The sequence below is a fragment of the Zingiber officinale genome, chromosome 6A, assembly GCF_018446385.1.
Source record: "Zingiber officinale cultivar Zhangliang chromosome 6A, Zo_v1.1, whole genome shotgun sequence".
In the NCBI taxonomy this organism is placed as follows: Eukaryota; Viridiplantae; Streptophyta; class Magnoliopsida; order Zingiberales; family Zingiberaceae; genus Zingiber; species Zingiber officinale.
In genome coordinates, this window is record NC_055997.1 from 31498380 (window position 1) to 31570468 (window position 72089).

The 72089-nt window shown below is 38.5% G+C and overlaps 3 protein-coding genes across 6 annotated transcripts; 2 read left to right on the top strand and 1 right to left on the bottom strand.

The window, feature by feature from the left end:
* Positions 1-9363: 9363 nt before the first annotated feature.
* Positions 9364-12208, bottom strand: LOC121996219 (tRNA (guanine-N(7)-)-methyltransferase-like). Of its 4 annotated transcripts, none has more exons than XM_042550098.1 (4): positions 12056-12208; positions 11895-11982; positions 10006-10410; positions 9364-9920 (listed from the first exon to the last, which is right to left on the bottom strand). In XM_042550098.1, exons 3-4 carry the CDS (start codon positions 10321-10323, stop codon positions 9459-9461), a joined length of 780 nt encoding a protein of 259 aa, XP_042406032.1. In that variant the 5' UTR covers positions 10324-10410; positions 11895-11982; positions 12056-12208; the 3' UTR covers positions 9364-9458. The 4 variants fall into 4 exon arrangements, with proteins under 4 accessions (XP_042406032.1, XP_042406031.1, XP_042406029.1 ...); XM_042550097.1 differs by having other exon boundaries at positions 10006-10402; positions 12056-12207; XM_042550095.1 differs by having other exon boundaries at positions 10006-10402; positions 11895-12208.
* A 2150-nt stretch (positions 12209-14358) lies between these two features.
* LOC121996220 (cyclin-D2-1-like) lies at positions 14359-18424 on the top strand. The gene is made up of 6 exons (XM_042550099.1): positions 14359-14662; positions 14748-14834; positions 15361-15456; positions 15553-15754; positions 15836-15966; positions 16043-18424. The coding sequence occupies exons 1-6, from the start codon at positions 14414-14416 to the stop codon at positions 16190-16192; spliced, it is 915 nt and encodes a 304-aa protein (XP_042406033.1). The 5' UTR covers positions 14359-14413; the 3' UTR covers positions 16193-18424.
* A 35691-nt stretch (positions 18425-54115) lies between these two features.
* Positions 54116-57685, top strand: LOC121996221 (RING-H2 finger protein ATL48-like). Its single transcript, XM_042550100.1, has 2 exons — positions 54116-54320; positions 57287-57685. The coding sequence occupies exons 1-2, from the start codon at positions 54248-54250 to the stop codon at positions 57466-57468; spliced, it is 255 nt and encodes an 84-aa protein (XP_042406034.1). The 5' UTR covers positions 54116-54247; the 3' UTR covers positions 57469-57685.
* The last annotated feature ends 14404 nt before the right edge of the window (positions 57686-72089 follow it).

Consider the following 72089-nt stretch of genomic DNA (forward strand, 5'->3'; position numbering starts at 1 on the left):
ACGAGCTGCGGGCTTGGAAACATCCGAGAGACGAGAGACAAAGGAAGTAAACTTGAAGGCAATAGGTTGAAGTTGCAAAGAAAAAGAGTCAAGTTAGTCGTGAGGGTTCGAGTGTGAGAGAAATGTACTCGGGAAAGGGAATCCTAGGTTTAGGGTTGTACCAGTCGACTGGTACTGGGATCAGTCGACTGGGGGAGAGTACAGAGAGCTTCTGTGCCTGAAATGGCTAGGCTCAGTCGACTGGTACATGGCACCAATCGACTAGTAGAGAGACATTGAGAGAGTCATTGGGTTGACACCAGTCGACTGGTGCAAGGACCAATGGACTGGTAACGGTAAGACAACATGGTTGTTTTCTTCCAAGCTCTATAAGAAGGAGCTTGGGATGGTTGGCCAAGGTGACAAAATTAGACTTGGTTAAAGTCTAATTAGTAGTCACAAGAGTCCTCAAGTGCTTGTGTAATCTAAGAGGTCTTAGTGAGTTTTGTGGTGAGGTTTCTCCACCAACAAGGAGCGACTTGAGATAGCCGGAGTTTTTTGGTGGCTAATCCACCAAAGGATCGAGATCGTCCACCTCAAGGACAGCCGTGGAGTGGAAGCCTTAATTTACCAACCACGTTACATCGACGTGTATTGGTTTGCATTTCTTATTTATCTTTAGCTTTCGTATTTGTGTTTGTATTATTGTATTTCCTCTTGCGCACTAACAAATACGTAGGAAGCGATAATTTGGGGTCAACGTCTTCTAGCCGGCCGTAAAATCCTCCAACATTATTTTCTTCTTGTCAACAATATTCCTTACAAAATTATACTTAATTTCTATATACTTGCCTTTGTTATAATATTTAGGATCTTTAGAAAAAGCTATAGTAGCTTCATTGTCATAATACATTGTAACATGACTCCCACTAGCAATATTCAGATGCTTCAGAAACCTTCTTAATCAAACAGCTTCTTGAACAGCTATTATACAAGCCACATACTCAGTTTTCATTGTCGACAAGGCTACACAAGCCTACTTCTTGCTGTTCCATGAAATGGCGCCTCCATTCAGCACGAAAGTATAGTCAAATGTGGATTTTCTGTTATTAAGGTTTTCTGCCTAATCTGCATCTGTGTAGCCCTTTAGACTTTAGACTCATCTTAGATCTTTGGAAATAGAAATAATAATCTATTGCCCTTTTGAGATATCTAAATATCCTCTTCACCTCTTTTCAGTATCTTAATTTTAGGTTTGACTGGAAATGACTAACTAAGCCAACAATATAGATGATAGCAAAACGTGTCCACAACATAATGTATTAAACTACCAATGACACTAGCATATGATTTTTTTTCTTTATTTCAGTTATTTCATCAGGAGTCTTGGGATACATACTTTTACTTAGAATAGTATCTCTCACTACAAGTGTTTGTTCAATGTTACAATATGACATATTGAAGTATTGTACATCTTAGTGATACAAGTCTCTTGAGACAAACCCAAAAGCTTTTTTGATCGATCTCTAATAATCTTTACTCCTAAGATGTACTCAGTTTCTCCTATATCTATTATGTCAAATTGTGATGAAAATCATGATTTGACTTCTATCACAAACTTTATGTCATTTCCATCTATTAATATATCATCAATATATAATGATAAGATGACCAACTTTCTGTTAGGAGATTGTTAGTGCAATTGTTCTCCGGATCAAGGTTGATCAGTTTAACTAAGCTCGAGTGAATTTGAGCTTGAGTTTTGATGTTTAGATAATATTTTACGAATAATATGTTTAGATAATATATTGTAGGAAAATATGTGAGAAAGGTCAAGTAGGTCAAGGAGGACCAGTGCTTAACTGGTAAATCCTAACTGGAGGTTAGGCAAGGCAAGTTCTAACTCGAGGGTTAGGCAAAGGAAAAGTCCAAATGGGTCAGGGAGGACTACACGTTGGCATGGGAAGTCTTAATTATGATTAAGCAAAGGCAACCGCATGTTGGCAAGGAAAGTCCAAGTGGGCTAAGAGGACTGCGCGTTGGCTAGGAAAGTCCAAGCGGGTAAAGAAGAACTGCACGTTGGCAAGGAAAGTCCTAACTACAGTTAGATAAAGGAAAATCTAAATGGGTCAAGGAGGATCACACGTTAGCAAGAAAAATACAAGTGAGTCAAAAAGGACTGGATGTTGGAAAGGAAAGTCCTAACTGCTGTCAGACAAGCAAAGTCCAAGTAGATCAAGGAGAATCACATGTTGGCAAAAAAAAGTCCAAACTGCGGTTAGGAAAAGGGAAGTCCAAGTGGGTCATGGAAGATGGCGCATTGGTAAGGTAAAGTCCTAATTGCGGTTAGGCAAGAGGAAAATCTACGTAGGTCAAGGAGGACCGCACTTGGTGATCGGAAATCCACCGAGTAGTTGGCAAAGCCCAAGTAGGTCAAAAGGTTGACCGAAAACTTTGTGGAGAAGTCCCAATAAGTCACGGTTGATCTAAAATTAGGTAAGGGAACCCTAGACTTGGGTTAAGCAAATTAGGGTTAGGCAATCGATCGAGTGATCGATTAAGTGATGCGTCAATTGATCAGTGGGTCGATTGAGCACACTTCTCCGTGACACACAGAAGTATTCCTTATCTATCAGGTGATTGATTGGGCATGTTATCTTTATGACAAACAAAGAGTGGCTATATCGATTAGCTAATGAATTTAAGCCCTGGAATTGATTGGCTAATCGAGGGTTCACACGAGAACACAAAGGTGATTTGGATCGATTCGATGATTGATCCAAAAGCACTTAATCGATCAGGTGATAGATTGGGAGAAATGATAAAGAATCGTTGCGAGGTTTGGACGGCTGAATGTGTTTAGATCTGACACGGAAATCGATTGGGGGTAAGGCTAATCGATTAGGAGCCCTGATCCACAAGATATAAAGGCGACAACGAAGATTCAAATGCAACTCTTCTTCTCTACTCTTCACCGTCAATCCTTGAGCTTTGGAAGAAAGTGTTGTTGTACTTTTCAACTGATCAAGAGGCGTTTATAAGATATAAGAAGGCAAATAAGGTTTTCATTTGTATTGTATATTTTCTTCTTGTTGCATTCTATTTCTTGTTTGTGAGCTTGTACGAGATTTCTTCACCTCTCAAGTGTTTCCAAGAAGGAGTATTTTCATAGTGAAGAGTGTACTCTGTGGATCCTTGGATTAGTCATCTCACTGAGGTGGATGCCAAGTAAATTTAGGTATTAGTATTGCTTTGAGTGTTTTTCCACTACAACTCATCAATAAAGAAGTGATTGGAGCTAAGCGCCCCTCCCCCTCTAACTCACCAGAGTGTCCTAACACTTTCTTTAATCATTTCTTAGGCAAACGCAATGATCATCATTGATCATTTCGAAATCATAAGATAGTATGACTTTATTAAATTTTATGTTTCATTGTCTTAACATTTGCTTTAGCCCATATATAGACTTTTTAAGTCTTAATACTTGATTCTCTTGGCTTTCAGCAATGTAATATTCTGACTATGTCATATAGATTTCCTCATCAAGATTACCATTAAGGAAAGTCATTTTTACATTCATACGATGTAATTTCAAGTCAAAATGTGCTACTATAGCTAGGATAACACGTATTGACACAAACTTCACAACAAGAGAATGTCTCTCTAAAATTAATACCCTTCATTTTGGTATATCCTTTTACAACTAGACGAGTTTTGTATCGAATAATCAACACATCTACTTTTCTCTTAATTTTGAGAATCCATTTATTCTCAATATCCCTTCGGCCCGGAGGAAGATTGACTAAATCTCAAACTTGATTCTTTCTCATAGACTTGATTTCCTCATCCATTGTAATTTTCTATTTTTTCTCTAACTGAGCATCTCAATGCTTCCTCAATTGTTTGAGACTCTTCATCATCAACTAGAAGAATCATTAATACCTTATTCTTAATATCAAAACTTCTCTGATGAATAATCTTATGACTACTTTTTCATTAGTCGAACTATTGAGAAATCATCTTATTAATTGATAAATCATTCTCACTGGGTTAACTAGATTCAAACATCTCTCGTGATACCTCATCCATTGATAAAAGAATATTATCCTCCTCCTCTATTGCAAATAAAGGAATTATATTATCAACTACACTTCTTATTAGGAACTCAATTTTGAGAAAAGTAGCATCTCTTAATTCTATTTCAGATATGATTCTATCTTGTTACTCATCAATGCATTGTAGGTATCAGAATACCTTACAAAGATACATTTTTTATCCGTGGGTCCAAATTTTTTTTATTTTTGAGTTTTTCATGAATGTAAGCAATTGACTCCCATAGTCTCATATTACTCTAATATGATTTTCTGCTTATCCAAAGTTCATATAGAGTAGATGGAACAGACTTAGAAGACATTCAGTTAAGTATATATGTTGCAACTAATAATGCATCTCCCTAATAGAAAATTGATAAATTAGCTTGAACCATCATAGGACTAATCATATCTAAATAGTTTGATTTATTCTTTTAGTAACCCCATTTTACTATAGAATTCTAGGAATTGTTAGTTATCTAATAATCCTTTTATCATTACACATTATCTTGAACTGATTAAATAAATATTCACCACCTTGGTCATGAGTCAATGCGTAAGATTTTAACATTACATTCCAGTTGATTCTCAATTTCATTCAAATAATATTTGAAGTAATTTAATGCTTCATATTTATGAGAAATCAAATATATATAACTGAAATGCGTGAAGTTATCAATAAATGCAATGAAATAGGAATCTCCATGTCTAGCATTCACATTCATCGGACCACAAATATCCGAATGAATTAATTATAATGGTGATTCAACTCTAATAGTCTTACCAAATGATTTTCTATTTGCTTTTCCAGCAAGACAATGCTCACATACAGAAGAGTTAACCTTAGCATTAGTGTTTAACAGACTGTCTTTAACAGCCAAACTTCATCATTAATATCAGTATCACTAGTAAGAGTAATATTTGAAAAACAATCATTACTTCCATAATTAATATCATGTTCTACATTAAAAACCATGAAATCATTTGTTACATAAACACACTCAATTAACACAGAGTTAGTTCAAAGTTCCATACATTGACTGAAAAAGTTTATACAATAACCCAAATCAAGAAGACTAGTAACGGAAATCAGATTTCGTTAAATCTCAGGAGCATAAAGGACATCATATAGAAACAAGGTATGTCCACCACGTATGTTGAGTTTGTAAGTATTAACTCCTTTAACTTTAATCCTTGCATTGTTTCCCACATATATCCATTTGTTGCTGGCTAATACTTGATGATACTCTATGTATGTAGCTCGATCATGAGCTACATGGTTCGTTGCTCCTGAATATATTATCTACAAAGGATAAGAATCAACTAATAATATTGAACTAGCAACATAATGCTCATGAAAAGAAGATAAACATAGATCTACCTTTTTCGGCTCAATACATTCATGAGCAAAGTGGTCCTTCTTGCCACAGTTATAACAAGTCAGTTTGCTTTTAGGTTTCTATCCATACTTCTTTCCTTTAAAATTCTTCTCGATTGGACCTTGCCTAGCAGCAACTTCTTTTCCCTTTTCCTTTCCTTTCTTGAATCGCCTTTTCTGATTCTTAGATCTAGATGCTCCAACGGAACCTTTAGCTACAAAAGCTTATCTAGGAATCCTTCCGAATTCATTTCTCTTAGCCTCAAGTTTAATATTGCATGAGATATCAGTGAAAGTCTTGATACATTCACTTTGAGTAAGATTTCGTTTCATCATTTCCCAAGAATCAGGAAGAGAACAGATTACTGTCTAAACATGTTATTCATCAGTAAACTCATGACCAGTAGTCTTTAGTTCTTGAATCATATTAGTCATTTCCCTTAGATATTGGATCATGGTAACATTCAAACACTTTTTATAGCTGTTAAACTTAATTATCAGGTGACGAAACTTACTTAAACTAACTCCACTGTACTTTTCTCTTAGGGCAACCCAAACATCATAAGCCAATGGTAATGGTTCATATATTAGGTCATCTACTATTAAACTAATCAATATTTCCTTAGCAGTAGAGTCTTTTTCTTCCATGCCTGATAGGCATCAAGATCACATTTATGCTGTGTTGTAGAACTATCTGTAGATTCTTCCATAAACTGATTTACAGCTTCTAGAACTTTTTGTTCCTCAAGAATATATTATACCTAATGGTGTCATATCTTGTAGTTATCCCCATATAACTTTTCTTCCTTATTGAGTTCATTTATTATATTCTTAATTGTCATAATCTATCATAAATAAACACATTATTTAGTAATTCAGTGCAATTAATATGCATGTAATTAATTATTGACTAAATTTAAATTAGAATTGGTTTACAAAACTAAATGATAACTATGTTTCCACTCATCATTTGTATGATCTAATCTAATAAACATTGATTTATTATATTACACATATCTCATCAAATGAACTAATCATTAATTGAGCAAATCATAAAATAAACTTATCATTAAATGAACTAATTATTCTTTTTAAGATTGTTAACACATAATATTCTTTTTAAAAAAAAAAATTATTTGTACATAACGATAGTATCTACTACATAACTTTCATAAACTAAATGGGCTAATACTGTTCATACATAGCAACAGTAACAAAAATAGAACTCTAATAAACTAGATAGGCTAACATCACTCCCACTAAGACAAACACTAGTGTAGTGGTCAACATGATCCCTTTCATCTTGGACTCTATTAGGGCAATCTTAGGTAAACCAACTTCAGGATTCTCGATTGGATCCACATTCGGATCTTCTTCTAGATCCTCCTGATGCACATGACGTAGTAACTCTATGCACAACTTTACATACGTTATGTGCCTTCATAACACCCCCATACATGGTGTGCAACCTCCTTGGGATTCCCCGACAATGATCGAATCAAAGCCCAAATTCTGTAATTATCCAGGATTGGAAAATCTTCCTTCTCAAGTTTCTAGAATAATTGATCTAGCCTTCCAATGTGTCCGCTAACTCCATAAATCAGGTACACGTGTTGTGCGCATGATGTAGTAACTCTATGCACAACTCTTCATATGTTATGCGACCTTCATAGGGCCCCATACATGGTGTGCAACCTCTTTAGGATGCCCTGACAATAATCAAATCAAAGCCCAAATCTTATAATTATCCAAAATTGAAAAATCTTCCTTCGTGAGTTTCTAGAATAATCGATCGAGCCTTCTAATGTATCCGCTAACTCTATAAATTAGGTTATACTCTATCTTCTAGATTATCTCCCTCAACTTATTCTGTATATCATTGGTGGCATCTGGAATTAAAAATAATAATATAAATACAAAACTGGCAAACTAATAATAAAATTAGTTAAATTCAATTCACACATATGCATAGAACAAATATACAGAATATAAGCAATAAGAAAAATGAATTTTCTTTATTGAGGAGCTCTAGTCGACCGACCCACTGAACTGATTAATTGATTATTCAACTAGTCTACAGTTGATTTGGAAAATCAGATCTTGAGCATTAGCTTGGTCCATTGCCCTTATTAGAACTAATTTAATTGATCAAAATCTTCTATACCTATATATTATTATTATTTAACTTAAGTTCATTTAAGTTAAACTCAGACTTATTGATAAAATGAAAGTCCATTTGATCAAATTTGACCTATTAAAATAAATTTAATCTATTTGATTAAATCTGATCTATTAAAATAAATCTAACTCATTTAATTAAATTTAAACCTAAACCCAATTAATTAATTGCCCAAGCCAAATTAATTACCCAGGCAGGCTAACAATTGAAGGAGAAGCATGCATTGATTTAAAAATTACATTAACGCTACCGTTTACGTTGGCATTAATTTCAACATGCGGATTTCAAACGTTTTTTATTTGATTTAATAAAATCAAACATTTCCTCAACTTTTTCTTTTTGTTTGGTTCAATAAAATCAAACTCTTCCTGTCTCCACCGCACAACCGCCGCACCACGACGTGGTTGCCGGCCACGGCCCCCAATCATTAGCCTCCCAACACCATTTTCGGCGCTGGCTGCTGGCTGGCCACGGACGTCGATCGCCAGCCATCGGTGACGACTGAAATCGTGACTTACTGTCACGATTGTTATCGGCATTCGATAACTCGTGAACGCCCAATGATTCAAGTTCGATAGAGAAAGCATAGAGGTATTTTAGAGATTTTCTCATGTTTTAGAACATATGCCCTGGTACCATTAAGCTTGAAAATTTATAAACTGTAAACATTTATAGTGATTTACAGAAGATCTTGTCCTTTGTGTGCAATCAGCGACGACAATTCATGGCATTCGTGCTTATTGTGAGAAGAGCAATCACGACAAGATCGAAGAGTCCTTCTGCGGACAACAAACCAAATCCCTTTTCTACATAGATGTTCTTTCTCATAAAGATTGCACAAAGCCTTCACCTCTTATCCCTTTGTTCCTTCTTGCACTTAGACGAACCAAATCCCAAATGAAAGAACCACATTTTTCGGATTCCTTGGAGGACTATATAGGAACAAGAGTGGGAGTTACTTGTCCGCTCGATAATCTATACAGAAACTGCACACGTCCACTGCACACGTCCAATAGATACTATAAAATTGTTCATTCTTAATAATGTTTTAAATCCTCAAAATACAATGAACTCTTTTATAGTTGTGAATATATGTAAATTAGTTGAAAATTTTCATACCCTAGGTTTTATAAGAAAGAATAAAAAAGAATAATTAGAGATGCAATTTAAGCATTAGATATCTAATGTAGTCAAAAGACTAAATCTTTCATTCATTTCAAAGTTACATCAATGGTTAGTGAAAACTGAACAAGTTTGCTGTATACAACTTCATTTTAAAATGATTGTACTTATTCTACTCTTTTGATTTCCGCTGTTATTACAGAACAAGTTTGCTATATACAATTTCATTTTTAAAATGATTGTACTTACTCTAACTCTTTTGATTTCCCTGTTATTACAGAACATCATTTTCTACCATAAATATTACAAAAACAAAATGAATGTTTTTCTCTCAAAAATTTTAATGATATATATTGAGAAAAAAATTACTAAAAGAATGTTAAATTTTTTTAATTAGAGAATTATATCCGATAATATTTTTATATTTAAGGAACTTTTAACTTTCCTAAAATCCTGATCCGCCCATGCCAGGATGTATTAAATAAACCCTTCTTTACTTGATCTGATATTCTGATTCATTGAGTGCATCACCAACTATTCCGACATTGCTTAGTTAGGGTAAAATGAACTGAATACGCTCAACAACAAAGCATTCTTATTGATTAGTAAAAGCATCATCCAAAATTGACTATGTTGCATTACCGGAATTAAAACTCAATGTTCTGAAAATGTTTCCTGGATTTCCAAACTGATAATTAAGAGAATGGAACTATAGCTCTTCTAACTTTATGCGTCTGTATACAGCTCGAAAAGTTTGACCGCCATTTCTAGCAACCTTCTGGCCTTCTTCAGTTGCAGAAATCAGCAACTTAACAACTGGGTCCGCTTCAAGTTCCTCATCAGGAACTGGTTCAAATAGAGGGTGATCCTCCAAACAAGATCTCATCCAATCTCCGAGTTCCTCTACGTCAGTAACTGTGTATATGATACCTCCTAATTCAAGTGCATAAGCATACTCATCGAGAAGTTGAATGCTGATCACTCTCCGCCGATGATTCTTCTCCTTAAAATGGGGATCCGGAAATAGAAAGAACATCTTTGACAGTTGTGCTTTCTCAAAGTAATTGGGTAGGTATTTCATTGAATTGGTTCGAACTACAGAAATATTCTCGTACTGTCCAGGATTAGAAGCTCTCAACGCCAAGATCCGCTCTTTCACATATTCAGTTACCTAAATATAGAATTATATAAGAAATAATAATTGAGCTCTAGCTTTAGAATTATCAATTTCTACTGAAAGTAATAACGCCTTTTACCTTGTCTCTAAGCTCCATGCCTAGCATTAGAGTATCTGGAAAGAGAGGTGATAAGCCAACAAGAAGTCCACCGAAACCACAACCGATATCAGCAAATTTTACTTTGGGAAAAGGTGCGCCATCATTTTTGTGATGTTCTCTGCTTGACGGGAAGAAGTGAGGATAGTGATGGGAGTAATCAAACTCAGCAGGACTTATGGGTATTGGGAAGTGGGAGTCACTAAGAGGATTGCTATGTGCTCGTGCCCGATAGAACCGCTTCCTGGGAAGGCGACTCGATTGGCTTTTAACATGTGTAGCATTGACATTACTTGCCATTGCAGCAATGTTCTGAAAGCTAATTGTAAATCCGTGTGTGCTTTTAAGATATTTGAGGTACTCCCTTAGATTATGAAACCTGATAAACTGATAAAAAGTTAGCTTGCACTCTTTAGCATAAACTGAGGAAGATACATAGATGGATACACTATAGCAAGCAAGACAAATGAGTGAATGTAATTTGTCTGGCAAAAAATAAAGATACCAAATAAACAAAAACACTCCAAATGAGCTAATATAGATCAATGTAGCACAAGAAAATTAACAGAACACAATAAAAATAGAATTACTTAAAATCAGGATATGCACAAAGCATGCATTAGGACAAAAAAACCATTGGATAAAAGAATGATATACAAAGTTTCACGGGAACAGCAAAGAATGACAATTCATAAACTTGCAGCTAGTTACAACTGAAGCCAAGGACATTGGTAATTCCTGTCAATTTGACGAAGATGACAGCAAGCCATGAGCTTCGATAATATAAAGTTAACTGTATGGTTCTTATATGGCCATTGAACTTATGACTATCGGGCGGACAAAGTGGTAATATTGACTTCTTTTAATCTTACTTTTGCAACTTTTCTCTTTTGCACAAATGCAAGTGAACTTGTATGTATCAGTATAAGAAAATATGTACAGTTGCCATACCTTCACTACAACTCAACTCCTCCAGAAAACTACCATAACTCTTCGATACTGTGTAAGATCTACAAACAAGAAAAAACGTTGAAAAAACACTAATGTACCACTTACACTACCACCATCCTACTCCAATCTCAGTTAAATCCAGCCACAGCCTTGAATTTTCAAGCCCCACACATCCATTGGAAGCAATATCAGAATACACAACCATAGAGCTATCACCAATTAAAACCACATCTATACAGACACCAGCAGCCCGTTTAAGAAAACAATAAATAGCATCCGCCATCAGCCTTCAATTTTAACAAGTTTATATATCATTAAAATTAGTCCTATCCTCCTCATAAATCATCCTGGTACAGTGTCAGCCCTATAACTTTCTGCAACTGAGATAAAGCGAAAAAACTAAAATGAAGCAAGCAAACTAGTTGTCTTAAATAAGGATGAAAAAATCAATCCGACCAAAATTGACTAAGTTGACATAGTTGAATTGATGTGGCCCTAATTAGTAACCTTATTTTCATTGCGTCTCTAACCAAATAAGTGAACAGACAATAGCCCATTATTTTTCCCCGCAAGAAGAATGAGTTCTATAGCTCTTATTGATAGCCTGTAGAGTATTGAAAATGTAATTTACTTTTTTCCAATCTCAATTTGGCAAGATGTGAAACAATGTGGAATTCTTAATACAGTGGTTTCTAGAATAGTAATATTGATAATTTTCAGTTGCTACTGAGTAAAACTAGTCATTTTGACACTAAGCATGGAGAAATGATAAAAATAAATTGTTTTTTTTTGTTGTACAACATTTTTTTTTGGTGAAATACTACAGCATTTCAAATATCTACTATACATGCATATAATGCCAGTATTGTTTTTTCTTTATATCTAAATTTTCGTCAACAAGGGAAAGTAGACGATCCTACCTCAAACGAAGATCCCCTGACGCTGGGTATCCTACTATCCCGAGATGAAGCTGGATTCAGCGGTGGAACACACACGAAGGCGCTCTGCCTAATTCCGATCGAAATTTTTTTAAGGAAAATACGCAGCGGCGGGGAGAGGAGAGTTATCTTCGAATTCTTACGGACGTAAATCGGGGCAGCTAGAACCTTCTCTGGCTCCTCGCCGCTGCAACCACCGCCGTCGTCGTGGGGAGTGAGAGTGACGGCGTCGTCTTCGTGTTAGGGTTAGGACTTGGGAGGAGTTAGCGGATTTCGGGTTTCAAAACCATCGGATTCCATTCGGTTTATGGGTTTAAGGCTTAGCAGTTTAGCAAAAATTATCGGAGACGGTTTGGTTGATTCCAGCGCAATTCGTCACATGATCAATATGATCAACACGGAGAAAGTAAATCTAAAAATTTTATCTCAATTTTATTAAGATTCGAATCTCAGACATCATTATGATAACACCTCATGTACAAATCACTAAATTTATTCGAAAAAATAATATAAAATATATTTTTGTCGTCTATATGATTAGTAATGTCGCATTCAATGCTTAGGTTGGACGAGGTTGAACTCATTGTAACTAAAATTGCTAATATGAAATAATTTTCAATAAAATTACTTTAACTAATTTAATTAAGATTGTTCTAATGTCGATTGAATTATTTCACATTTTAATGATTTTATTTAAAAGTACTGTAAGTTTTATTTTTTTAATTCTTAAGTGTAATGTGTCCTAGATTTAAATATTTGTTGTCTAGAAATCCGTCCTATCTCTTATATTGCATCATAGTCCCCGGCTACTTTGAATAATTTTTTTACCAAGTATTCAAATCTTACCATCGGACTAATTCTAAAATAAATAATCTAATGCCACATTTAGTCTACTAAATAAATCTAATATCTTCAATATTAAAGTAATCCTAATGTTGAAGTAGCTAGTTTTAACCCACACTAAAGCATTATAATAGTTTCAACTAATATTGTAATAAATTCAACCAAAACTACTACCAAAATATTGATTTTTTTAAAAAAATATATATTTTTAGTAATTAACTGATTAAGTTGGATAGAAAGTTGGTCGGTTATTTTAAAGTAGACTGTTATAAAGTATAACATAATTTTTATGCATGAATATAAATTTGCACGGGACAATTAAGGGGTGAGAAATCAAATTAATTTCTCGAGAAAATTGATAGAAATTAATTAATTATTAATTGATTTAATTAAAGGTTAATTAATTCATGCATTAATATGCGGCAGCAAAGAAAAAGAAAAATGAAAAAAATTAACTTAATTAAGTTAATAGGATTTTAAGTAAAAGAGAATCCTCCTTGAAAAACTCTTCCACAAGGCTTTCATCTCTATAAAAAGAACTCAATCATTTCTTATTAACTCATATCTCTCTTAATTTCTCTTTCTCTTCCTTCTAAGAATTCCAAATTTCAAAAGTTTGTCGAGACTTAAAATTTAAAATGCTGTTATTTTGAATCATAAATCATTATATTTATAAAAAAAAAGTGATTGTTTTTACAATCAGATGTGAGTTGAATTTAGTGTGGGTTGCTATCTCAATTGGTGATAAAAGATGAATACGTTTGTTTTTCAGCGTCCTTATCAATCTGTCTCAGGAATAATATGGAAGAGATAAATCACAGACGACTATGGATTACTATATCAAAGTATGACTCCAAGTAGTTAGTACACAAGAAGAATGAAAAGCATCATGTCAAAAAAACCAATTTAATGCTGTGCGCCACCTTGCAAACTGCAATCAAAGTTACACCACAAACTTTTTCTGACAAAAATTTAATCTCACTGTATAATGGTACTATTGTTGTGCTAATAATAATAGTGATTTATCTTCCTATGTAATTATGAGGGAGATCATAGGAAAGTAATCATCTTTTTACTATAATAATAATAATAATAACAGGATAATAGAGGCAAAGTCCAAATAAATGAAAGTGTGAATATTCAACAAATAAGAGGATTTGATTTTAACATACCACAGATAAATGACGTTCAAATTATTAGTGGTGTTGGACCATTTCTATGGCTAGATTTATCTGATGATCAATAGGAAAATTTTGGATGAATAAATGGTAGAAATATTTAGACACTAGGTTTAAAATCTCAATTTTAGTTAGTGTTTTTTTTTTTTTGAAAAAAATGTATATGTCAAAATATCTTATTACCTTCCAAAGTTATCATTTGTAGTGGGGAAAAAATCCTCTTATAAGTTAATAAATGGATAATTTAGGTAGAAATTTGAAATGTAAAACAGGTAATTTAGTGTTAATGAAATATTAAAGAGCATTTTAAAAATTATTAAATATGGGGAGGTATTTAGGAAAATTTTAGGAAACTTTAAGGGGGGCAAATGAAATATTTTTCTAGATATATATCAGATATTATTCTTCCTCCTTTTTCTCCGTCTCTGCGGGGGGTTTTGGTGCTCTGCCGCAATACGATGTTGAAGCCATGAGGGCGCCATGCCGCTCGACCACGCAGCCTGCTTCGACCTGCTCTGCAGCGAGAACGCCGACGATCTCGCCAACGACCACGGCGGCGAGGACGCTGCGTGTGCCGCCGCTCTGTTCCCGGATGACTCGGAGGAGTCCATCGCCGGGTTCATCGAGGTCGCCGCTGACTACTCCCCCGTCTGTGGCTACCCAGACCGCTTCCGCTCCAATTCCCTCGACTCCTCCGCACGCCAAGAAGCCGTCGCCTGGATCCTCAAGGCCTGCCCTCTCGCTCTCCTCTTTCCTCTCCAGCGCATCGTAGATCGGTCACCGATTTTGACGGATGCTTGGTGTTCTATTTCAGGTGCACGCGTACTACCATTTCCGTCCCCTGACGGCGTATCTTGCCGTGAACTACATGGATCGGTTCCTCTCTTCTCACCGTCTGCCGGTGAGTTGATTTCTGAGATTAAAGTTCTGGGGTTGGTAGTTCACATCTTTTTTGCTTGAATACTGAACAGATTCCAGTACTTTTTGCGATTCTAGGGACAAAGAACTAAAATGTGACTGTTTTGTGAGGTGGACGATTTCAAAAGAGGGTTTTTTTTTCCTCACTCCATGAGAAAATAGGCAGTGTTCTTATATCAATGAAGTGAATGCAAGAGACTATACAAGCTTTGATATCCTTGTACTCTTTCCCCATCTATGCACTGCAAATATTTGGTATAATGGAACTGATCATTTCCACTAGGCAACGGGCTACTTTATCCTAAGAAATGGAAGATTCCTTTTGTATTAGATGAATAAATAGGTGACTAGGGGAGATGGTGAGAGAATAAAAATCAATTCATCCAACAACAACAAATGAAAAAGGTTTCAGAACAGTGTTGCTTGTAGTGTTATGGAACTCTTTTCTTATTGCATTTCTTCTGAGATAGATGTGGCAAATATTGTATACAATATTTCTATTTGCGCAGCAAAATGAATGGGCATTGCAACTTCTCTCAGTGGCATGCCTCTCTCTAGCTACAAAGATGGAGGAGGCACTTCTTCCATCCTTGTTAGACTTGCAGGTAATTGGGTTCAAGCTATTATTTATTGCCATGCAGTGAACTTATGCAAATACTTAATCAATGACTACTCGCTACACTTTGTTTTGATGTCGGTAGGTTGAGGGTGCAAAGCTCATTTTTGAGCCTCGGACAGTTCTCAGAATGGAGCTTCTTGTGCTGGCTGCATTGGATTGGAGGCTCCGATCTGTGACACCTTTCACTTTCATTGATTTCTTTGTTCACAAGATTGATCCGATAGGAAAACATGCACGATATTTGATTGCTTGGGCCACCGAAATTACACTTGCAGCGATTAAAGGTTATGAAGTTGTGATCTCTTTAAGTATCGATGATAAGGCAATGTATTGTTCTTGCTAATCTGAAACATATAATATCACAGATATAAGGTTCCTGAGTCACTGTCCATCATCACTTGCTGCAGCGGCCATAATCCGAGCAACTGATGAGATCAAAGATCTGGATTCCATTAACCCTGTAACTGCAGCATCTTGGTGCATTGGATTGTCAGAGGTATGAAGTTCCTGTGTTGAAAGAGCTAAAGGATATAATCTAAAGTACAAAGTGTTTTGGGTTGCATTTATCTTAGGAAGGCATTGCCAACTGCTATCAATCGCTGGAGAAAGATATCATCAATAACTCAAAAACGCCACATATGGTACTTTCACAATTCAAAGTGGCCTCATCAATCGAAATGAGCAAAGGGTCTGTTCTCCACCTCACAAAAGAAGGAAACTGAACGACAATTGCCTAAGAGTGGACAATGGGCAGTAGAACTTCTAATATAACCATATATATAATGTATTCTGTTTAAGGTTTTTAGGAAGAACAACCAGATGTTGCTACAAGGTGTATGGAGATTCCTCAACATTTTTCAGAGGAGTGGGGAGCTGGTCTATGACAATGCGCTATTTTTTTTTTTTGTTCTTTTTCTTGAAGTTCTTTCATTTGTGGGGCTTTGCTATTAATACAAGATACTTGAGCAAAGTGTATCAGGTCCTCAAGGGAAGGGAATCTGATCTCTGCCATTGTGGTAAAAAGAAGTGTGAAGGACAGTCTTGCTTGTGTAGGTTGCGGGTGTGACTGAAATCAATGTCTGCATTGATTGTTAAATGAAGGACATCAGCTTGGTGGGTCTTTTTACAGTCATGGTAAAAAGGGAGATGCTACTCACTGACTTCTGGCAACTAGTTCATGGGAAAGCAAGATCACAAACTGTCAATCGTTAGTCGGCTGCCCAGTATTCTCCTTGGACTTACAAAGCATCTTTGGAGTATTCTATTGAAGGTTGTGCTTCTTTTTTATTTGTTTACAGTGTGATTGTTCATGTCAACCTGGAGAAAGATGTCTATTCATCATACTTCAGGCTACAGACTATGGTTAAGTCTGCTAATCTTCTTTGTACAAAGACCATTGGAGACCTGAATGTTGTGTTGTTTAAAATCAATAAAAAGAAGTTACACCTCTATTGGACATGATAGTTTGGATCAGCACAAACTCTTTTCTTTTGCCTTTTAGTGAAGAATCTATATGTAAGAGCTGATTGGAGAAAGGTTTGGTGTGATACAAGTGGCAGATGCACTCATCAGATCAGATGTAGACATCCACTTGATGCAGCTGGCGAAGTTGGTTGGCAACTTTCTGTCATCGACACAAATTTTAAGACAAAAGGAAAAGGGATTCCAAACAATGTCTTTATCAGTGTGTTCAATCTCGAGTCATGGACAGTTTCCGGTATGAACACTGACACTACTGTCACTACTCTTTCTTCCATTTCAGGGACATGACAATAGTTTCCAGGATTGGTCGAGTTGGATGATTGATATCAGCAGCTTCTGTTGCACATGAAATGTGTCTGCTGTAGCAAATATACAGATTCTGTTCACTCAGCCCATCTGATTTGTTTAACTCGTATCTTACTCAATTCACTTAGTTTATTCAGTTTACTCAGCCTATAGAAGTAAACTAGCATATGGGTCAGGTGCCAAACCAAGAGCTAGACGTTGCTTCAAGGCAGGCTGCAGCTTTTCTCCCTTTGCAATGGCTCTGCTTCCTGCTGCCTTTCGAGTTTCACCTTGATGCGGGTACGACAATACCCATTGTAGAACGACAACACTGGAAGCAGACATGGACCATGGTGTCAACACATAGAGCTACAATACACCCAATCAATACAGCTCAATCCATTCCCTTTGCTCAACAAGAACCAAAAGCAAGACAGTAACTCATGTTTCAGTGTTTCCAAACCTGGATCAAAACTGGTCCAGTTCTAAGGTGCTTCTGTTGGAAAATTTTGAATGAAAAAAAGATGAATAGAAGAGTCTCCATTGTGAATGGATTTTTAGTTCCACGTTGAGAGTTTTGTGACTATGAGATTAGTTTATATTGAATCACAATACTTGAAGTTATGAACGGGTATGGAGAGAGATTCTCTTTCACGCCAACGTCTCTTAACCTCAAAGCATCACTGTGTTTTACACTGTTTAAGTTCACAAAGGAAGTTTCTTTAGTACAAAATGCTGCAGCACCAAACTTTCACATGCACACTCAAACCCTGCCTTGCTAGTGTGCTAACAGAAAGAAGCACCCAACACTGCATGCTTTTCTGTTTCACTCTTTGCTCTGCCTAAGTGCAGCGCAGAGCAAAGGCTGCTGCTTTCTCCTCATCATGCACCGTCTTCTTTTCTTCTCTCCAAGTGAGGAATCCTATGAATAAGCCCAAAAGCTCATGACCCTTAATTCACTTGGCTAGCTCAAAGAAAAACATCTAGTCTTGGTGGTGGCCATGGCTTGATGATAAAAGGATAGCTTTAGCTTTTGGCACTGGCCTGGCTGCTATGAATAAGCTCAAGGGCTGCCTAACTCATGGTGTTAGTGTAGGGCATGCACCAACGTGATGGAGTCAAAGTTGGCATCATGGCAGAATACTTGGCCATGGTGGTGGTATTTTTTAGGCTTGGTGTCTGCTTTGGGGCACTGTTCAGATGTGCTCTCACCTCTGATTCTTTGTGCATGAACTTAAGTGCCAACCTCTTCTGGTTTCCTATGAAGGTTCCCTTTTTGAGAACATATATATTGGATCTAGACCATTTGACTGCATCTTTATTAATAATAACTAGATTAACTTCTTTTCGATTCCACTGCTAAAAAAGAGGCATTAATTATGTAGCACCGATCTGCCACCCCTTGTTGATGAAGCTTTCTTCTTGTGACATGGTCGGCTCTAAAAAGGGGCTCACTGGGAGTTGTCCCAATAAGGCTCCTCCGATGTTTAAATTATCATGGTGCCAAGATATTAGAATGAAAAGAGGGAGAGTAAAAAGAGAGAGACCGAGAGTCCATTTTGGGATATTTATGACTGTGTGAGGACAAGATACATGTGGAGATTATGGGAAAGTGAAGATCTTAATCCAGGTCTACTTGTGGTCAGTCGACCACGAGTAAAAGAGTTTGGCTAGACTGGAGGGCTTAGTCTCATGACTCGACTCAGAGTGAAACAACATCTTAAACTAGCTTGACACTAGACTGGAGGGCTCAACCCCATGGCTCGACTCAGAGTGAAACAATAGCTCAGACTAGCTCGACATCTCAAACTAGCTCGACAGGTCGGCTCAACTTGACCAAGAGTGGCTCGATCAAGTGTGACTCAGATATGGGTGATTTAGCTTGATGACTTGGCAAACTTGGGGTGTTGCCAAGTAGACACATCTTGTTGACCTAGAGTGAAATTGATATCGACATTAACAAGGCCCTTTAGTAGAAAATCTTAAGAGACTTTTCTCTCAAGCAGTCAGGGTTTAATTCTCATGCAGGGTGTACTTATCGTGATTAAATTTATGGTGACACATGAGTGTCATGTTAGGAGTTGTTGAGCTTTTTGGATTTACTTGATGTGTGAAATGTGGGATTGGATGGTCTATCATAAAATTAGTTAAATTATAAAATCTAGATATCTGGTATATATAAGAAAATAGTAGAAACTCTGTGAGTTAACATGGTGCTCACCATGTCCCCACGAGGGTGACCAGTTGTCTAGAGGATGACATATTTGTTACAATTGGGTAAGGATCAAATCCGAACGAGTATATGCCTTTGGGGAGAAACTCTTCTCACCCCCTAATTACTTGGCGATCGGCTATAAGCTAATCACGTAATTTACTTCCTTTCCCATAACCTAGAGACAAATTATGATAAGTGTTATCATCTTTTATTATAATATGGTGCTCACCATTGATAATCTCGAGGAGTTGGTGTGCAAGGTGACAAACACCATTGCTACAACCTTATGATATAGCGGGGAATAAGGGTAATAGGACAATGGATCACTAATATTATAAAATGGTGATATAAAATGTGATGGTAACTAATGAGCATAAGTGTGTAAACGAGATGAATTTGTTACAATAGGGCAATGGATCACTAATATTATGTTTTTGCCCTTGACATCTTTTTGTTACATTTTTGTTCTGATGATTAAACAATCACCTTATAATTTCCTCTCATCTTCTATTTTCCTTTCCTTCCTCCTATTTTTCATTAGCTTTAAAGGTTGTATAATGAGTTTGTAAGGGTGGTAAAAAAACGTCATCTATCGGTTTTTTGAGAAAATATTATATAAAAAGAATACATACACGTGGAGCTTGGTGTAATGATATGGTTGGTATCATATGATCTAGAAGCCACATGTTTAAGTCTCGAAAATAATTTCTCATAGAATAGAATAAGATTGTATATAATAACTCTTCCTTGTGATCCCATATTGGTAGGAGCTTTATGTACTGAACTACCTTTTATATATAAAAATAATGCACAATTTACTAAAATATCTAGGAGTAAGAAACATAGGACATTGTCTCCATGAGGTATCTGATTGGTTAGAGGGTGACATATTTACTTGAATGGGGTAGAGATTAAATCCTTACAAGTATATGCCCTCAGAGAAAAACTCCTCCTACCCATAGTCATCTAGCGGAAGGCTATAAATTGATTCCGTGTTACATAATTTGGGAATGAATTGTGAGGACATCTAAGATGAGTTCTACAAAAGACATAGGACATTTTATCAAAGAAAACATTTAACTTTCAAACACTGCACTTTCATATTTGAAAATATACTCTTTTTCATAAAATATCCTTCAAGAAATATAAAAATATTTTTTATGATAGGCCTAGCTGCTCGGATAAGGCCGTGACTGTCGAGCTAAGTTGCCAGGTTGCCACGAGGCAACTATGAGGGCGTAGGGTTGAACGACCTCAGCCTCTAAGCGAGGTCAGGCAGCTAGTCGGCCAGGCATGGGCGACCTGACTGTGTGACCACTATCACAAGACAAATACCCAAAGACATATCTATTATTAATTTTTACTAATTATTTTTAGATAATCATAAATTAAAATAAACTCTTATAACTATAATAAAATATTGACAATTTCCCCAATCACGTAGCTTGTTTTGCGTTTTACCTAAATCGCATAGATGTTTTGTAATTGTCGAAATCGTGTAGCCTCATGTGGGTTCATTTTCTATTTTACCCTTCTCAAAAATCGATAATCTCACATGCATCCAAAGAAAAGACCACTTCGAACCATATTTATTTCTTCTCGGAGAAAGTGACCTTCATTCGAACTAAAGGCGATGGTTGACGAACAGTACATCTTATTTTCTAGCTAATAGTGATCTTCTGCTGCGCGAAAAAGTTGAACGGAGAGAAGTTGACAAACGTTGGACCAATGTCGAATATTTTCCAATGATGGTATAGCTTCTTGTCAGAGAAAATGGAGAATAGAGCATAGATAAAAATTGTCGCTTCGATGGAGTTTCATATCTGATGAACGTTTTAGCTTATTGTACACGGAAAAGGAGATCGAAGAAAACCTAACAAACGTAGCTCCAATGCAGCTTCTTCTTTGACTATCTTCATGAAGGTGGCTACTCTTAACCACACACCTCCCTCCTGACCACGAAGTTGAAACTGACAAAACCTAGTTCTAGGAAGTGACTTTGCAATTCTCTGTTATTGTATTAGAGCAGGGTTTAAGCGAGGTGTTGGTTGCTGGGTGTATGTAATGCCAGGTTTAAAAATTTCAAGTACTCGTTAAACTTTGTCAACCAACATTCCATATAATATGTAAATTGTGTAGGCAATGATAACTTCTCAAATAGCCCTTACTATAGTCGGGGGCATCTTTGTTATATTCGTCTAATTTTTTTTATCATTGTAGAAAAAATAATCATAATAACAGTGATAGTGAAATCGTAGTGTGGTCGAAGTTTCATGCTCTGATTAATCTTGTGAACAACATATAAGTTTGCCTTTATTAATCTGTAAATAAATTAATATGATGTATAGATTAACATTATTTGGAACTTTGCTAACATAGTTTAGTAAAATATCGATTATCTTATATTGTTGATGTTATGCATCTAGACTTTAATGTCTGCCTTTTTTATTTTCAAAGTTGCATTGATAATACCTTTAATCAATCAATAAATTATGTTGCTTACAGTTGTTTGTTTGTGAAATGTTGTTCCCACGGGGTACTCAGTTGGCTAAATGGTGGTAAATTTATTAGAATGGGGGCATGGATCAATTTCCGATGAATGCATGCCCTCGGGGAAAAACTCCTCTCACCCCTAGTCACTTGGCGATCAAATGTAAACTAATCTCATGATTTACCTCCTTTCAAATAACCTGGGGACGGGCTATAAGTGGCATGTGGAACGAGCATAATCACCTTTTGCTACAATTATTTATGAAATGAAATTTTAAAATGTATAATTACAAATTTAGGAGCATGTGATGATCCATTGACTTCCTTCACTTGGCTAGTGCTATAGAAATATTCACATATTTAATAGAAGTTATTGTTATTTGCAGTTGTATAAATGTAGAGATTTATTTTCTAATGAAGTGCCCTCACGTAAGATGGAATCCATTAATTCACAAAAACAAAACTGACTTGGTGATGATACATCAACATAAATACCAATAGTAGTAAGATTGTTAGGACCAAAATGCAAGGGGGGGGGGGGGGTGAATAGCTCGTCGCATGCTCGTGGTCGGCGTTGCTTGTTTCTTCAAAGATGTGCAGTAAAATGTACAAGAAACAACACACACAACGCTAACAAGTAGATTTACTTGGTATCCACCTCCAAAGGAGGTGACTAGTTCAAGGATCCACACACTCACACACACCTCCACTAAGAAAATCATCCTTTATGATAACTACCAAAGGTGGAGAAGCCCTACAAGTTCACACTACAAGAAGAAAAGGAAAGGGAAACAAAATACAGCACAAGCTTACAAGAAAACCCTAACCCTAGCTTTCTTCTTCAGCTGTAGATCCGCCTCTTGATTTGGAAAACCTCCAAGAACCTTCAAGAACTGGCGATCTGAACTTTGTGGAGAAGCTGTGGGGGCACAGTGAAGATCTGAGATGAATCGGTGAAGTTCTACCGAAGAAGACGCACACCAACGGCCTTTATCTGCTCCAACGGTCGAATCCCGATCAATTGGATTGCTCCCAATCAATCGGGGAGGCTTTGGATCGATCAACTGATTGATCCAGAGCACCTCTGTACTCTGGGAATTTGCCTGGATCAATCGGTCGATCGATCCAGGGCTTATCGCGACACATCGTAGCTTCCCAATCGATCCACTGATCGATTGGGACCTCTGGATCGATCAGCTGATCGATCCAGCAGGCTTCTGTGCGCTCGCGACTGCCTCCCAATCGATCCACTGATCGATTGGGGCGAAGGCTTCTCGCGGGGACTCCCCAATTGATCGGCCGATCGATTGGGCTCCAGCCAATTGATCGGCCGATCGATTGGGCTCCAGCCAATCGATCAGTTGATCGATCCAACTGCTGGTTTTTGCCCAAAACCAAGTCTCAAACCCCCCAAACCAACATTCAGTCAACCTTGACCTGTTGGTACATTATGCCTAGCATCCGGTCACCCTTGACCTGCTAGGACTCTCTCACCAAGTGTCCGGTCAATCCCTTTGACCCACTTGGACTTTTCTCCTCGTGCCAAGTATCCGGTCAATCCCTTTGACCTACTTGGACTTTCCATTACCCAACTTCACTCACCGGGACTTCCCTTCTGCCTAGCTTCACTCACCAGGTCTTTCACCTAGCTCCACTCACTAGGATTTTCACCTGGCTTCACTCACCAGGATTTTCCTCTACTTGGCTTCACTCACCAGGACTTTCACCTAGCTTCACTCACTAGGACTTTCACCTAACTTCACTCACTAGGATTTCCTCACTGCCTAGCTTCACTCACTAGGTCTTTCACCTGGCTTCACTCACCAGGATTTTCCTCTGCCTAGCTTCACTCACCAGGACTTTACTCCTGCCTAGCTTCACTCACCAGGACCTTCCAGTCAAGTATCCGGTCAACCTTGACCTACTTGACTCTCCTTCACATCTCAACTGGTCAACCTTGACCAACGGAAATTGTATCAACAATCTCCTCAAATGAACAACTGCACCTGCACTGTCTATATCATCTAAACCCAATATATTGTCAAACATCGAAACCCAAACCAAGACTCAAGCTTGGTCAACTAGGTCAACCTTGACATAAGGGATATTGCACCAATAATCTCCCCCTTTTTGATGTTTGACAATACCTTTAAGTTATGACACCTTTGAGTTAAGCTAATCCCATAGTCTTAACTCTCTTCATGCCAAAGTATGAATGATGGTTCCCTTCATTCTCCTCCTTTCCTAGAGGGTAACCTTCCTCTTCAGGAAATGAGGGTCTAACTTAAACCACTCATTCTCCCCCTATTGGCACACATCAAACACAACCTCTCCCCCTGAAGAGTTGCTTATCGCTGTTCACAACTTCACTCGTTGTGATCAACACGATAATGAAGATCTCATACCCTTCATTATCATCACTACTCACCCTTGAGCATTAACTACTTGAATAATCCAAATGAAGGTCTCATACCCTTCATTTTTATCGAATGCTCATCCATGAGCAAACACCACTTAAACAATGAGGATATCCACTCCCCATTAATTTTAAATGCTCAACCTTAAGCATTTACACGCCAGAAGGTTAACCACCTTCCAAGGTTTATGAAAAATAATTTTCATGTCCTTAAAGAGTAACTCCCCCTAAAGACATGGTCGTGAACTTCTATCATTGCACCAACAATGACTTGGAATCCCTAAACCTTTAGGAAACCCAAATTTTGAAGTTTTGATGTTCAAAAATTCAAAATTGAAATCAAACCTCAACCTAAACTTCAATTTAGTCTTCCTCAATCAATCCATCCTTGTTTTCAACATGAAAACACCCCTTTTATGTATACACATGTATTTTGAGGGGTTAGGAATGGTTTCCTAGACTAAACTTGGTTTGGAATGCTGAAATCAGGCTTTCCCAACCAAAATCAGCTTCCTCAATCGATTGGAGTTGGGTCCCAATCGATTAAACCAGCTTGATCGATTCAGGAGGGTTGGATCGATCGGTGGATCGATCCAGGAAGCTTCTGTTCGTGAGAAGCTTGCTCTCAATCGATCGCCCGATCAATTGAGACCCTTCAATCGATCGGGTGATCGATTGAATTCCTGATAGTTCTGAAATTCACTTGCGGTGAATTTCAGAAACTCCCCAAAAATTCCCTAAAATTCTAAAAATCATGAAAATTTGTGTAGACATTATTTAGGGCATATATTACCATGAAAAAATAGTTTTATAAGAAAATACCTTATATTTTCCAAGATTGATACAAACTTGAAAACTTGCAAAAACTTAGCGTTTTCTTCCAAGTTTGTGCTTAACTTTTCAATGGTGATTACTATCAAAAGATGACCTTCACCAAGGTTTTCCAAAAATATTTTAAAAATATTTTCAAAACCAATATTCCACCATGTTCCTTGGGCTTAATGCACATGATTTGTACATTAGTTTTCCCAATGATGGGAAAACACATAACTATGTGTTTTGATGAACTTAAAACTCAAAAGAATGTACTACATCAACATCTTTGAGTTTTGTTCATCATCCTAACATCTCACTTGTATCTAATGTGCACTCAAACACATACAAGTCACCTCATGGGTCTTTGTGAGATGTAAAGTTTGGTTTTGCCCTAATCTAGTGATCATGCATATCTATCTAAGCATTTTTGAATTATAGACATCCACCAAGGATGTTACTTGTTAATTAATGTCATTAGTCCTTAATAAACAAGGAATTAAAATGATGCATGATGATGTTATGGCATACATCAACAAGAAATAATTCTCAAAAGAAAACTTCCTATAACTATATGATGTATGGATGACATGACATGGTATTTTTGTGTTTTTCATAATAAGGCATGAGTGCAAACACAAATAAGTAAATATGATGTCATGGCATTTTATGGGCAAGCAAAGCATGGCAAGTTAGCATAGATAAAATACCTAGATTACCTACCTAAGTTGTTGGAGTGTATACTTAAAAGTATAGCTTTTGTACACATTTATTTTGAAATAAAGAATCACATTGGTCAAATGTTTACATTTATTTGTTAAATGTAATTGTTCAATTAATTTATATAGTAGATAACATGGAGTGCGGAGTCACACTTAGAAGATCATGTTGTCGATTCTCTATAAATTATAAACAGTTGCTCACGACTAAGATGGAAAGGAACAAACCATCAGAATAGACGTAGTGTAATTAAGTATTAGTTTATCTTGACTAATAAATTACACTGATACACTTTAAGTGTATTGAGTAGGATCATTTAGGTAAGTTCTTTTTGTACTGATTTAGTAAAAGAACTAGACCTTAGTTATTATGGAAGTGTGTGCTCTTAATTCTAATATAATAACAAGCATGTATATTTAATATTTATTTCTTTGACTTATCAAAGGGTGAGGTTTAACTCGATAAATCAATATGCCCGATAAGTTGAGAAATGATATTACTTATAGTATGTGTTGTTGATTATAGAAGGAATCTGTGTCCTAGTTATCTAGGGTGAGAATGTCCCCAAGAGGAGCTCATAAGGATTGTCATGTTAAATCCTGCAGGTGGACCTAGTCCAACATGACAATAAAGTTGGGTGGTACTACTCTTGGAGCTAGATATTAATTAAATAAGTTGTCAGTAACTCACTTAATTAGTAGACATTCATAATCTTAAACACAGGGAAACTAACACACTCATGATAAGAAGGAGCCCATAATGTAATTTGGGATTGGTGCGGTAGTGCCGTAATAACTCTCTAGTGGAATGAGTTATTATCGATGAACTTGAGTTGTATGTTCGGGGCGAGCACGGGATACTCAAGCTCATCGGAAGGCCAAAATCAATTTCACCTCTAGGTCCCTGCTGTAGCCTCAATAAAGCCTCAAGTCCATCCAAAGAAAAGTCTATCTTGGTGTCCAAGAAGGGGTCGGTTCATTGCTTGGTGACCAAGCAATGGCCGGCCACATATTCTCTAGAAGTGGCCGGCCCTTGCCTTGGGAAAGGGGGTCAACCGCAATATTTAAATTAGGAAGGTTGTTTTTGAATTTTTAAATTTCCTCATATATTTACAATTTGTAAAAAGAGAGATTTTAAAAATTTATAAAATTTTCCTAATTTAAATTAGGCCACAAGGTTTTAAAAGAGAGTTGTAAAATTTATAAAACTTTCTTTTAAAAAGAAATATTATTAGAGATGTTTTAAATTTTAAAACTTGGTTTTAAATTTTAAAATTTTCCTTTTAATATCCACATTAGAAAAAAAAAAAAGAGAGTTTGTAAAATTTTTTTAGAAGTTTTCTTCTTTTAAATTTTATAAAAAAATTTTCTTTCTTTCCCTTTTAATAAGTGGTCGGCCACCTTGCTTGGTGCCCAAGCAAGGGGTCGGTCAAATAATTAAACATCAACAAATAGTTGTTTAATTAATAAATCAATCTAGGATTGATTAATTAAAATGAAAGAAAAAGAAAAAATTAAAAGGAAATAGGAATGAGTCTAATTTTTTATAAAACTCTTTCCATAATTTTCCGTTGGGAAACTAATATAAAAAGGGGGGAAGGGGAGACCTTGAAAAACATAACAATTGATATTGTGTTGTCGGAGATCATCAAGTGGTCGGCCCCTCTCCCTCTCTTCCCTTTGCTCTCTTTTGCTCCTTTGTGGTGGTGGTGGCCGAATTCTAGAGAAGGAGGAGAAGCTTTCCAGGTGGTGTTCGTCTTGGAGGATCATCGCCCACACGACGTCTAAGAGGAGGCGAGGGATACGACAGAAGATCTCGAGATTTTTAGCATACAAGGAAGAGGTATAACTAGTATTTAATTTCTGCATCATACTAGTTAATTTTTCTTTGTATAAATACCAAATACAAGAGGCATTCTATTCTTGTTTTTCGAATTTAATTTCGATGTTGTGTTCTTTTTCTTTTTTCCTTGTGATTTGATTGTTCCTTTTGGTTAACCTAGAGTTATATAAGGAAATTAAATATTAACTTTCCTTAAAAGGCTTTGTCTAGTCGGTGGTGGTTGCTCCCATATCCAAGAAGGCCAAGTGCCTCACCATGCAATACTGGAAGCCAATTTTGGAAACTAATATTTAATTGAATTTATAACCTAGGTGATTTGGATCAAACGTGTTAAGTTCCGCAGGAGATCCAAATCTAAACCTAAAAGAACATATAAGTTAAAGTTGGAATCAAACGTGTTAAGTTCCGCAGAAGATACAAGTTTAACTTAAAAGAACACATGGTAGCTGGGAAAGGTTCAGATCACGTACAAAATTTTTGTACAGTGGAGCCATTGGGTTTTCCGAGTAGCAACCAACAATTGGTATCAGAGCTAGGGTTTTGCCTCTGTGTATTTGGTATTAGTTTAATTATGCACATGTCATACATAATTTAGGCAGGATAATAGTAGGATATGCTAACTTTGTGGATGCAACATCCAATTATTATGGCTTATAGATATTGTGTGTGTGATTGGACCCTTGGACATGTCAAGGAAATTTTATTGTGTGTGCATGATTGTGTTATAAAATATAGCAGGAGCTGTATTTAGTTTTATTAGGATTTTATTTTTTTTGATCTAGTTACATGTACATTCCTTTTATGGAATATAGGATCGATGGATGTAAATTTTATTTTATGTTTAATCTAGTTTACATGTACATTCCTTCGAGGAATATAGGATCGAAAAATATAAAATTCTATTTATGTCGCGGATCGAATCTTGCAAGGCGTGGAACCTTTTGATGATCAGAGTGGCGCAGCGGAACAAGGAGCAAGATGGATGCGACAACTAGACCCGGTGGCGGTGGCCAAAGATGGCAGCAGCTAGGGATGACGACACATGGAGGACAAAAATAGATAAAAGCCATAATAGTTGAAAATTAGTTTTTCTATTTATTGCTTTTGTATTGTGCTGTGTGTGAATGTTAGTGTACATGTTTAGTAGGCTAGCATCATCAAAATTCCTTACTTTAAATAACTAAGTGGGAGAGGAATTTATTTTAGTGAATTCTACGGTCTCCATTACTGGTTTGTAAGTGATGCAAACAAACTTGCACGTTGGCTCTGAGTGTCTTCCTCCATATCGGATGAGTTTGTTTGCGGATCACTAGACCAAACTTCCATTTCGGATGACTATAGGAAATTAATTAAGAGCGTGTGATCTTCCCCATCGGAAGGGGCACAATCTTATTAATGGACTTAGTGTCAAGTAATGGTATATACTTAGGCACGTCTAATAGTATCCTCCCCATCGGAGTCACTGCTATTATTTGTGTGACCGAAGGAAACCAACTATTAATTTTATTTGTCAAAAAGTTAGGTTGACAAAATAATAAAATTAATGGGATAAACCCTCCTTTTATAAATATTGAATTTGTATACGTCCACACTATCGTAGCATACAAAATTCACAGTGTTTTAAGATGTTGGTTAATTTAAAATAGTATTGTTTGAGGAATCAATATTATTCTAAATTTAGAGTTCTGACCAAAATTTATTTTGTGATTCTTAGGATGACTTTCAACCCACTGCCATTATTCTAAAAGAAAACAGACTTACTGGTCCCAACTATATAGATTGGAAAAGAAACCTGGACATTGTTTTAACTGCTAAGGGCTATAAGTTTATACTGTCAGAGGAATGCCCAGAAACACCTAGCAATGATTCTACCCCAGAGGAGATTCAGCATCATAGTAAATGGGTAAAAGCTGATGAGATGGCGCGGTGTTACATCTTGGCTTCGATGTCAAATGTATTATAACATCAGCATCAGGACTTACCAACAGCCTATGATATAATGAACAATCTCAAGGAACTCTTCGGACATCAGAATCGGGCTGCTAGGCAAGAGGCAATGAGAAAACTAATGACAGCCACCATGACTGAGGGGACTCCCGTGAGGGATCATATTCTCAAGATGATGGCTTACTTAAACGAAATACAAGTTCTTGGAGGGGAAATTGATGGGGAAACCCAGGTCGATATCATCCTCCAAACGCTGCCCAGAAGTTTTGAGCATTTTCGCCTGAACTATAATATGAATAAAAGGATGTATTCATTGGCGGAACTTCTGACAGAACTTCAGGCAGCCGAAGGGTTGTTTCGTCAACATTCTCAAATTCACTATGCTGAAAATGGTTCTACTTCTAAGCCGAAAGGCAAGAAGAAGAAGAAACAAAATGGCTCAGCAAAGAAGGTGAATAAACCTCAAGGTGCAGGACAAAAAGCTGGAATAAAGAAGCCGAAGGGCAAGCAGACTGGACATTGGAAGGCAGACTGTCCTCGTAGGAAACAGAACAATAAAGGTATATCTCATACTCTAGTAGTTGAAACATGTTTAGCGGTGTTATCTACCAGCACCTGGTGTGTAGATACGGGAGCCACTGATCATGTCTGCAATTCTTTGCAGGGGTTCCAGGAAACCCGGCGACTATTTGATAGAGAGATAACTGTCTACATGGGCAATGCTACTAAGGTGGCGGCTGTTGCAGTGGGAGACGTCTACTTATCATTTGATAGGAATAGGAAATTGGTTTTAAGGAATTGTCTTTATGTACCCAGTTTTAGAAAGAATTTAATTTCAGTTTCTAAACTGTATTTGGATGGATATTCAGTTTCCTTTAGTAACAATGTGGTTATAAAGAGAAATAAAGTGATTATCTGTTCTGGTGCATTGGTTGACAATTTATATACTTTAAATCCAATTTCTCCCACCAAGCAAAATATGGAAATTAATAACACATCTTCTAACTCTAATAAGAGAAATGAACCTTCAGAAATGAACCAAACACATCTTTGGCATCTAAGGCTTGGTCATATTAACTTAAGTAGGATTCAAAGGCTTGTAGCCGATGAACTCTTGGGTCCATTAGAGTTGGAAAACTTTCCAACGTGTGAATCCTGCTTGGAAGGTAAGATGACCAAGAGACCTTTTAAGGCCAAGGGGTATAGAGCCAAAGAAGCGTTAGAATTGGTTCATTCTGATTTGTGTGGTCCTATGTCTATCCAAACTAGAGGTGGCTTTGAATATTTTGTCTCTTTTATAGACGATTATTCAAGATATGGATACATTTACCTAATGCGCCGCAAGTCTGAGTGTTTTGATAAGTTCAAAGAGTACAAGGCTGATGTGGAGAAACATCTAGGTAAAAGTATCAAGACACTACGGTCTGATCGTAGTGGCGAATACCTCTTAGGAGAGTTTAGGAATTAGTTATCAGAGGCCGGGATTCAATCCCAATTATCCGCACCTGGTACACCCCAACAGAATGGTGTAGCAGAACGAAGGAATAGGACTCTTATGGAGATGGTTAGATCGATGATGAGTTATTCAGAATTACCAAATTCGTTTTGGGGATATGCTCTGGAAACAGCAGCGCACATTTTGAACTTAGTACCTTCTAAATCAGTATTTTCTACTCCCACAAAATTATGGAATTGGTGGAAGCCCAGTCTGAGACATATTCGGATTTGGGGTAGTCCAGCACATGTGCTGAAACAAGATGCTGATAAGTTAGAATCTCGTACAGAAGTTCGTATTTTTGTGGGGTATCTCAGAGGAACGAAAGGCGGTTTATTTTATAGTCCTAAAGATCAAAAGGTCATTGTTAGCACCAATGCCCAGTTTTTAGTAGAAGACTATATAATGGATCACAAGCCCAGTAGTAAAATTATTCTAGAAGAACTTAGAAAGGACACGTCTACTTCAGTACCAACAGTACAAGATGAAGTACCACAAGAGACTGCAACACGTGTCACACATGATACACAACCACAGACGGTGCCTCGTCATAGTGGGAGGGTTGTAAGGCAGCCCGAGAGATTCATGTTTTTGGGTGAGTCTTCGGACTTGATCCCAGGCAAACATGAACCAGATCCCCGGACATATGATGAAGCACTCCAAGATATAGATGCAGTATCTTGGCAAAAGGCAATGAATTTCGAAATAGAATTTATGTATTCTAATAAGGTCTGGGAGCTTGTAGAACCACCTAATGGTGTAAAAGCCATTGGCTGCAAGTGGATCTATAAAAAGAAAAGAGGGACAGATGGGAAGGTAGAAACCTTCAAAGCAAGGCTTGTTGCGAAGGGGTACACTCAGAAAGAGGGAATCGATTATGAGGAGACCTTTTCGCCGGTAGCTATGCTTAAGTCTATCCGGATACTCTTATCCATTGCCGCTCATATGGATTATGAGATTTGGCAAATGGATGTCAAGACAGCTTTCCTTAATGGAAGTCTTGAAGAAAACATCGATATGAAGCAACCAGAAGGGTTCATTGAAAAGGGCAAAGAACATCTAGTGTGCAAGCTTAATCGGTCCATTTATGGACTGAAGCAAGCTTCAAGATCTTGGAACATCCGGTTTAATTAAGTAATCCAGTCATATGGATTTATTCAGTGTCCGGATGAGTCTTGTGTATACAAGAAGTGTAACAGAAATATGGTGGTATTTCTTGTACTATACGTAGATGATATTTTGTTAATTGGCAACAATGTCAAGGTATTATCAGACGTAAGGGTATGGTTGTCCAAACAATTTGATATAAAGGACTTAGGAGAATGTGCACACATCCTTGGGATCAAAGTTATAAGGGATCACAAGAAAAGAATGTTGTGCATATCCCAAGCTTTATATATAGATACAATCCTTGCTCGTTTTAGCATGCAAAACTCCAAGAAAGGTTTCTTACCTTTTAGGCATGGAGTAGCCTTATCTAAAGAGATGTCTCCAAAAACATCAAAGGAGATTGAGGACATGAAGGCAGTTCCTTATGCTTCGGCTGTAGGAAGCCTTATGTATGCAATGTTGTGTACGAGACCTGATATCTGTTTTGTCGTGGGCATGGTTAGCAGATATCAAAGTAACCCTGGACAAGGACATTGGACTGCAGTAAAGCATATATTAAAGTACCTGAGAAGGACTAGAGATTATATGCTAGTTTACCAAGCAGACGATTTACTCCCTGTGGGTTACATGGATTCGGACTTCCAATCAGATAGGGGGACAACAGTAAGTCTACATCAGGCTATGTGTTTACTTTAGGAGGTGGAGCCATTGCATGGAGGAGTGTTAAGCAGAAATGCGTCTCAGACTCAACCATCGAAGCTGAGTATGTGGCAGCCTCTGAGGCAGCCAAAGAAGTTGTATGGCTCAAGAACTTTCTAATGGACTTAGATGTGATTCCTGGTTTGCCCAAGATCGTCACAATTTATTATGATAATAGTGGAGCAGTTGCAAACTCGAAGGAACCACGAGCCCATAAGGCAAGTAAACATATAGAGCGCAAGTACCACCTGATACAAGACATCGTTAAGCGAGGAGAAGTTGTCGTCGCCAAGATAGCATCAGCAGATAACCTAGCAGATCCTTTCACTAAGGCCCTTCCGGCGAAAGCTTTTGATCGGCATGTGGAGGGGATGAGAATCAGATGTATGACAATAGATATGGCAGCTTAGACTTTTAGTATAAGAGGGAGATTGTTGGAGTGTATACTTAAAAGTATAGCTTTTGTACACATTTATTTTGAAATAAAGAATCACATTGGTCAAATGTTTGCATTTATTTGTTAAATGTAATTGTTCAATTAATTTATATAGTAGATAACATGGAGTGCGGAGTCACACTTAGAAGATCATGTTGTCGATTCTCTATAAATTATAAACAGTTGCTCACGACTAAGATAGAAAGGAACAAATCATCAGAATAGACGTAGTGTAATTAACTATTAGTTTATCTTGACTAATAAATTACACTGATACACTTTAAGTGTATTGAGTAGGATCATTTAGGTAAGTTCTTTTTGTACTGACTTAGTAAAAGAACTAGACCTTAGTTATTATGGAAGTGTGTGCTCTTAATTCTAATATAATAACAAGCATGTATATTTAATATTTATTTCTTTGACTTATCAAAGGGTGAGGTTTAACTCGATAAATCAATATGCCCGATAAGTTGGGAAAATGATATTACTTATAGTATGTGTTGTTGATTATAGAAGGAATCTGTGTCCTAGTTATCTAGGTTGAGAATGCCCCAAAGAGGAGCTCATAAGGATTGTCATGTTAAACCCTGCAGGTGGACCTAGTCCAACATGACAATAAAGTTGGGTGGTACTACTCTTGGAGCTAGATATTAATTAAATGAGTTGTCAGTAACTCACTTAATTAGTGGACATTCGTAATCTTAAACACAAGGAGACTAACACACTCATGATAAGAAGGAGCTCATAATGTAATTTGGGATTGGTGCGGTAGTGCGGTAATAACTCTCTAGTGAAATGAGTTATTATCGATGAACTTGAGTTGTGTGTTCGGGGCGAGCACGGGATACTCAAGCTCATCAGAAGGCCAAAACCAATTTCTCCTCTAGGTCCCTGTTGTAGCCTCAATAAAGTCTCAAGTCCATCCAAAGAAAAGCCTATCTTGGTGTCCAAGAAGGGGTCGGTTCATTGCTTGGTGACCAAGCAATGGCCGACCACATATTCTCTAGAAGTGGTCGGCCCTTGCCTTGGGCAAGGGGGTCGGCCGCAATATTTAAATTAGGAAGGTTGTTTTTGAATTTTTAAATTTCCTCAGATATTTACAATTTGTAAAAAGAGAGATTTTAAAAATTTATAAAATTTTCCTAATTTAAATTAGGTCATAAGATTTTAAAAGAGAGTTGTAAAATTTATAAAACTTTCTTTTAAAAAGAAATATTATTAGAGATGCTTTAAATTTTAAAACATGGTTTTAAATTTTAAAACTTTCCTTTTAATATCCACATTAGAAAAAAAAAAGAGTTTGTAAAATTTTATTAGAAGTTTTCTTCTTTTAAATTTTATAAAAAAAATTTCTTTCTTTCCCTTTTAATAAGTGGTCGGCCACCTTGCTTGGTGCCCAAGCAAGGGGCCGGTCAAATAATTAAACATCAATAAATAGTTGTTTAATTAATAAATCAATCTAGGATTGATTAATTAAAATGAAAGAAAAAGAAAAAATTAAAAGGAAATAGGAATGAGTCTAATTTTTTATAAAACTCTTTCCATAATTTTCCGTTGGGAAACTAATATAAGAAGGGGGGAAGGGGAGGCCTTGAAAAACATAACAATTGATATTGTGTTGTCGGAGATCATCAAGTGGCCGGCCCCTCTCCCTCTCTTCCCTTTGCTCTCTTTTGCTCCTTTGTGGTGGTGGTGGCCGAATTCTAGAGAAGGAGGAGAAGCTTTCCGGGTGGTGTTCGTCTTGGAGGATCGTTGCCCACACGACGTCTAAGAGGAGGCGAGGGATACGACAGAAGATCTCGAGATTTTTAGCATACAAGGAAGAGGTATAACTAGTATTTAATTTCCGCATCATACTAGTTAATTTTTCTTTGTATAAATACCAAATAGAAGAGGCATTCGATTCTTGTTTTTCGAATTTAATTTCGATGTTGTGTTCTTTTTCTTTTTTCCCTTTGATTTGATTGTTCCTTTTGGTTAACCTAGAGTTATATAAGGAAATTAAATATTAACTTTCCTTAAAAGGCTTTGTCTAGTCGGTGGTGGTTGCTCCCATATCCAAGAAGGCCAAGTGCCTCGCCATGCAGTATTGGAAGCCAATTTTCGAAACTAATATTTAATTGAATTTATAACCTAGGTGATTTGGATCAAACGTGTTAAGTTCCGCAGGAGATCCAAATCTAAACCTAAAAGAACATATAAGTTAAACTTGGAATCAAACGTGTTAAGTTCCGCAGGAGATACAAGTTTAACTTAAAAGAACACATGGTAGCTAGGAAAGGTTCAGATCACGTACAAAATTTTTGTACAGTGGAGCCATTGGGTTTTCCGAGTAGCAACCAACATAAGTATCCTTACTCCTTAGCTAACTTAAAAACTTAAACCCTAGATTGCCCACTATTTCCCAAGAAGATGTAAAAAAAATCAAATTTGACATTTTGTTTGCTTTTCCTAATTTGTGTCAATTTAAATTAAGCATATTCCTCAAATTTTGGCACAATTTAATCTTTTAAAAAGTAATCAATTGAGTTATGGCTTAAATTTGTCTTTTACTTTCTAAGAACATACCAAAATCTCAACTTGGTAGTTCTTATTATTTTCTTAAATTGTGTCATTTAAAATTTCATCCAATTTCTCAAAATATGACACATTTTACTCTTTCCAAGAGTAAACCCTTTATCCTTTTCATTTTCAAAAGTTAATAATAACCTTGAAAATGCTCCTTGAGTGCCAACTTCATCATGATCGGGTTAACTACCCTTACACTTAGAGTTGACACTCTCTAACCCATCTATGGGTTAGAGAAGATGCTCCTAGGAACCCAAAACCTATTGGTGCTCCTTGGATTCTCTAGGTACTCACTAGGGATAACTTCCCTAGATACCTTCCTAGTGACCTTGTTTGACTTCTTAGAAGCCTTGGTCACATTTTCTAGGTCAACCATAGGGATTGCTTCCCTTGTGACCTTCTTAGTGACTTTCATAGACTTCTTAGAAGTCTTAGTCACATGTGTCGTAAAAATACTCTTAGGGATGACCTCCCTAGTATTTTTGGCTTGCTCAGTAGGCCTAGGGTTGGTTCCATAACTATATGGAACCCTATGGTAAGAAATTACATCCTTCTTGGTTTTAGGTTTGTATCCCAAACCCTTATAACCATTGGATGACTTTGATACTTCTAGACCTAGGTTTTGACTCTTGGACCCTTGTGTCATATTTGTGATTTTTCTAAGAGTCCTCTCTAATTTGTCAAGTCTTGACCTTAAGACTTGATTTTCCTTCCATAATTCTTCGACCTTAGGTTTTTCACTAAAACCTTGATTTTTCTTCTTCTTAGGCAAATACCTAGAATCCTTAGGGTTCTTGCCTAAATTCCTATCTACCTTTCTAAACCTAGGTTGAGAGGTTTTAGCATGATAAGCTACATGATTTTCCTTAACTTTATCATGCCTCCTATTTTCATGGTAAATAGCATTGAAATGATATAAATTAGAACTATCATGCTTTTTACCATTATTTAAGGGGATAGGTTCAATGAATGATACCTTCCTTTTTACCTTGGAGGCTCCCCCTTGAGTTGAGCTTCCTCCTTGAGCCTTGACCGCTTTCTTCCCCTTAGGACATTGACTCCGGTAATGTCTCTATTGATTGCACAAAAAGCACACAATGTGCTCCTTGCTCCTCTTTGTTCCGGGAGCGGTCTCCTTGGGCTTCTCCTTGCCCTTTTGTGCCACTTGGCCCTTCTTCTTGGCCAATTTAGAGCATTTACTTTTGTAATGTGTCCTTTTTCCCTACACTCAAAGTAAATAATATGATTTTTGTTATTTTCTATTGAAATTGTTATACCTTTGCTTGTAGGGGTGGCTTCTTCTCCTTTTGATCCGGAGGTAGAAGCTTCCTCTTGATCCGAACTTGATACTCCTCCAATAGATTTGTCTTGACTTGTGGAGGTGGAAGCTTCTTCATCCTTTTTTTCTTTTGACCCGGATGTGGAGGCTTCTTCTTGCTCTTGATCCGGTGTCAATGAAAAATGCTCCCCCTCAATCCTAGAGGTGGAGGCTTCCTCATCCTCATCTTGTACATGAAACAAGGAGTATGCTCCCTCCTTGCCTTCTTCATTGCATTCTTTTGAAGATGAAGCTTCTTGGACTTCCTCTTCTTTGGAAGTTGAGTATTTCTCAACTTCGAATTCTCCTCGTGTTGGTCTTGCTCCAATGAGTCACCCTCTTTGGATTCCTCTTGATTCGGTACAGTGGAGGGTTCTTCTGTTGGTTGCTACTCGGAAAACCTAAAGGTTCCACTGTACAAAAATTTTGTACAAAGGTCTGAACCTTTTCCTAGCTACCATGTGTTCTTTTAAATTAAATTTTGGATCGCCTGCGGAACTTAACACGTTTGATCCAAAACTTAATCTATTTGTTCTTTTAGGTTTTGACTTGGATCTCCTGCGGAACTTAACACGTTTGATCCAAATCACCTAAGTTATTAATTCCATTAAATATTAATTTCCAAAATTGGTTCCCAGTACTAACGTGGCGAGGCACATGGCCTTCTTGGATATGGGAGCAACCACCACCGACTAGACAAAACCTTTTAAGGAAAGCTAATATTTAATTTCCTAAAATAACTTTAGGTCAACCGAAAAGAACAATCAAATCACAAGGAAAAGAAAAACAAAAGAACACTATATTGAAAACAAATTCGAAACACTAGAATCGTATGCCTCTTGTATTTAGTATTATTTCCAAAAATAACTAGTATGATGCAGAAAGAAAAATTACTAGTTATACCTTTTAGAAAGACCTCTTGATCTTCTACCATATTCCTCTTCTAACCTCGGACGTTGTGTGGGCAACGATCTTCCGAGATGAGAACCACCTAGGCACCTTCTTCCTTCTTCCTTCAAGTTTCGGCCAAGCACAAGAACTTTCAAAGGATGAAGAATTTTCCACCAACCAAGCTCCAAGGGATGCATGCTTTCTCTCCTTCTCCTTCCTTGATCCGGCCACATCCTCCAAGCTCCAAGATATGATAGATTTCGGCCACAACAAGAGGAGAGAAGAGAAAGGGAAGGGTCGGCCACCACACCAAGGAAAAGAGGGAGAAAATAGAATAGAGTCCTTAGCCTTGAAGCCTCCTCTACCCCCTCTTTATAATCCTAGGTCTTGGCAATAAGGAAAAATTAATAAAAACTTCCTTAATTCTTTTGCCATTGAAAAGGAAAATTTATTTAATTAAATACAATTTTTCTTTTCAATTTGTAATGGCCGGCCACCACATAAATTCTCCAAGCAAATAAAATTTTAAACAAAAATTAAAACTTCCTTATTTGCTTCTGGAAATTTATAAAAATTTGTCCAATAATTTTTATCCCTTCATGATTGGTTTATAAAAAGAAAATTTAATAAATTAAAATCTTTCTTTTAAACATGTGGATAAAAAGAAAGTTATCTCTATAAATTAAAAACTCTTTTAATCTACAAATAAGGAAAAATATCAAATCTTTTCTTAATCTTTGTAGAAACTTATAAAAGAGAATATTTAATTTTAAACTCTCTTTTAAATCATGAACATGGTTAAAAAGGAAAGTTTTCTTAAAATTTAAAATCCTCCTTTAATCAACAAATAAGGAAAGATTTTTGAATTTTAAACTCTCTTTTAAACATGTAGATGATTTACAAATTAGGAAAGTTTTTACCAAAAATTAAAACCATCCTTTTAAACTACAAATAAGGAAAGAGATTAATCTCTTCTCTTAATCTTTTGTAGAAAGCTATAAAAGGAAATTTTTAATTTTTAAACTCTCTTTTAAAATCATGATATCCACATAAGAAATAATTTTAATAAAAATCCTTTTTAATATTCTAGTGGCCGACCACCTAAGCTTGGGACCCAAGCTTTGGCCGGCCACCTACATGGCTCATCCACTTGGTCTTGGCCGGCCCTAGCTTGGGTTCCAAGCTAGCTTGGCCGGCCCCATTGGATGGGTAAGAAGGTGGGTATGCGGTGGGTATAAATCTCTATATACTAGAGGCTACGATAGGGACCGAGAGGAGGAATTGGTTTTGGTCTCCCGATAAAATTAAGCATCCCGTGCTCGCCCCGAACACACAACTTAATTTTATCAATAATAATTCATTCCACTAGAGAACTATTATTGAACTATCGCACCAATCCCAAATTACATTTTGGGCTCCTTCTTATCATGAGTGTGTTAGTCTCCCTGTGTTTAAGATAACAAATGTCCACTAATTAAGTAAGTTACTGACAACTCACTTAATTAATATCTAGCTCCAAGAGTAGTACCACTCAACTTCATCGTCATGTCGGACTAAGTCCACCTGCAGGGTTTAACATGACAACCCTTATGAACTCCTCTTGGGGACATTCTCAACCTAGATTACTAGGACACAGTTTCCTTCTATAATCAACAACACACACTATAAGTGATATCATTTCCCAACTTATCGGGCTTATTGATTCATCGAACTAAATCTCACCCATTGATAAATTAAAGAAATAAATATCAAATATATGTGCTTGTTATTATATTAGGATTAAGAGCACACACTTCCATAATAACTGAGGTCTTTATTCCTTTATAAAGTCAGTATAAAAGAAACGACCTCTAATGGTCCTACTCAATACACCCTTAGTGTACTAGTGTAATTATATAGTTAAGATAAACTAACACCTAATTACACTACGAACTTCCAATGGTTTGTTCCTTTCCATCATGGTCGTGAGCTACTGTTTATAATTTATAAGGTACTGATAACATGATCTTCTGTGTGTGACACCACACACCATGTTATCTACAATATAAATTAATTGAACAACTACATTTATCACAAATGTAGACATTTGACCAATGTGATTCTTATTTCTAGATAAATGTTTTATACCAAAAGCTAGGCTTTTAGTATACATTCTAACAATCTCCCACTTATACTAAAAGACTAAGATGTCATATCTGCTGCCATACATCTGATTCCCATGCCTTTCAAAAAGCTCTTGCCTTAAGGACCTTAGGTTATCATCTGATACAATCTAGGCGGCAACAACTTCTCCTCGTTATACAATTTCTCGTATTGGGTAGTACTTGCGCTCTATTGTGTTTTACTTGCCTTATAGACTCATGGTTTCTTCGAGTTTGCTACTGCACCATTATTATTACAATAAATTGTAATAATCTTTGGACAAACTAGAAATCATATCTAAGTCTATCTTGAGGTTATTAAGTCATTCATCTTTTATGGCTACCTCAGAGGCTTGCCATATACTCAGCTTCTATGGTGGAGTTCAGAAAAATACCTATGCTTATCACTCTTCCATAGTTATGACTTTTCCTCCTAAAGTAAACACAAAACCCCGAGGTCGACTTATTATTGTCCCTATCCGATTGGAAGTCAAAATCCGTGCAACCTACAGGAACCAAATTAACTGCCTTGTAAGCTAGCATATAATCTCTAGTGCCTCTAAGGTACTTTTAATATATGCTTTACTGCAGTCCAATGTCCTTGTCTAGGGTTACTTTGATATCTGCTAACTATGCCCTTGGCAAAACAGATTTCTGATCTCATGCATAGCATACATTAGGTTGTCTAGCTGCCGAAGCATAAAGAACTGCCTACATGTCCTCAATCTCCTTTGATGTCATCGGAGACATCTCTTTAGATAAAGACACTCCATGCTTAAAAGGTAAGAAACCTTTCTAGGAGTTTTGCATGCTAAAAACGAGCAAGGATTTTTCCGATGTATTAAGCTTGGGATAAGTAATATATATTTTTTTCTTGCGATCCCTTATTACTTTGATCTCAAAAATATATACATTCTCCCAAGTCCTTTATATCGAATTATTTGGACAACCATACCCTTACTTCTGACAATATTTTGATATTGTTTCCAACTACCAAAAATGTTATCTACGTATAGTACAAGAAACACCACCACTAAATCCATAGGTCTGGATTACTTTGATAAACTGGATGTTCCAAGACCTTGAAGCTTTGCCTCAGTCCATAGACTGATTGAGCTTGCACACAAGATGCTCTTAGCCCTTTACAATGAACCCTTCTGGTTGCTTTATATGGATGCTTTTTTCAAGACTTCCATTAAGGAATGCTGTCTTGACATCCACTTGCCAAATAGATAAAAGAATCCGGATAGACTTAAGCATGGCTACCAGTGAAAAAGTTTCCTTTTTCATCTAGCTTTACTTTTGAAAGTTTCTACCTTCCTGTCTATCCCTCTTTTCCTATAATTGACCTTTTTACACCCAAAGGCTTTTACACCATTTGGTGTTTCTACAAGCTTCCAGATTTTATTAGAATACATATATTCTAATTCTGTTATTCATTACTCTTTGCCAAGATGTTGCATCTTTATCTTGGAGTGCTTCGTCATATGTCCGGAGATCAGGTTCATGTCCTCCAGGGATCGAGTCCAAAAACTCTCCCAAAACATGAATCCTTTTAGGTTGCCTAACAACCCTCCCACTACGACAAGACACTTTCTGCAATTGTGTATCATTTGTGATACGTGTTGCAGTTTCCTTGTGGTATCTCATCTTGTACAGTTGGTACTAGATTAGACATGTCTTTTATTATTTCCTTAAGAACAAATTTTCTTATGGGCACATGGTTTATTACATAGTCCTTTTCTAAAATCGGTCATTGATGCTAACAATGACCTTCTGAGTTTTAAGACTATAAACTTACTTTCATTTCTCTAGGATAACCCACAAACAAGTGAATTCCTGTCCAACTTATCATTGTCTCTCTTCTACATATGTGCTGGATTACCCGAATCTGAATATGCTTCGAAATAGGCTTACGCCTATTCAGCAATTCTATGAGTAGAGAGTTCTGTCTTTGGAAGGTACTATATTCACTTCCGTTTCCAGAGTATATCCTTAAAATGATTTTGGTAATATTCTAAATAACTCATCAATCTACTTATTTCCATAAGAGTCTTATACCTTCATTTATCTACACCATTCTGTTGGGGTGTACCAGGTGCAGTTAGTTGGGATTGAATCCCTACTTCTGATAAGTGACTCCTAAATTCTCCCAAGAGGTAGTTGCCACTACGATCTTACCATAGTGACTTTTACTTTAACATTTCTCCGCATCAGCCTTGTACTCTTTGAACTAATCAAAGTACTTAGTCTTGCGGTACATTAAGTAAATTTATTTGTATCTTGAATAGTTGTCTATAAAATAGACGAAATATTCAATACTACCTCTTGTCTGGATAGTCATAGGATCACACAAATCAGAATGAACCAATTTCAACATATCTTTGACTCATACCCCTTAGACTTAAAATGTTCTTGGTTATTTTTCCTTCCAAGTAAGACTCGTAGGTTGGAAAGATTTCCACTACTAATGAACCCAAAAGTTCATCAACTACCAATGAATCCTACTCAAGTTAATATAACCTAGCCTTAGATGCCAAAGATAAAATTGGTTCTTTTCCGAAGGTTGCTTTCTCTTAAAGTTAGAAGATGTGTTACTAATTTCCATTTGTTGCATCATGAGAGTTATTGGATTTATAAATTGCTAACCAACGTACCAGAACAGATAACTTCCCTCTTTTTCTTAATAACAACTTTGTTATTAAAAGAGACAGAATATCAAGTTCTTTGAATAGTTTAGAAACTGAAAACTAGTTCTTTCTAAACTTGGTGCGTAAAGACAATTACTCAAAAATCCATGTTTTATTCTTATCAAAAGATAAACATCTCCCACTGCAACAGCTACCATTTTTACAGTAGTGCCCATGTGGACGGTGTTTTAATTTTCATTTAGTTGTCGGGTTTCCTGGAACCCTGCAATGAATTGCGGACATGATTAATGACATCTGTATCTACACTCCAGGTTCTGGTAGATAACACCACTAAACATGTTTCAACTAATGAATTAAATACACCTATATTGTTCTTAATTCTAAGAAGATAGTCTACCTTAATGTCCAAGTCCTATTTCCAATCATTACAATTGGGGCTACTAAGTCTTTTCTATAGTATGACTACTAGGGGATTGACAAACATTTTAAATCCTAAGAATCATAAAAATATTTGGTCAAGATCAACTCCTTAAAATCCCCATGAATTTTGTATGTCACGATAGTGTGAACGTATACAAAATCGAAGAAGAGATTTTATTCATTAATTTTATTATCTCGTCAACTTTACTTTATGACGAATAAAATTAATAGTTGATCTGTCTTTGATCAAATATTTGGTCAAAACTTTTTGAATTTAAAATAACATTGATTCCTCAAACAATATTATTTAAATTCACCAACACCTCAAACACCGTGAATTTTGCATGCCACGATAGTGTGGACGTATACAAAATTAAACATTTGTAAGAGGAGGAGTTTACCCATTAATTACCTTGTCAATAAATCTTTATGACAAATAAAATTACCTCAAACACCGTGAATTTTGTATGCCACGATAGTGTGGACGTATACAAAATCAAACATTCGTAAGAGGGGTTTTTAATTTTATTATCTTGTCAACCTATTTATTTAACAAATTAATAGTTGGTTTTCTTCGGTCACACAAATAATAGCAGTGACTCCGATGGGGAGGATACTATTAGACGTGCCTAAGTGTATACCATTACTTGACACTAAGTCCATTAATAAGATTATGCCCCTTCCGATGGGGAAGATCACACGCTCTTAATTAACTTCCTATAGTCATCCAAAATGGAAGTTTAATCTAGTGATCTACAAACAAGCTCATCCGATATGGAGGAAGGCACTCAGAGCCAACGCGCAAACTTGTTACATCACTTATAAACCAGTAATGGAGACCGTGGAATTTATTTAAAATAAATCCCTCTCCCACTTAGTTATTTAAAGTGAGAAATTTTGACTATGCTAGTCTACCTAACATGCATACTAACAAGCACACACAACACAGCATAAAAAACAATAAATAGAAAAACTAATTTTCAACTATTATGGCTTTTATCTATTGCTGTCCTCCGTGTGTCGCCAACCCTAGCTGCTGCCATCTTTGGCCACCGCCACCGGGTCTAGTTGTCGCATCCATCTTGCTCCTTGTTCCGCTGTGCCTCTAGTCATCAAAAAAGTTCCACGCCTTGCAAGATTCGATCCGCGACATAAATAGAATTTTACATTTTTCGATCCTATATTCCTCGAAGGAATGTACATGTAAACTAGATCAAAAAATAAAATCCTAATAAAACTAAATACAACTCCTGCTGTATTTTATAATACAATCATGCACACACAATAAATGCCTTTGACATGTCCAAGGGTCCAATCAGACACATAATAACTATAAGTCATAATAGTTGGATCCTGCATCCACAAAATTAGCACATCCTACTATTATCCTGCCTAAATTATGTATGACATGTGCATAATTAAACTAATACCAAATACACAAAGTCAAAACTCTAGCTCTGATACCAATTGTTGGTTGCTACTCGGAAAACCTAGAGGTTCCACTGTACAAAAATTTTGTACAAAGGTCTGAACCTTTTCCTAGCTACCATGTGTTCTTTTAAATTAAATTTTGGATCGCCTGCGGAACTTAACACGTTTGATCCAAAACTTAATCTATTTGTTCTTTTAGGTTTTGACTTGGATCTCCTGCGTAACTTAACACGTTTGATCCAAATCACCTAAGTTATTAATTCCATTAAATATTAATTTCCAAAATTGGTTCCCAGTACTAACGTGGCGAGGCACATGACCTTCTTGGATATGGGAGCAACCACCACCGACTACACAAAACCTTTTAAGGAAAGCTAATATTTAATTTCCTAAAATAACTTTAGGTCAACCGAAAAGAACAATCAAATCACAAGGAAAAGAAAAACAAAAGAACACTATATCGAAAACAAATTCGAAACACTAGAATCGTATGCCTCTTGTATTTAGTATTATTTCCAAAAATAACTAGTATGATGCGGAAAGAAAAATTACTAGGTATACCTTTTAGAAAGACCTCTTGATCTTCTACCGTATTCCTCTTCTAACCTCGGACGTTGTGTGGGCAACGATCTTTCGAGATGAGAACCACCTAGGCACCTTCTTCCTTCTTCCTTCAAGTTTCGGCCAAGCACAAGAACTTTCAAAGGATGAAGAATTTTCCACCAACCAAGCTCCAAGGGATGCATGCTTTCTCTCCTTCTTCTCCTTCCTTGATCCGACCATATCCTCCAAGCTCCAAGAGATGATAGATTTCGGCCACAACAAGAGGAGAGAAGAGAAAGGGAAGGGCCAGCCACCACACCAAGGAAAAGAGGGAGAAAAATAGAATAGAGTCCTTAGCCTTGAAGTCTCCTCTACCCCCTCTTTTATAATCCTTGGTCTTGACAAATAAGGAAAAATTAATAAAAACTTCCTTAATTCTTTTGCCATTGAAAAGGAAAATTTATTTAATTAAAAACAATTTTTCTTTCAATTTGTAATGGCCGGCCACCACATAAATTCTCCAAGCAAATAAAATTTTAAACAAAAATTAAAACTTCCTTATTTGCTTCCGGAAATTTATAAAATTTGTCCAATAATTTTTATCCCTTCATGATTGGTTTATAAAAAGAAAATTTAATAAATTAAAATCTTTCTTTTAAACATGTGGATAAAAAGAAAGTTATCTCTATAAATTAAAAACTCTTTTAATCTACAAATAAGGAAAGATATCAAATCTTTTCTTAATCTTTTGTAGAAACTTATAAAAGAGAATATTTAATTTTAAACTCTCTTTTAAATCATGAACATGGTTAAAAAGGAAAGTTTTCTTAAAATTTAAAATCCTCCTTTAATCAACAAATAAAGAAAGATTTTCAAATTTTAAACTATCTTTTAAACATGTAGATAATTTACAAATTAGGAAAGTTTTTACCAAAAATTAAAACCATCCTTTTAAACTACAAATAAGGAAAGAGATTAATCTCTTCTCTTAATCTTTTGTAGAAAGCTATAAAAGGAAATTTTTAATTTTTAAACTCTCTTTTAAAATCATGATATCCACATAAGAAATAATTTTAATAAAAATCCTTTTTAATATTCTAGTGGCCGACCACCTAAGCTTGGGACCCAAGCTTTGGCCGGCCACCTACATGGCTCATCCACTTGGTCTTGGCCGGCCCCATTGGATGGGTAAGAAGGTGGGTGTGCGGTGGGTATAAATCTCTATATACTAGAGGCTACGATAGGGACCGAGAGGAGGAATTGGTTTTGGTCTCCTGATAAAATTAAACATCCCGTGCTCGCCCCGAACACACAACTTAATTTTATCAATAATAATTCATTCCACTAGAGAACTATTATTGAACTACCGCACCAATCCCAAATTACATTTTGGGCTCCTTCTTATCATGAGTGTGTTAGTCTCCCTGTGTTTAAGATAACAAATGTCCACTAATTAAGTAAGTTACTGACAACTCACTTAATTAATATCTAGCTCCAAGAGTAGTACCACTCAACTTCATCGTCATATCGGACTAAGTCCACCTGCAGGATTTAACATGACAATCCTTATGAGCTCCTCTTGGGGACATTCTTAACCTAGATTACTAGGACACAGTTTCCTTCTATAATCAACAACACACACTATAAGTGATATCATTTCCCAACTTATCGGGCTTATTGATTCATCGAACTAAATCTCACCCATTGATAAATTAAAGAAATAAATATCAAATATATGTGATTGTTATTATATTAGGATTAAGAGCACACACTTCCATAATAACTGAGGTCTTTGTTCCTTTATAAAGTCAGTATAAAAGAAACGACCTCTAATGGTCCTACTCAATACACCCTTAGTGTACTAGTGTAATTATATAGTTAAGATAAACTAACACCTAATTACACTACGACCTTCCAATGGTTTGTTCCTTTCCATCATGGTCGTGAGCTACTGTTTATAATTTATAAGGTACTGATAACATGATCTTCTGTGTGTGACACCACACACCATGTTATCTACAATATAAATTAATTGAACAACTACATTTATCACAAATGTAGACATTTGACCAATGTGATTCTTATTTCTAGATAAATATTTTATACCAAAAGCTAGGCTTTTAGTATACATTCTAACATATTCATGGAGCTTAGCCAACTTGTTCCAAAGTTCTTTGACATCTTCATATTGTCTAATTTTACATAGAATTGTGCTAGGCAATAAATTAACCAATAATTTGGTTACTTTGTCATTTGCTTCGTACCTTTGGACTTGCTCCGGGCTCCATTTGCTCCTCTTGAGAACTTTGCCCTTTGAATTCGTTGGAGCTTCGAAGCCTTCCATAAGAGCAAACCATTGCTCTATCTCCACCATTAAGAAGTTTTCGATCCTTGATTTCCAAAGATCGAAGCTTGTAGATGTGTACGATGGAGCTACCTTTGTGTCAAATCCAAGTCTATCTTGAATTTCATCTTAAAGTTGAGCTTCTTGAATTCTTTGACTTTGATAATTTTGCTCCAACTTCTTCACCCTCTAGCTCTTGTTGTTATGTTTGACCCTTCCGGCGATGATTCCGGTGAAAAGCGACCTCGCTCTGATACCACTTGTTATGACCAAAATGTAGCTACAAGGGGGAGTGAATAGCTCGTCGCGTGCTCGTGGTCGGCGTTGCTTGTTTCTTCAAAGATGTGCAGCGGAAATGTACAAGAAACAACACACACAACGCTAACAAGTAGATTTACTTGGTATCCACCTCCAAAGGAGGTGACTAGTTCAAGGATCCACACATTCACACACACCTCCACTAAGAAAACCATCCTTTATGGTAACTACCAAAGGCGGAGAAGCCCTACAAGTTCACACTACAAGAAGAAAAGGAAAGGAAAACAAAATACAGCACAAGCTTACAAGAAAACCCTAACCCTAGCTTTCTTCTTCAGCTGTAGATCCGCCTCTTGACTTGGAAAACCTCCAAGAACCTTCAAGAACTGGCGATCTGAACTTTGTGGAGAAGCTGTGGGAGCACAGTGAAGATCTGAGATGAATCAGTGAAGTTCTACCGAAGAAGACGCACGCCAACGACATTTATCTACGCCAACGATCAGATCCCGATCGATTGGATTGCTCCCAATCGATCGGGGAGGCTTTGGATCGATCAACTGATCGATCCAGAGCGCCTCTGTACTCTGGGAATTTGCCTGGATCGATCGGCCGATCGATCCAGGGCTTATCGCGATACATCGTAGCTTCCCAATCGATCCACTGATCAATTGGGACCTCTGGATCGATCAGCTGATCGATCCAGTAGGCTTCTGTGCGCGATCCACTGATCGATTGGGACGAAGGCTTCTCGCGGGGACTCCCCAATTGATCGGCCGATCGATTGGGCTCCAGCCAATCGATCGGCTGATCGATCCAGCCGCTGGTTTTTGCCCAAAACCAAGTCCCAAGCCCCCCAAACTAACATCCGGTCAACCTTGACCTGTTGGTACATTATGCCTAGCATCCGGTCACCCTTGACATGCTAGGACTCTCTCACCAAGTGTCCGGTCAATCTCTTTGACCCACTTGGACTTTTCTCCTCGTGCCAAGTATTCGGTCAATCCCTTTGACCTACTTGGACTTTCCATTGCCCGATTTCACTCACCGGGACTTCCCTTCTACCTAGCTTCACTCACCAGGTCTTTCACCTAGCTCCACTCACTAGGATTTTCACCTAACTTCACTCACCAGGATTTTCCTCTGCTTGGCTTCACTCACCAGGATTTTCCTCTGCCTGGCTTCACTCACCAGGACTTTCACCTAGCTTCACTCACTAGGACTTTCACCTAGCTTCACTCACTAGGATTTCCTCACTGCCTAGCTTCACTTACTAGGTCTTTCACCTGGCTTCACTCACCAGGATTTTCCTCTGCCTGGCTTCACTCACCAGGACTTTACTCCTACCTAGCTTCACTCACTAGGACCTTCCAGTCAAGTATCCGGTCAATCTTGACCTACTTGACTCTCCTTCACATCTCAACTGGTCAACCTTGACCAAACGAGAATTGTATCAACAATCTCCCCAAATGAACAACTGCACCTGCACTGTCCATATCATCTAAACCCAATATATTGTCAAACATCGAAACTCAAACCAAGACTCAAGCTTGGTCAACCAGGTCAACCTTGACCTAAGGGATATTGCACCAACCAAGATATCATCTTCCACTTTTGCTAGTGTCGTGGTGAACTGGAGAGAGTATGAATTATAGATACAATTTGAAAGAAGTTGTTGTTGGATCGAGTCACATGTAAGAGGGGGCGGGGGTGAATCATATGGTTTTTAAAACTTGTCTTTTCTTTTCAAATTTAAAAGCAAAGTATGCAACGGAGAATGAAAGTTAGGAAGCGAAGTAAAAGAAAAGGCAAACAAATACACAAACTCGGTCGATTTACTTGGTTCAAAGCCTTCGATGACTCATACTCTAAGACCTAGGTCTCGCGGACCTATCGATAGATAATTCACTAAAATACCTTTTTAGGTACCTCCAAAAAAGGAAATCGAGTACACAGAAAGATGAAACAAGTGCAACACACTGCACTTGTCCTTTTGTAAATAATTAAGTACACAAATTACAAGTTTATTACCCAACACCTTCGAAGATTGTTAGCTTAGGTTCGGTGTCGGTCGACTCCTTGGCAGTAGTAGGGCCCAACAACGTTGTATCAAAGTCATAGTAGAAAGCCGGAGCAATCGGAACCTCAAATGGATGCGTAGAAGCTTGTATGAAAGTTGTTGTAGAAGCTTAAATCGAGAAACCCTTATAAAGGTTGTGGAAGGCGCCTTCAAAGGCCTTGAAGGCGCCTCCAATCCGACAAACTTGATCTTGAACTAATTGTCCCTTATCCGCAATGAGGTCTGATTCTTATCCTGCAGAAGACGCCTTCCATACATTAAAGGCGCATTCTATGAATAGTGCCAAGGAGCCTTCCACTGCTTGAAGGCGCCTACCATTCCCTGGAAGGCACCTTGGGTATTGTTCATCCAAGGTTTTTTGTACTCTTCTTGCCCTGTAAAATATGTTAGTTCAATAATAAATACAAGACAAGTGTTAGCATAATGATACTGAGAAGTAAATAGACCCTATCTCTACTGAGACCGTAATCTAATGAAAGTCTCAGTTTAGGGATCCGAAATAATCATAAACTAGACCGACGCTTACTATCCTATAACTGGAATGTGTCCTCACCGAGTCACTCTCCTCCAGTGACTTATCTTCACTTATCTATTCACAGTCAGTTGACTAGCCTCACGACCCATGAGGTCTTCATGCCAGTTGTTACTGGACTTCTGCCGGTTGTCCACAGAACTTCTTGCCAGATATCAGGTCAACCCGTTGACCTATCTGGACTTCGCACCAGTTATTTGGTCCAGTGGACCTAGTTGGATTTCAACCTGGTGTCTGGTCCTCCAGACTCATCAATTGATGCATGCTTGGTAAAGCACTTAGATCACAAAGACACTTAACTTAACTCACTTGTCATTTATCAAAACCTGAGTTAGATCATTAGTGCAAATTACACCAACAATCTCTCCATTTTTTATGCAATAACAACTTGGGTTAAGGTTAGGAAAGGATATGCAGAAATGAAATAAGATAGCATGACTCAAGAGAATAAAAGTGTTGAGTAATTGTAATTTCTATTTTCTCTTAGTTATTTTAGGGTTAATATTTTTAAGATTAGTTTATCTTTTGCTTATAACCCTTACCCTTCCCCTTTGGCATTTATCAAAAAATATGTAGAGGAATTAAAACAAAAATATAGAGTAAGCATGGGAGGTAGGCATGAAAAAATTGATAAGGAATGTAGTATATTTCAAACTTAGGGAGAGGTTTTGAATAAAAAAATACTAAGTCAAAAGATTGTAAGTCAAAGTTATTTTTTCTAATATGTTTTTGTAGTAAAGGTAAATTTGAAATTTTCAAAACTGTAGGTTACAAAGTACTTTTTAAAGTAAAAAAAAAAATTAAAGAGATTAATAAGTAAAAAATTTCCAAGAACAAGAAGAAAATTTTTAAAATAATTTTCAAAGTGATAAAATGATTTTCAAAGTATTTTTCAAAATATTTTTTCAAGACATTTTCAAATAAACCATCAAAGAAGTTATTTTTAGAGTAATTACCAAAAATTTTGCAAATAGTTTTAAAGGTTTGAAGTTTATCTTATGCAAAAATATTCAAGGTAATTCTTAAGTGTTGCAAAGCAGTTTTTAAGGTTTCATTTTCAGTGCAACTTTTGAAAGTGAATTTTTCAAAACAACTTGTAATTTTTTTTTTCAAAGTTTCATTTTCAGTGCAACTTTTGAAAATGAATTTTTCAAAACAAATTGTAAAAAAAAAAAAATTAACCATTTAAGTAAATTCATTTTGAAAATAGAATATATTTTTTAAAAAAAATCAAGAAGAGGAAAAATTTTAAGATGAGAAAAAAAATTTTGAAATGTATTTTTCATAATATTCTCCCCTGAACTTGATATTATTTAAGAAAAGTATTCATCTAGAAATTGTCCTTAAATGTCTAACCATTAGTTATTAACTAACTATCAGAAGATAGCAGTATTTACTTGGTTAGTCAGGTTAAGTATATATATGCAGCTAGTATTTGACTAAGATGGATTACTTAACTTGATCACTATAATTTGGTATTTCTCACCTAGACTTGCGTTGATGTACGAATATAAAAATCTTAAGTCCAGACAATGGACCTACACATCTCACGTCGTTCTAAGTTTGTCAATACACAATTAAGATAAATCTAGTGTGTTTGTAAGATGCTCAAGTCCTAGATCTATAGGTGTATGTTTTCTATGGATGTGATCTAGACTAATGCTAAAGTTAATTTTGAAAGTCTAAGGAAATGGGAATTTTAGACAATAATGTAAATATTTTTCCATAGATTTTGCAAACCCTTTTAAACATTAGCAGTCCTAGTCTATGAAGCACATTCCTAAATTAATCAATCAACAGAGGTAAAGAGTGGCAAACAGTGTAGGTCCGGATAGGCCGACTGGAGAGGGTTTTGCCTGAAAAATAACTAAAGACCTTTCTCGAGTTCTGGAATTAGATTAGTAGCAATAGCATAAAAATAAACAATATAAAAACTGAAAGAAAGATACTCAGAATTTTACTTGGTTACAACCAGGATATTTGTTAATCCAAGACAATGACAGTACTAGAAAAAATCTCCTTCGTGTAGGCGGAGAAGCCTCTTACAATCTTTGAACGCTCAGACTATTGCTAGGAAATGAATACTTGAATTGTTGATCTATTTCCTAGCTCCAGGAGTCTTTTTATAGCTCCTGAAAATTCTATTCATAGCTCAAGGGCGCCTACCAAGGGTTCGAAGGGCGCCTCTAGCTAGGTGGCAGCGGATAAAACTTTATCCGCTGCGAACAACTATTTTGGCCAGCTCAAGGGCGCCCTCCATAGGCATGGAGGGTGCCCTCCGCCTGAAGGCAGAGGAGGCACTGGCTTGCTTTGGAGGCGCCTTCAACACCTTGTTGAGGGGCGCCTCTAGCAGTGTTCTCCAGCTCCTTTCGCTCTCTTGCTGTTTCGATCACCTGGGTGATCGCGACCAACCGAAATAGGGCTCACCCGAACCCAATTTCTGGCCTTCTCCTCGAGCAAGCTTTCGCTCCGGCTTCTCGTCCCTCGAACGTCGTATATGTTCTTCTCGTCCACCGGTGCACTCTTCCGCAGTTCTCTCGTCCCTTGGACGTACCGAGCCCATCGGCTCTCTTCCCGTGTCGTCCTTCTCGCTAGTTGTGTCTTCCGCTCGACTTCTTGTGCTCCTAAGCTCCTGCACACTTAGACACAAGGATTAAACCAAAATAGAATCTAATCTAACTTGGTTGATCACACCAAAAACAACCTTGGGGTTCTAACAATCTCTCTCTTTTTCAAATGTGAGCAACCCAAGTTAAGTTAGGGTAAAACAATCATAAGGTAAAAATAATAAAATTGCAATACTAAGTAAATAAAGTTGCAATTTACAATAAGGTGCAAATATATTCAAAATTAAAATTTTTTGAACTATCTCCCCTAGACTTAATCTTCCTTCTCCCCCTTTGATAGCGATTAAGGTGGTCTAAGTGGAAGTCACAATTGAGGGAGTTGGTATTGAAGTTGTGGATAGGGCTGGAGAACAATCCCAACAACTAGCACTGCAAGGGAATCAAAGCAAACGAGGAGGAGCTCTCGAAGGAGGTGGAGATGCATGGGAATCGAAGCGAACGAGGAGGAGCTCTCGAAGGAGGTGGAGATGCAAGTATGAACGATGACTTTCCGCCCAATTTGGGAAGATGAAAAGGTAAAAAAAAAAATTGATCCAATGATGAATTCATAAGTCCATTGGTCCATTATTTGATAACAAGTGAATAGTAAAAAAGATAACTAATCCATTATTCCTCGTAGAGTAAACAGCAAAAACTTTTTCTATGGAAAGCATTCCTCAGTTTTTAAATCGGCTCTCATAAGTAAAAAGGGCAAAGTGAAGTTGCTTTCCTTAAATTCATATATTTAAAAAACAAACTGAAATGATTATAAAAGTGATTTTGCAGAATGTTTATATAGGTTATCCGAAAATAATAAAAAAATGGATATATAAAATAAAAAATTAAAAAAAAATATAAGGACAAAATTAAAATAATATATGCATTTATATATTTATACATATTTAATAATATTCGGGAAGTTTAGGTTTGTAGTAGGATTGAAATTTAAAGCGGTGGCTTCCCGACGGCCGCGTATTCGCGTCGCTGAATCGGAAGTAGAGAGTAAGGTAGAGCTTGATCGCCTTCGCGTTAGGTCGCCTTCGGAAGATGGGCGCTGGCGACGCAGATACAGAGGAGCTTTTTAAGAGCAAGAAGCGGGCGAATCCGTTCGTCCCTATCGGTAAGTAGATCGCCGTCATTTCTATTTTTCAATTCGATCCTCTTGAATTGGCGAAAGTCATTTGATTTGATCATTTTACGGGGTATTTCCGTGATCGAAAAATTGCGTTTCTTTGGTACATGGTGATCATTATGCCCAATTTAGGTTTTTCTTCTGCGCGTCTAAGGATTCTAGGAAGCGGATATCTGCTGTGAGGTTAAATCATATCGAAAGGCGATCTTTTTGTCTAACTAGATTGTCTTTCTCAGTGTGATTGATCGCTTTCCCCTACATATTAGGTCACAGACATAAAACTGTCCCAGATCCAGATTTTAAGATTTATCAGCTCGATTAATGATTTTAACTCATGATTTGACCATTACTGCGTCCGAATTCATTCTACACGAACCTTCTATGCAAAGGCATGCAACCTTCTGAGCTAAAAAAGAGACTTGGCAATGCCACTGTACTTTTGTTGTTCGGCCAAAGAAAACAAACGGCAGGATTTAAATAGTGTGGATTCGTCATAGACTTATTATTGCTTTTGTTATTGTTGTTATACAATGAAAACGGATGATGGATCAACCATTGCACAAGTTTATGGAAATTGCTAGTTACCATTTTTTAAGTGTCCAAGGAAGCTTTTTTCACTCGGAACTCTTAAGAAATATTACACGATACTCTTTTATGGCGTATGAGGAACAAACATGGACTATTTTTGGTTTCTGGAATGAATTGACTAGGAATTCTTGGTGTATGAGGAGCACACTTGCACCATTTTTGGTTTGTGGAATGAATTGATTAGGGTTCTGATAGTCATTCTTATGAGAGTGAAATGGAAATATCCATTTTTTTAGTTTGGTTCAAGGAGTAGAGTAGATATTTCATTCTCATTCTTTTGTTTGGTTTGCTAGAAATGTGCAGCAAATATATTGGATATAGAAGACTTCGAAAGACAGTTTGTGGAATAACAACTTTGATTGGTCAGAATAAATTGTTTGATTGATAGGCGAAACTACTGAGTTAGGTTAAAAAGACATCTGATTTTGCTGTTAGAATGTGAAACCTAAGCTTCTAGTTTCAACTAAGAATAGGAATAATTGTTTCCATCAGAATTTATCATGAGTGAAATGCTATTTTTATGAACTAGATATTCCATTAAGCAAAGTCCAAACTTGATATAACAGTGAATTGCTAAAACATTAAATAGAAATCTCTCATACTTGGGGAAAAAGGTGTATTATCAATTGACACATTCGTTAAGGATTCTTGCTGCAATTTGTCAGGTTGCAAACGAAGTCCCACATTGAAAACACATAGAAATAATTATAGACTCTCCATTGGTATAAGGCCCTTTGAATAGAGCCCAAAAGTAAAAACATGAGAGCTTAGGCCCAAAGTCAACAATATCATACCATTGTGGAGATATCTTAATTCTTTTGATCTTGACAATTAGTATCAAAGCCTTGACTGCCAAAAGGACTAACCGCCGACTATGCACAAGAGTCATGTGGATGGAATATTGACCTCTAACAAAAGAAGTGGGAGATCCCAAGCCATGTGGATGGAATATTGATCTCTAACAAAAGAAGTGGTAGTTCCCATGTCTGGATCAAGATGATCAGACACTAGGCAAAGAAGTCCTAGTTGTGGCTCGGCAAGGAAGACCTAGTAAGTCAGGTGGACCGAGGGGCAGGAAGTCCTAGTAGGTCAGTTGGACCAAGAGGCAGGAAAGTCTTGGTGAGTCAAGGATCAAATGATATCAAGTGGATAGGCTTGAGGGGGCAATTCTTCGTTTGAGGAGGATTGTTGGGTTGCAAATAAAGTCTCACATTGAAAGCACATGGAAATGATCATAGAGAAAGATATCTTTATTGGTATGAGATCTTTTGAATCGAGCCCAAAAATAAAACAATGAGGGCTTAGGTCCAAAGTGAACAATATCATACCATTGTGGAGATATCCTAATTCTTTTGATCCTAACACAATTCTATTAAAATGTCATGTCAATAGTTGGCTTTGCATAGCGTAGAGATTGTAGTATTTGTAGATATAAGGAATATGGAAAAACAAAAACCATGTAATGCAGTTTATCTGGAAAAACAAGAAACCATTTGATATAGATATGAAGGAATATGGGAAAACAGGAAACCATGATGACGACATACTAGGACAGAACTCGCAACTAATTCCCTCACAATCATGAGGGAGCAGCATGGTCTCTCTTTCTCGTGGTGACCGATCACTGCATCTCATGACTTAGTGAACTAGCTGATTTACAAATTTAAAACGCTAGGGCATTTCTCAAAAGAAAACTAGATCTTCTAGGCTAATACGTTTCACTCCACAAAATGTGTAGAATAGAACAAAATTCACAAAAGGAGTCATTTGTAGGAAGGATTGGATGTAGTGTACAAATTACAAAAGAGTAGGTACAAAGAAATAAACCATAAAGCATATATCCTTAATGCAACTGGGTGAAAAGAACAATTTAGTATAGAGGATCTGTGAAAGAAAGTATATCATGTAGTGATGAAAGAAATATATAGTGATAATTATATAAGAGCTATGAGAAAAAAATATAAACAGAGTATCTACTCTGATTAAAAAAATCTGCTTCTTTAACTTGGATTGGTGGAAAAAAAAAAATCAAGTTGATCAGATGTAAATAATTGTGACTGAGTGTTATCTAAGCCTGTATGAAAAGAGAAGAGGAGATGAGGCACGATTTCTTGATGCTCTTGACTCTGAAAGAATCTGCATCTTCTATTGTTTAAGAAATCAGAAAAAGAATGCTAGGCAAACTATTATTTCAGTTACTGGATAATCTTTGATGGGTTGGTCCTACAATTTAAAGACAAGTTTTATCCAATTCAATTTGTTTCTAATCCAACTCTTAAGTGTTGTCTATTAGTTTTTGTCAAGAGTGAAAGGCATTAATTATTGGTAAATTGCATTGTTCTTCTCCATTCTTAAATAATTCTCAGGTGTACTCCTCACCGCTGGTGTACTCACGGCTGGTATAATTAGCTTCAAGAGAGGAAATTCCGAGCTGGGTCAGAAGCTGATGAGAGCTCGTGTTGTGGCTCAAGGTGCTACAGTTGCATTGATGGTCGGCAGCGCTTACCACTACGGTGAAGAGATAAAATTTTTTAGGAAAACAAATTAGTCGATACTAAAATGCAGGAGCATTTTGCATTTTAGTTGGCCCTTCCAACTCCATCATACCACAACATTCTATTTCTACCAGCAAATCTGTCTTGTTTTCAAGAAGATGAAGCCAACCAAAACAAATGGAGAAAATGGTGGCAATGGAAATAAACCTACTATTTGTTTTGGTTATTGTAGACTTTATATATGGCAGATTGATATCCATTCCCCCCCTTTGCTTTGGTCTCCACTCTCCATTGGATCAATATCCATGAATTACTCCGCAATGGCTAACTATAGCTTCTTGATTTGCCTTTTTATATATGGTCATGGGATTGATCATGTGAGGTTGTTAGAGTGGTGGATTTCATCTTTTTACTACAATATCTATGAATTACTGATTATATATTGTCCTCTCATTTTACTATTGTGAAGAACTTGAGAGTTAAACATAAATACTAAGTATATTAAGGACTTATGATTTACATTGATAAATAATAAAGTGTACATATTAAAAAGGTATTCTTTTTTGTCTAAATTGTTGAACGGGCGTTTCATTTTGATTTTTTTTTATTAAAAGGACATCTCATTCGTTATTTTAAATAACGTAACTATCCAAAATATTTTTTTATTATTATTTTGTATATAATGTTCATTTAAATTTTGAATTGATCGGTCGTATTATAACAACTATAACAGTTATAGCTTATAGTAGTTATGATTCGTAACTATCACAACATAGAAAATAATTTTATTTTAATTAAGAGGATTAAAATTTTTAAAAGCTTTCAAAAATAATTTAAATGATATTTTTAGCCTTAAATTGAGTTGTTATTGTTACACTTAATAATAAATATACGTGGCAAAAGACGATTCACTCGTCTCAGTGTTTCTGTCAATCTGTTCTTAAGTAACACGGAGGAAGTAAATTAAGGATGACTATTAGCCATTAATGTTAGTGGTAAGGTTGTTTCTGTCAATCCGTCCCTAAGTCAACACAGAGAAGGTAAATCAAAGATGGTTATTAGCTATTAGTGTAAGTGGTAAGGTATGAGGGTGGACATACTTAAATCCATCGAGTTTCAACTCTAAATTTAATAAATATAAATTTATGAACGAATTTTAATTTGATATATTATATCATCTGTAATTCAATCTTGTAATTCAATCTAAATAAAACATTATGTCCTATCAAGCTTACATAATATTTATGTTGTAGAACCATAAAACTATAACTGTTACAATTATATACAACTCAATTATAGTAGCTATAACAGTGTAGCGACTGTTTTACGTCCCCTAATTATATATGATTGTGAGATACCTTATAATAAAAAAATTCAAATGATTTAAAAAATAAAGGACGCTTATGATTTTTACCAATAATAAACATAAGTGCAGTAGAGTGTCAGGAGAATTAATCTTAATTAATGTCTTCGTTAATTTGAAAGGACACCATAAAGGCTTTATATCACCTCTTATTATTATCGACAATTTATCAAAAGATGTACTAGGTTTAATATATTTATCAAAATATGTATTATCGTTTGGTATTTACCAAAAGGCACAGGTAAGTGATGTGTAATACCAAATATAACCCTTCCGTCAATCTCCTCTGATAAATCATCAATTCCCAGACATCTGAATCACATTTTTGAATTACTTTGATTTTTAAAAAATAAATTCGATCATTAGTGTACCTCCCTCTTCGTGACATGCGAGTGCAGCTCCCTTTTGTGAAACCCTAATTTAGTGACCTCGAGTGTTTCTCAAGCGGCATCAAGTATTTCAGTTCAATTAAAAATCAGGACTGTTCGCACGCCAACGGTGAAAGATTCTAGGGTTTACATCAATCAGCTAAGATTATAATGGCGCAAAGACGTCGATCGAATGGATCATCATCCTCTTCATATCAATTAGATGTAAAGGTTATCATTTTACAAACTCTGTGATCTTGAGAAGTTGAAATAGTATGATTTTAATTTTTTTATTTTTATAAAGTATAGGGTTCAGTTGATGTTGGACAGAAACTGCATTGGAACAGTATCCTCGATCACTTTAAAAGTTTTTTTCAACCATCCACGAAGAAAGGAATGCATGAAGGGTCTGTTATTTTACATGACCGACACATAGTGTTGATCAAACAGACACCCTTTCGTATTTTTTTTGGACATAGAAGATATGCAGCACATCCGTGGGATTTTGGTAAATATATTTCAAAATTGGGATTCAAGTAGTCAAACCTTTAGATTCTCAGGTACAATTTATAATTTTGTATTTTAATCACAAAGTAGTTGTATGGTAAAATTTAATATTTTGCTAAACCTGAGCCTGATACGATGTCATATCAGGCCCAACGTGGGCCTGATATGCCATCGTATCATGTCGACGGTGTTCCTAATACTTTTGTATGTGTTGGTAGAAGTCTAATAATAATTTAACTTGGTCAGGTGTTCCGGTTGACTTCACAAGAGGAGATGTTTCATTGCTGCTTGGTATTGCAGACCGTGGAGCTTCAATTCCGATCAATTCAGCTAAAGCATCCAGTGACCTCTTTCTAACTTACTTCTCAAACAAAAAAGAAACTACTAGATCAAGAATTGAGGAGTTGCTTAAATTTTATGGCAATCGCGTTGAAGGCGAAGATGATGTTTTATTATTTTGCAAATTCTATATTTTGTATATATTTGTTTGTGTCTTATTTTCTTCTAGTACATATAAGGTCCCTTTAAGTCTTATAGATATAGTAGATGATTTTGAGAATCTTGATAGATTTAACTGGGTTGAAGCAATCTATGAATTTATGGCTCCACAATTACTTAAGATTGTGGACATATTTTCATCAACTGAGACAAAACAGTCTAACACCAACCTCTCTTACCTAAAGGGATTTGCTGGTCTTTGGCAGTAAGTGTATAATTTATGTGAAATTTTTTAATATTGTATGGACATTTTTAAAATAGTTAACCCTTGTGATGGTGAATCATGCATGGTTTTTGGAGCATGTTTCAATCCAAAAACCATACAAAATCAAAGGAGCAAGAATAAATAAGTGGAGGAATATTCCTTCACATATTAGTAAGGTAAGAGAATTGATTGACAAAGTATCATCTGAAGAGGTAAATTTTGAATACTTTGACTATAGTTTGGTTAAAAAGTCTTGTTTTAACATGTGGTTTAATATTCTTACAGGTTGTGATTGACCTAATCTCTAACCAAGATGAAAAATCATTGGTTGAGAACCTTGCTGGCGTTGCGACAATCCACCTGCAATGGAGGCATCACAATTTGAAGTCACTGAAGTAGGAAGGCAGATTAATAAGAAGTGTTGTAATTGCATTATTCAAGTAAACAGAATTAAAGAGTTAACATTGGAGAACATGCAATTGAAGGAGAGGGTGAAAGAATTACTTAAAATAGTTGAAAATAAAGGCATGAAATCTTAATATAGCGAGTCTGTAGACGATCCTCAAATTGAACCTGTAGGTGTTACAACAAGAAGTAGGAGAGGACGTGACAGAAGTCGCTATGATTGCAGGGACACTCCAATTGATAGTCCATTGTGGCTCAAAACTTTACCTAAGAGGCAGCGTAGAAATATACAAATAAGTGAGCCTGCGGAAAAAGATACAAGTCTAGGAGAAGGAAAAAAAAGTTGTCAAAGAATATGTTGTTGTGGGCAAGGGGAAAGGAAAATTTGATTTGGATGAAATGGAAGAAGAAATTAATATTGTACAATTGATGGAAGACAAATCTGATAAAGAGACAGAGAAGGATGTAGATATGTTTGCCAAATATGACAAAATGAGGAAATAAGCAATTGCTGTAAGACGATATCTGCAAATTTCATTGTAATTTGTTAGATTTAATGGATTATCTAATTGGCTTTTTTGTTTGTGTGCATAGTATGTGAAGAAGCAATTTAAGTCTTCCAAGAAAAAAAAACAAGACGAAGAGGTGGCGTACTTGTTAAAAGCCTTGGAGGAAATAAAGTATGTAAATTACATTAGTCAAGACTATTATATGCTTCTCGTATCGTTTGAGCTAAGGTTATCAAAATTAAATTTGTAAAAATAATCTCTGATTTGTTTACTTTGTAGGTTTACAAATGATATAGTTTGGGAGGAACCACCCTTTTTTTTAAAATTTGTATTCCCTTTTATCTGGTGTGAATGGAGAGATGTTGACAAGAGGGGATGTAATCGACACGTATTGTAAATTTCTATTTAAGGAGGCATTCCCGTCTGGAAGCACATACAACAAGTCAATATATTGTTCAACATTCTTCACAGTAAGGAATTGATTTGAGTATAGTAAAATTTAGAATTCTTTTTATTATTTGGTTATGTATGTATGACTTTGCATATTTGTAGTCATTAATGAAATCGTCAAGTAAGTTTGCCTTCCAACACCTGATAAAGACGGATAGAGGAGTTGAAGATGTAAGGTATATATTTATACCTTTGTGCAGTGATAATGCACACTTCCACTTGCTGCTGGTGGACACCAAATCAATGACGTTCAATCAGTACAATTCTCTAGCAAGTGGAAGTAAATACAAATATGAATTTGAAGCGGCGGTGAGCATCTAATAATAATGTGTATGGTTGTATTTTAATATAAATGCTAGTTGATGGAAAATGGAAATTTCCTCTTCAATCTTCAGGTATCAGATTTTAAATTATATAGTCGTGAGCACGTTGCTGCTATTCATCCAAACTTGGAAAGGCATTATCCGTTCGATAAATGGGTCTCCCGCACAATAGAATGTCCACAACAACAAGCAAGGCAAATTGAGCACAGAGTGTGAATATAAATTATTGATAAAAAAAATATTGACCATAAAAATGTTGTTGTTTACAGCGTTGACTGTGGCTTCTTTGTGATGCAATACATTCGATGTCTCCTATATGATATGAAGATGGAGTTCAAACAAGGAGACATGAAAAAGATTAGAATTGATGTAATGGTATCAATTTTGAGGGATAAGTATTTTAAAACATTGGATTAAATATCCAATCTTGTAAGGCAAAAACTTGTATAGAATAAAAATGAACTTATTACGTTGTGTAGGTAGTTTAATATCCTGCTTCGAACTCTTCCAATCCATAGCACCACCATTTATGCAAAACACGAACCCTGACTGCGATCGATAATCATCCTGGTCGGTCTGGAAGCTGGCATCACTGTAACCCTTTACAGCTAGCTCGTCATCGCCTCCATATATCAAGAAATATTCTTTAGTCCTTCTTAAGTACTTAAGAATATTCTTGACCGCTATCCAGTGACTTTCACCTGGATCTGACTGGTATCTGCTCATCATGCTCAAAGCATACGAGACATCAGGACGAGTACATAGCATGACATACATGATAGATCCTATGGCTGGGGCATAAGAGATATGATCCATGCGGTCTCTCTCCTCTCTAGAAGAGGGACCTTGAGTCTTTGTAAGACTCACGTCATGTGACATCGACAGAAATCCCTTCTTGGAGTTCTGCATGGCAAACCGTAGGAGTACCTTGTCAATATATGTACTCTGACTTAGGCCAAGCAATCTCTTAGATCTATCTCTATAGATCTATATGCCTAGAATGCGGGATGCTTCACCTAAGTCTTTCATTGAGAAATAAGTCCCTAGCCAAGTCTTGACAGACTGCAGCAAAGGGATGTCTTTCTCAATGAGTAGTATGTCATCCACATACAATATAAGGAAGACAACTGTGCTCCCAACAACCTTCTTGTAGACACAAGGTTCATCTTCATTCTTGATGAAACCAAACTATTTGATTGCATCATCGAATCGAAGATTCCAGCTCCGAGAAGCTTGCTTTAGTCCATAAATGGACCTATGCAGCTTGCATACTCTGCTAGTATGCTGTGGATCTACAAAACCCTCAGGTTGTGTCATGTATACATCCTCGAGCAGGTTTCCATTCAGAAACGCGGTTTTGACATCCATCTGTCATATCTCATAGTCATGATATGCTGCAATAGCAAACATGATCCGAATGGACTTAAACATCGCTACTGGAGAAAAGGTTTCATCATAGTCAATACCATGAATTTGCTTGAAACCTTTAGCTATCAAGCGACCCTTATAAATAAGTTCATCCATGTCAGTTGATCCTGTCCGAACCAGAAGTCAACAGACGCTGGGCACGTGGCGCTCCAAGGCTCGCTGATGTAGATCTCCAACTAGTGTCGAGATGCTCCGGCTATCCTGCACAGAAGTCGAGCCAGGAAGGGGATTCCCAGCGACGACCCTCCGACGCTCAAGTCAGGTAAATCACGATGAACAAGGTGGCTCCAGAAGTCTCAGAGTACGTACCAGAATTCTCTGTCGATGAAACCTGAGGTTCTTTATATAGAGCTGTGAAAGGTTTGGGCACGCGTACCAAGGTGCATAAGTGTCCTCTGTCCTATCCTAGGTATGCGGCTGTCAGAAAGCTTACCTGTCCTTTCCTAGGTACGCGGCTGTCAGAAAGTTTACCTGACCCATATCGCTACAGTCAAAGCATGCCCTCGATGGGACAGCAGAATCCCCTATCACAAGATTTGGAGCATGGCACACACGTGAAACCCACAGGTTGTTAAAGAAAGAAATCCTCTGGCCTTTTCCTTTGCTCCAAACTTGTAGTCCGAGCGGACAGATACCTAAACATCCGACCGGACATCCGCAGTGGTTTACTTGTGCTTTGTGGAGACTAACAAACAGGGGTGCTTTATGACTGCGGTCGGTCAAAAGGTCAGCTCGGTCGATGACCTTTTTAACTGAGCGTCGGAACCCCGACTTGACAGGGTGCCTCCCAACTATAAGTGCGAGCCGGCCGGACCCCTCCGGGTACTCGATTCAATCGACCGGCCGGCAGTCCAATCGGACCGGCCGTCTACGGCCGTCCGTCCGGTCGGGCGGCTGTTCCGGTGACTTCCCCTTGGCGTTGACTTTGCAAGAAAAAAGGGGGGGGAGGCCCACTCTTACTACCGGATCACTTGCCTTCCCTTCAAGTCTAGTCGAAGGAGGCGCATAGTCCGACTGACTGGACTGTGAGTCTAGCCGAACGGCTCATTCATGATGGTATTCTCCGCCCGGTCAGCCGTAGAGATGTCCTTGAATGAGTCAGTGATGGCCTTCACCGGATCTCCTCGCGTTCTGCGCCAATCTTCGCCATCAAGGTTGATCATACCTTCATTAAATGCTCCGAACGATTGACTGCCACGTGGAGCGATGCTCTCGGAATACGGAGGCGGCAGCGTGATATTTTGATGTGACCGAAGCAATTCGAAATATACGGCTAGATGTATGCTTTGATTCCCGTGACCTGGATCCGACGGTGGAGGCCGCCCGGCCCTCACCCTATAAATTCTTCATTTCCTCCTCACCTTCACACGCCTCCGTCACCTCTATTGTTGCTTTCTGCGCTCTGGAGCTCCGGCGATCTCACTTCTGCCCTTTGACGCTATCCGGCGCCTTTCTTCGATCCCTCTTCCCCAGTAAGGTTTTAGATCTCTCCTTCTTCCTTTCCGATATCTAATTCGCACTTCTGCTCTAGTTTTTGAAACTCCATTTCCTCGTCTTTGAAACTTCCTTTTTGATTTCTTCTGTCCCGATCATGGCCAGTTCTTCTCATCCCGAAGAACAATCCCTAGGCCCATGGTATACTACCATGCGATCTCGTTTCGAACAACGGGATTTTGATATTTTGGCTGACAATTTCGAAATCCCCGAGGATATCGAAGTTCGCCTAGCTGGTCCTGCCGCTCGGCCTCACAGACCACCGCGCGGCGGTTTCTGTGTCTTTCGCGACCAATTCATCGCCGGTCTGCGGTTCCCCGTACATCCTTTTATAGTAGACGTCTGTAACTATTTTAGCGTGCCGCTCGGCAGTTTAGTACCAAATACCTTTCGTCTGCTCTGCGGCGTTGTCGTTTTGTTTAAGATTCACAACATCCCCCTCCGACCGGAGGTCTTCTTTTATTTCTATTATCCTAAGCAAGCCGAGCCGGGCACCTTTATGTTCCAAGCTCGGCCCGGTTTGGTCTTCTTCAATAAACTACTCACTTCCAATAAACATTGGAAGGACTATTATTTCTATATCCGCATGCCCAGTCAGCCAAACTTTCCGACCCAGAGGCAAGTCAGTCTACCTCCCCCTCCCGAACTGAAGAAATTCAAGACCCGATCGGATTATCTTCACGCCGCAAATGTACTAGCCGGTCTACGGCTTGACATCAACAAGCTTCTTCACGAGGGAGTGATGTACATTTTTGGGCTGAGTCCTATACGGACCCCACTTCCGACCGGCTTCGGTAAGAACTTTGCTTTGGCACTTGCTTTAATTGCTAACTGATTTCTTTTTCTCTTCCTGCAGCTGATATCGTCATGGACTCGGTGATGGCCGGCGTTCTAAAGAGAAAGGCAGCGGCGCTGGAGGCCGTGGCAGCCAAGGAAATGAAGGTGCTGGGTATTCAGCCGGTCGGTTCTCACGAAGGAGAAAGCGGAACCCAGGCTGAATCGGCCGCTCAGGCCTCTCAACAGCAGGTGGACAGCGGAGCTACCCCCTCCAGGGAACCAACGGTCCCCGAGGAAGGGTCCGTTCGGGAGGAGGATCAGCCTTGCAAAGAGGCCGAGTGGAGACACTACGCTCGGCTACCTCGCGGTCCAACCCTCGGGGCCGCCTCATTGCGAGGAAGGCGCTGTGCGAGACCATTCGTCAAATCGGACGCCTTGGCAGGACGGTGGTGCTCGGTCGAGGCCACTCGGTCGAGGCCACTCGGTCGACACTCTCCCCCACTCGCGTTCGGTCCAACGTTCGACCATCCATTCGCGATCTTCTGCCGACCGATCCGGTCGGGCGATCCACAGTCGTAGCGCGCGATGCGGGCTACTCTTCATCTCCCTCGAAGAGTTCTTTGCGGTGACCGGACAAGCGTGAGCACACTATCACTTTAAAAGGGCCCTCGCCGAGATGGGCGCGCGTAGCACTGATCCCTCTCCGAACTTAGCCAACACCACATGCAAGCGGCTACGGGGTAAGTTCTTCGTTGTTTTTTGTTTTTGTTTTGCCTAAAATATTTCCGCTCGGCTTCTAACAACTGCGCCTCTCGTTTCAGGTGGGTGGAAGAGATAGCAGTTTCCAGCCGTCTGGCTATGGCGGACGAGGAGATAAAACAGCTGCGGGCGTGGTCCGAGCGGCTCCCAAGGACCTTCCTACTCGAGGCTGCAAAGAGTGGCTCAAACTCATTGGGCTGGCGGAAAACGGTGACGTGCCCACGCCCTAGCGAGTCCGGCGGCGGTCAAGTCGCTTGACACAAAGATAACTCTTGCCACCACTCGGAAGAACACAGCCATCTCCGATCGGAAAAGCGTGGAGGCCGGGGCACAGGTCGAAGATAAAGGCGGCGGGCGGCTCGATCGGGAAAAGCGGGCCGCTCGGTGATCGGAGAAGATCGAACGTCTGAATGAGGCCCTCACAAGCTCCCAGACAACCTTCAAAGAATACCGGGATGCCGAGCCGAGCCGAGTCGCCGCTCTCCGACAAAGCCACATCCGATCGCCCGAGTTCTCGGAGAAAATTTGTGAGCGGATGTACTCGGCTTTCGACTTGGCCATTACGGCTACTATGACCTATCTGAAGTCGAAGGGCCTTCTTCCGGAGTCCACCAATATTCCGGCCGGCGATCAGGTGGAGCTTCTGAGCAATATTCCGAGGGACCTCTACGACTACATCGAGTAATTCTTGTAATTTAGCCGCTCGGCTGATCATGAACCTTTTTGTATTTAGGCCACTCGGCCTAAGGTTTTAATTTTAATGAAATGCTTTCCTTTCGTGTATTTTATCTTCTTGCACTGTCCCCTTGCTAACACTTGTGCTGTCCGCTCATCTCCTGTCACATCACACCCTTGGAGAATCGCTGGAGTATTTTCTCCAGCTCTTCCGTTCGGCCGCACATAATTCTGTGTTGCTACCAAGAATCGCTGGTTATGAGACGATCCGAACCTCTCGATGTTCAACCTCGGAGCTCGACGGTTGGCCTGCTCGGATTATTTATAGACGCCGACTCGTCTCTTGATCTTTAACGACGGTGCTCGTCGGCGCGGATATTTATAGCCGGTCGGCGCGGCTCTCGATCTTTAACGACGGTGCTCGTCGGTCTTCCGCTCGGAGGGTTTATAGACGCCGGCTCGTCTCTTGATCTTTAACGACGGTGCTCGTCGGTCTTCCGCTCGGAGGGTTTATAGCGCCGGCTCGTCTCTTGATCTTTAACGGCGGTGCTTGTCGGCGCGGATATTTATAGCCGGTCGGTAGCGGCTCTCGATCTTTAACGACGGTGCTCGTCGGTCTTCCGCTCGGAGGGTTTATAGACGCGGCTCGTCTCTTGATCTTTAACGACGGTGCTCGTCGGTAGCGGATATTTATAGCGGTCGGTAGCGGCTCTCGATCTTCACGACGGTGCTCGTCGGTCTTCCGTTCGGAGGGTATAGACGGCGGCTCGTCTCTTGATCTTTAACGGCGGTGCTCGTCGGTCTTCCGCTTGGAGGGTTTATAGAGGCCGGCTCGTCTCTTGATCTTTAACGACGGTGCTCGTCGGTCGCGGATATTTATAGCCGGTCGGTAGCGGCTCTCGATCTTTGCGGCGGTGCTCGTCGGTCTTCCTTCGGAGGGTTTATAGACGCCGGCTCGTCTCTTGATCTTTAACGACGGTGCTCGTCGGCGCGGATATTTATAGCCGGTCGGCGCGGCTCTCGATCTTTAATGACGGTGCTCGTCGGTCTTCCGCTCGGAGGGTTTATAGACGTCGGCTCGTCTCTTGATCTTTAACGACGGTGCTCGTCGGCGCGGATATTTATAGCCGGTCGGCGCGGCTCTCGATCTTTAACGACGGTGCTCGTCGGTCTTCCGCTCGGAGGGTTTATAGACGCCGGCTCGTCTCTTGATCTTTAACGACGGTGCTCGTCGGCGCGGATATTTATAGCCGGTCGGCGTGGCTCTACGGTTTAACGTCTGGGCTAGACGGCCGTCAAGGCTAATTTTGACACTTCCGTTCGGCGTAGCTCTTTGCCTTTCCCCCAGCTTGGATAATGCCCTCCTGGCCGCACGGCTCAGGATCTACTTCATCGAGTATTTTGGCTCGGATAATATACCTCCGTCCGAATGGCACGGGGCCTTCGATCTTCGAGCGTTTGGCTCAACCCATTTACCTCCGGCCGAACGGCACGGGTTATTTGCTTACAAGTCTTAACCACATAAACCTCCCGGCCGATCGGCTCGGGGGCCTTCGCGCTACGATGATAATGCCTTATATTCGCTCCTTTGACTTTTCATCTCTGCATTTCAAGTATTTAGTCGAAAAATGAAATACACAGGGTGATTTACAATGATACACCTTTCACCCCGCCCGGTAAGGCTGGAGGTGGTTCGCGCTCCACGGCCTATCTAGCTGTCGTCCGTCCTCATCCTCCAGATAATACGCGCCCGAGCGGAGCTTTTCGATGATTTTGAAAGGGCCTGCCCATGGCGCTTCAAGCTTGCCGACGTCGCAGACCGGCTTGACTTTCTTCCAGACAAGATCGCCGACTTGGAACGATCTGGGAATTACGCGCCGGTTGTAGTTTTGCTTCATCCGCTGACGATATGCCATCAGCCGAACGGACGCCTTTGCCCTCTCCTCTTCTACCAAGTCGAGCTCCATGTTTCTTCGTTCGGCGTTGTCATCATCATAGCTCTGGATCCTGGCTGACTCGACGCCGACTTCGACCGGTATGACAGCCTCACCGCCATATACCAAATGGAACGGTGTGACTCCCGTCCCTTCTTTTGGCGTCGTTCGGATAGCCCACAAGACGCTCGGCACTTCATCCGGCCAACTCCCTCCCAAATGGTCGAGCGAGAATACGAAGAATTTACCGGTTGGCGACTTCAGCTTGACCGTTGCTCTGAGGATAGGCCACGGACGTGAAATGTTGCTCAATGTCGTAGCTTTGGCACCAATCCTCCAACATCTTCCCTGTGAACTGCCGCCCGTTGTCGGACACCAGTCGGCGAGGGATGCCGAACCGACAAATGATGTGTTGCCAGATGAATTTTTTAACCATTTGCTCAGTGATCTTTGCCAGCGGCTCGGCCTCCACCCACTTGGAGAAATAGTCTACCGCCACTAGTAAAAATTTCCTCTGCCCGGTCGCCATCGGAAATGGACCCACAATATCCATTCCCCACTGATCGAACGGACATGAGATGGTTGATGCCTTCATCTCCTCTGCCGGTCGGTGGGAGAAGTTGTGATACTTCTGGCATGAAAGGCATGTAGATACTGTCCGAGCGGCATCTGTTTGTAAAGTTGGCCAAAAGTATCCGGCCAAGAGGATCTTCTTGGCTAACGAGCGTCCGCCCGGATGACCTCCACATGATCCTTGATGTACTTCCTGGAGGATGTAAGCTGAGTCCTCCGAGCTTACACATTTCAGTAACGGGCGCGAGAAAGCTTTCTTGTAAAGCTGGTCTCCGATGAGTGTAAACCGACCGGCTCTTCTTCTGAGGAGCCGGGCTGCATATTCATCGGATGGTGTGGTGCCCGAACGGAGGAATTCTATAATAGGTGTCCTCCAGTCACTTGGAAGCGCGAGGCCTTGCATCCGGTCGACATGCGCCACCATCAGCGTTTTTTCAATTGGCTGCTGAATGGCGATCGGCGTTATTGAGCTCGCGAGTTTGGCCAACTCATCGGCCGCCTGGTTCTCCGTTCGGGGAATCTTCTGAATAAGCACTTCTCGGAAAGTAGCTTTGAGTTTTTCAAAGGCCTCAGCGTAGAGTTTAAGCCGAACACAGTTGATTTCAAAGGTGCCGGAAAGTTGCTGAGCGGCCAACTGTGAATCCGAATAGAGAGTCACCCGACCGGCTCCCACATGCCGTGCTGCCTGTAATCCGGCTATAAGGGCCTCATACTCTGCCTCATTGTTGGTGGCCTTGTAGTCCAGCCGGACGGATAGGTGCATCTTTTCTTCTTGCGGTGAGATAAGTAATATCCCAATCCCGCTTCCGAGTCGAGTGGAAGACCCATCCACATATATCCTCCACAGAGCTTCCGGCTCGGGCCTCTGCACTTCGGTCACAAAATCAGCCAAGGATTGGGCTTTAATCGCCGAGCGGGGCTGGTACTGGATGTCAAACTCGCTTAATTCTGTCGTCCACTTGATAAGCCGTCCGGACGCTTCTGGATTCAACAGGACTCTTCCGAGTGGACTGTTCGTCCGGACAATGATTGTGTGGGCCAAGAAATACGGTCGAAGGCGCCGAGCGGCTAGAACCAAAGCAAAGGCCAACTTCTCGAGCCCGGTGTAGCGAGATTCAGCATCTTTCAAAATATGGCTCAGAAAATACACCGGTTGCTCTTCACCGTTCGCCCTCACAAGTGCTGAGCCTACAGCATGCTCAGTTGACGATAGATACATATAAAGTGACTCACCCCCGATCGGCTTGACAAGTATAGGCAGAGAATTCAGATATGTTTTCAACTCTTCAAATGCTCGATCACACTCTTCGTTCCACTGGAACTTAGCAGCCTTGCGCAGAACATTGAAGAATGGAAGGCTCCGGTCGGCGGTTCTGGAGATGAATCTGGATAAAGCAGTTATCCGACCGGTCAACCTCTGCACTTCTCTAGTATTTCTAGGGGACGGCATGTCTTGCAGTGCTTTCACCTTGCTGGGATTTGCTTCGATTCCCCGCTCGGTCACTATGTACCCCAAGAAACGCCCTCCTTTAGCTCCGAACAGGCACTTCTGTGGATTTAGCTTGACTCCATATTTGCGCAGTGTTCGGAAGGTTTCTTCCATATCCTTGAAAAGATCGGCCGCTCGGACGGATTTGATAAGAATGTCGTCAACATAAACTTCCAGATTCCGCCCGATCTTGAAAACCTTGTTCATCAAGCGTTGATAGGTGGCTCCGGCATTCTTCAATCCGAACGGCATCACATTGTAACAATATGTGCCGTCAGCCGTTACGAAGCTTACTTTTTCTTGGTCTTCCCGGGCGAGCGGTACTTGATGATATCCTTGGTAAGCATCAAGCATGCAAATTAGTTCGCAGCCGGCTGTGGAGTCCACCAACTGATCTATCCGGGGCAGAGGATAAAAATCCTTGGGGCATGCCTTGTTTAAATCTCGAAAGTCGATGCAGACCCTCCACTTGCCGCCCGGCTTGGAGACCAATACCACGTTGGCTAGCCAGCTCGGGAACTGCACCTCGCGTATGTGGCCGGCCTCCAGAAGTTTCTCTACTTCCGCCCGGATTATGGCATTCTGCTCGGCGCTAAAATCTCTTTTTTTCTGCTTTACTGGCCGAGCGTCAGGTCGGACATGCAACTCATGCTGCGCTAGGCTCGGCGAAATTCCGGGCAACTCGTGTGTCGACCAAACAAAGACATCATGATTTTGCTGGAGGCATTGGATCAGCTTCTTCTTCTGTTTTTCCTCTAGATCCGAGGCGATGAAAGTGGTGGCCTCCGATCGGGTCAGATGGATCTGAACTTCCTCCTTTTCATCATAAATTAAAGCAGGAGGTTTCTCGGTTATGGCGTGTACCTCGATTCGGGGGGCCTTCCGAGCGGAAGAAGCTTCTGCTCGGATCATCTCTA

Bases quoted from the DNA above. Each gene is read 5' to 3' on its own strand.
- LOC121996220 (XM_042550099.1), top strand. From the start codon at position 14,414: ATGCCGCTCGACCACGCAGCCTGCTTCGACCTGCTCTGCAGCGAGAAC. The intron at 14,835-15,360 runs GTGAGTTGATTT...CTATTTGCGCAG, and splicing joins TCTCTTCTCACCGTCTGCCG to CAAAATGAATGGGCATTGCA. The intron at 15,457-15,552 runs GTAATTGGGTTC...TGATGTCGGTAG, and splicing joins CATCCTTGTTAGACTTGCAG to GTTGAGGGTGCAAAGCTCAT.
- LOC121996221 (XM_042550100.1), top strand. From the start codon at position 54,248: ATGGGCGCTGGCGACGCAGATACAGAGGAGCTTTTTAAGAGCAAGAAG. The intron at 54,321-57,286 runs GTAAGTAGATCG...AATAATTCTCAG, and splicing joins GAATCCGTTCGTCCCTATCG to GTGTACTCCTCACCGCTGGT.
- LOC121996219 (XM_042550098.1), bottom strand. From the start codon at position 10,323: ATGGCAAGTAATGTCAATGCTACACATGTTAAAAGCCAATCGAGTCGC. The intron at 9,921-10,005 runs GTAAAAGGCGTT...TTCTATATTTAG, and splicing joins GCATGGAGCTTAGAGACAAG to GTAACTGAATATGTGAAAGA.